Below are 68,655 nucleotides of genomic sequence, written 5' to 3'. Positions count from 1 at the left end.
TCAATAACCTCAACAGTTGATATGAAGAGGTTAAGACGCAGATAGATTTTAAAGACTACAAACTTTCACAAATGAGTCATCGCGTGTATCTTAGCCTCCAAGACATCCCTGAACCTCCCCCCCCACCCTATACCTCCTACCTCTCGCCATGACATCTACAGTCTATCTACATCTACCATTCCCCCCATGCAAACGCCCTCCACGCACGGACTATGCAGAAGCAACATCAAGGGGCTTTTTTTTTTTTATCATTTTGCCCTTGAACTGTTTCGATATATGTAAAAGAAAGTAAGACACCCGCTCACCCAAATTAAAATATCGCCTCTGCCCCGAAAAAAAAAAAAATGCATCCATGGTTGTCTTTGGTGGCTACGGGTTCAAAGAAAGGTTAGGGAAAGGATAATTGGTTGCATACACTCAGCTACACCCATTTGATCACATACACTCAATTTTACAGAAAAGACATGCATACAACAGTTTTATTCATCTCCCTCTTCCTTGTATTCTATTTCTTATTCGTTTTCTCTTTTTTTTTCATGTTCTTTTTGGTTCATTTCACTAACACTCCCATCCTGACGTTACCTAACCCATGTAAGCCATTCACACGCTCTAATCCACCTCCACGCCCACACAAGCCCACACCCACCCACCCACACCTAGCCACACCCACTCACTCATCTAGCCTCCACACACCCACGCAACACCGCCCCCACCCACACCCAACTTAATTTCCTACGTGGCGGTAAAGACTCAAGGCTTTCTATACACTATCAGATCTTTCGTGCCGTTTCAAACCTCAACCGTACGTGCGAGATGGACGTGATGGAGAAACTGACGGAAAAGGACGTTGTTGGGACTTCCTTGGGGCGAATGTCCGACGATTTTTTAAGGTGACAGAAGTGAAGGTGAGCTGAGACTAACAAAATGGTGGAAAAGTTGTGGAGGGTGTGTACACAGGGGTGTTGTCAGGTGGTAGAACGGAAGGAGAAACTAGGCATGATAATACGCCGTGAAACTCTTGCCGGGGGGTTAAAACAGAAGGAGAAACTAGGAATAAGAAAACGCCGTGTAGCTCTTGTAAGGAGTTAAAAAAAAAAGGAGAAACTAGGAATAAGAAATCGCCGTGTAGCTGATGTAGATTTGTGAAAGGAAGGAGAAACTTATCATTACTTTCTTCCTTTATCCCGTATTGCAGTTGTTACATAATGCTTCCAGTAAGACGAAGACGTGGGGTTTCTTGATTTTATTTCCTATACATGTTATTTTTCATCTATTTATAAGAAGTGTAACATCAGTATTTTCTTATCGGACCTTCTCTTAGACTTATTTTCTTAGGACCTTCTCTCAGACTTATTTCCTTCTTTATTTTCTTATCGGACCTTCTCTTAGACTTATTTCCTTCTTTATTTTCTTATCGGACCTTCTCTCAGACTTATTTCCTTCTTTATTTTCTTATCGGCCCTTCTCTCAGACTTATTTCCTTCTTTATTTTCTTATCGGACCTTCTCTTAGACTTATTTCCTTCTTTATTTTCTTATCGGACCTTCTCTTAGACTTATTTCCTTCTTTATTTTCTTATCGGACCTTCTCTTAGACTTATTTCCTTCTTTATTTTCTTATCGGACCTTCTCTTAGACTTATTTCCTTCTTTATTTTCTTAGGACCTTCTCTTAGACTTATTTCTTTCTTTATTTTCATTCAGTCTTGCAGTTGAAAGATCTTGGTCAGCATGCAGTACGTGAGGGGCGTTTCCGTGAGTCGATATCAGTTTTACAAGAGAGACATGCATGCAACAGTTTAATTCTCCTTCCTCTTCCTTGTATTCTATTTCTCATTCTTTTTCTCTTATCTTTTTTTGTCCTTGATCTATTTTGGTTACTTTCTTGCTTGCCTTGTTTCATTCTTTTTGTTTCTTTCATTATTATTATTTTTTTTTCTTGGTCTTTCCTCCTCCTCCTCCTCCTCTCCCCCTCTTGGTTACCTCTCTTTTTCTCTTCATTCACTTTCTTCGGGCCTTGCACACATCTATCTTCTCTTCCTCCATCTATTTATCTATGTTTGTCTATATTTATCTATCTATGTATTTATATATCTATCTTTTTATCTATCTATTTACCTGCCTTCCTTCAATATATTCCTTCTGTATCTTCATTCTGCACCTTCCCCTCCTTCTATATCCTTCAATGTCTTAATTCTATATCCTTCTTTCATATTTTCCTTCTATATCTATCTGCCTTTTATCTACCTATCTACCTGTCTTCCAATGTTACCTGTCCTCCTGTGTTCCTTCCTACGACCTTCTTTACCACATTTTATTATTAGTTTGAGCGGCTCCTTGTCTTACCTCCTCGTTGCCAGTCCTTCCTGGTGATAGAAAAAAGAGTAACGGGAATAGATAAAAAGAAGAACAAGGAAAAAATGGTAGAAGTAGAGTAAACAACAAGATGGTGAAGGAGAAGGAATGTGAGGAGGAAATTAATACGAAGAGAATGAGGAAGAGGAGGAGATGAAGAACGAAGAAGAAGAAGAAGAAGAAGAAGAAGAAGAAGAAGAAGAAGAAGAAAAGGAGGTAGAGGAGGAGGAGAAAAAGAAGAACAAGAAAAAGAAGAAGACGAAGAAGAAGAAGAAGAAGAAGAAAAAGAAGAAGAAGAAAAGGAGGAAGAGGAGGAGGAGGAGAAAAAGAAGAAGAACAAGAAAAAGAAGACGACGACGAAAAAGAAGCAGAAGAAAAATAATAATAATAATAATAATAATAATAATAATAATAATAATAATAATAATAAGAAGAAGAAGAAGAAGAAGAAGAAGAAGAAGGAAGAGAAGAAAAAGTAGAAGAAAAAAAAGACGAAAAGATGAAGAAGAAGAAGAAGAAGAAGAAGAAAAAAAGAAACTATGGTGGTAAGAAGGAAAGAAGAAAAATAATAAGGAAGAAAACATTAAATTCTTACCGTTACATTTCTCTAATAATTTTCTTCCACTAAGATATTACACTTTATTTCCCCCTCCCTCCACGAAGACAAATTTCATCATAATTCCCTCGGGACAGAGTTTATATATTCTCTCAATAAGACAGATACATCATATTTTGTCCATCACTACATGTATATTTGCCTCAATCTCTTTCCTGGTCTGAGTCACACAGTGTATATAACTACTATTTTCCTCATGTGGACACGCCTTGGTTAGATTTATTTAATGCCCTTGTACCGTATGTGTGTGTGTGTGTGTGTGTGTGTGTGTGTGTGTGTGTGTGTGTGTGTGTGAGTGAGTATCAAGACACCTCTCCACGCAAAAATGACTTCTCCTCTGGCCTCACGTTCTCTTCTAATTATCTATTCTATTCTCTATGTTCTATTTTCTTTTGTTGGAGCAAAGTCTAGCGGGCTTCTCTTGTTGTTGTTCTTCTTTAGTGCCCTTGAGTTGCCTTCCTCGCTGTAAAATATAAGCCGCTTGTTCCTCGTTTTAAGAGTGCCCATTCAGTGCCATTCACGCCCAACCCTTCCTCGTCGAAACAAAGGCACACGCGATAAGATCAGTAGTTTAGAGGCAGCGTGTGGTGTGGGCGGAGGAGGGGCGGGGTAGAGGGTTGGGGCGAGGGGTTAAAAGATTTTGGTCAACATGCAAATCGTGACATGTGTTTCCGTGACGTGATATCAATTTTACAAGACGGACAAGCATGCAACAGTTGATTTTTTTTTTCTTTTTCTTCGTCCCTTTATTCTGTTCCTTTTTCGTTTTTTCTCTTAATTTCGTTTACTCTTTTTTATTCTCGTTCTTTTTTTTGGGGGGGCGGGGGGGGGGGGGTATTTCCTGCTTGCCTTTTTCCAGTCCTTTCCTTCTTTCATTGTTTTTGTTTTTGTTGTTGCTGTTGCTATACTTGTTGTTTTTTCTTTTGTTATTTTCGTTTTCTCTTGTTGTTTATTCTCGTTCTTTTTTTTTTTTTGGGGGGGGGGTATTTCCTGCTTGCCTTTCAATTTTTTTCTTTCATTGTTTTTGTTTTTGTTGTTGTTGTTGCTATATTTTTTGTTGTTTACGGTAAAGGAGGCCTCTTAAGGGCAAAATAGATAAATTAAAGCAATAAATGCCTGTTGTTGTTGTTGTTGTTGTTGTTGTTGTTCTTTTCTTCTTCTTCTTCTTCTTCTTCTTCTTCTTCTTCTTCTCATTATTATTATTATTATTATTATTATTATTATTATTATTATTATTATTATTATTATTATTATTTCTCCTTATTCTCATTATATTCCTTCTGCTATTCGTCCTCCTCCTCCTCCTCCTCCTCCTCCTCCTCCTCCTCCTCCTCCTCCTCCTATTCTTTCTCCTTATCGTTACCCACTTCTTCTCTCCACTCCTTTCACACTTATACCTCCTCCTCCTCCTCCTCCTGGGGGCTTCGTGGTGCAGTAGTTAGCACACTCGGCTCAAAACCGAGAGCCGGGGTTCGATTCCCGGGCGGAGTGGAAAAATTTGGGCGGCTTTTCCGATACCCTACGCTCCTGTCCATCCAGCAATGAATGGATACCAGGTATTAATCGGGGGTTGTGTCCCGTCTCCTGGAATCTGTTCCCTTCTCCTATAATTCCTTCCCCTTTTGTCTCTCTCCGGCATATGACCACAGATGTTGCGCCGACTAAACGAAACTTTCCAACTTTTCTTCCTCCTCCTCCTCCTCCTCCTCCTCCTCCTCCTCCTCCTCCCCCCCTTCACAATACCTGCGTGGGTAATGGGCAGGTATGTAACTTTATCTTTTCCCGATCAGCTCCTTTAACGCGGTACCTTGAAGCTTGCCACACCGTAACACACCTGGGTACCCCTGAGCACACCTGCGCCTCGTTTTCCACCTTTACACCTCAGGGCTCGAGATGCCGGAAGACCTGGACTCACGTGATAATTGATATGCGAGAGTTGATGACGTTCCTTCGGTCGTTCATTTTTCCGTCTTTTAACACCTTCGCTACTCTATTTTTTCGTGTTTGTGGTCGTTCTCTTCCTCGACACCTTCACTTTTTTTCTCTAAGCATTACAAACCTCAAATTGCACGTTCGTTCTTTTGTCCTTTCTTCTTCTCCTTCATTTTCTTGTTCCGCGTGATAATGTCTGAAATTGTTACCATGATATTTGTTCTTACCTTCGTTCCCTCTTGCTGTTCTTCCTTGATAGTTTCTTTTTTTTTCTCCTCTGATTTTATTCTTCTTCCTATTCCTCGTGATAAGTGTTGCGTGATAGTGACTGGGCAGGGAAAATCAAGAGGTCAGAGGGCGATACAATGACGTGATTCCCTCTTTTCTGTGCATTTTTTGTTGAATATGTTGTACCGACTTATGTTTCTATCATCACGCTAATTCTTCTGTATTGTTTGTTCTATCTTTTTTACTGTTTATAAGTCCAGATTGACAGAACTTCATTATTAGTATTATTAGTATTAAGATAAATGAAAGGGAATCGACGGAAGAAAAATGTATAGACCCAAACCGAGTCCCTTCGATGAGCAGACATGAATAGGAAAAACAAGAGACAGTGAGAGTAAAGTAAGGAAAAGAATATAAAAGAAGGAGAAGGGGACAAAAATAATAGCTAATGGGTTAACTTATGAGGGTTGACCTTTGCTGTGAACTTAACGATGAAAAATAAACGAGAGTGAAAGTAGAGAAAGGGGAAGAAAAAATAGTAGTTGGTGCAAAAATAATATCTAATGGGTTAACTTATGAGGGTTGACCTTTGCTGTGAACTTAACAATGAAAAATAAAAGACAGTGAGAGTAGAGAAAGGAGAATAAAAGAGTCGGTTGTGCAAAAACAGTATCGAATGAGTTAACTTATGAGGGTTGACCTTTGCTGTGAACTTAACAATGAAAAATAAAAGACAGTGAGAGTAGAGAAAGGAGGAGAAAAAAATAGTAGTTGGTGAAAAAATAATATCTAATGGGTTAACTTATGAGGGTTGACCTTTGCTGTGAACTTAACAATGAAAGATAAAAGACAGAGTAGAGAAAGCGGGAGAATAAAATAATAGCTGGTGAAAAAATAATATCTAATGAGTTAACTTATGAGGGTTGACCTTTGCTGTGAACTTAGCGATGAAAAAATAAGACAGGGGAAGTAGAGAAAGGGGAAGAAAAAATAGTACCAAGGTAGTGCAAAAACAATATCTAATGAGTTAACAGGCGGGGGTTCGGTTTCCTCTTCCGATTCTCTATTCCAGATGATGACGCATGATATGTTAGACAGATAGACCCAGACAAGACAGACAGACTTTTCATTTCCCTCGTATAGCAGGTGGTACAAAAACAATATATGATGAGTTAAGAGGCGGGCGTTCGCTTTCCTATTCCGATTTTCTATTCCAGATTCATGACGGACAGACCCAGAGTAGGCGGTGCAAAAACAGTATCTAGTGAGTTAACAGGCAGACAGACCTTTCATATCCTTCGTATAGTAGGTAGTGCAAAAAACAATATATTTGATGAGTTAACAGGCGGGCGTTCGCTGTCCTCTTCCGATTCTCTATTCCTGATGATGTTAGACAGACAGACCCAGACAAGACAGACAGACCTTTCTTTCCTTTCGCATTGCCCTCGCCCAACACCTTTATTCTTCCTCATTATGCTCACAATGACACCTCGTTCTATCCTTTTCCTTAGTCCTTATTTTTTTATTCCACTTTTCGCCACCGTCACGTCGGAGCACTCTGATCTTGTTTGTGTTTTCCTCATTCACTCAAGGCAAACTTCACCTCGTTTCTAGTGAGTTTTTCCGTAAGTCCTGTTCCACCATGCTCCACTTTCCCCTCACTAATAATTAATGTTCATCTTTTTAGTGGCCATGAAAGTAAATGAGACTGCTGTTTGAGTATGTACATGTTTGAAGACTCATCATCTTGCTCTTAATGCGTTGCCAGTGTTCTCCAAGTCTTGTGTCATTTTTTCCTTTCTTCATGTGACAAGCACTAATTTCTCCGTCGCATGCCTCGTCATGTTCGTGTCATTTAAAGTTGATCACACGGTCGTTTCTTTGACATTGATTCCAAAATTCGTGGGCCTGTATTTCTTTGTTGTCATTTAACTTTGTCTCCCGTAGTTTCAATTCACATCGTTTCCAAAATTCATCCGTCTGTAACTGTTCATTGTATTGTCATATGGCTTTTCTACGCGTTTTCTTTTATTTCCTAATGTGGTGAGATAATTTGATTGTTTATCGATTTGAAACCCATATCAGCTTATACTCAGTGCGTTGATCACCATCAGAGAAAGCAGCACAAGGGCACAAAAAAAAGGGGGGAGATAAAAATAAGTCTGCCGGCTCCGCTCTTGCAGATAATGTATAATAAAATGAACACTTGCTCTTTTATTTTTTTGTAGTGACAGAGACGATTTGCTTTACCTCCATTATCGTAACACTGAAAGTTTAATTTAAAAATGTACATATTTATTCTTCTAACAATTTCAAGTATCTAGTTCCCATACTCTGAGTAAAGCTCCTTCAGTGGGTACAGTTTTTGTGTCTGATGCTAATAGAAGTTTACGAATACCTCTGTTAGTGGGTACAGTTTTTTGTGTCTGATGATAAAAGAAGTTTACAAAAAGTTGCACTCAGTAATTGCATACTTAGAATGTAAATACCAAACAGTAAAGTAAATACTTATCTCTGATGGGTTAACTTTTTGTGGTCGAAGCTAAAAAAGGTAAAAGGAAAGGTGGAATTATGGACTTAGTGTTCCATGACAGCCGTGGAGGTCAGAGAGACTTTATTAACTACAAGAAACATCTAAAAATTTCCTACTCACTTGTAAGGTGTGATGACTTTCTCCCGACGTTGTGTGGGTGTGCCTCCCCGTCCGTGTGTGTCTGTCTCTGTTTGTTTGTTTGTCTATCGTTTTGGTCTGTTTCTTTGCTTGTTACTTTATGTGTGTGTTGTTGCTTTTCTATTTATTTATTTATTGATTCCTTTACACAATTTTATTTATAGTGGCTGCCGTGATATATGACTCTTGTTTGGCCCATGCTGCCCCCCGGTGCTCCTCTTGACTGACTGAAGATCTGGGCAGCATGTGGGTGATCTTCCGCCACTCGGCGATGGTTTGAAAAATCAGCGTGTTGTGGTGGGACTCGACCATAGGTCCACGGACTCACCACGCCAGCACGCTAACCACTCGGCCACCTCTGAGTCGTCACACACGTCTTTTATTTATTTATTAATATATATGTATATTATATGTATATATATATATATATATATATATATATATATATATATATATATATATATATATATATATATATTTTTTTTTTTTACGTTGTTGCCTATTGCGCCGGTAGGCATCTTCCCGGTGGGGCCTGATGGTCGGCCCAAGGCTTCTTCCAGGTGGGGCCTGATGGCCGGCCCAGCCCGTTCTGGCGCAGGCGAGTGTTTATAGTGGCGCCATCCTGCATTGGCTCATGCTGCCCCCCGGAACTCGTTCTTGATTCGCTTGGACGGCTTCCTCTAGAGTCCGGGTTGATGGGTGGTCTTCAGGACAGCATGGGGGTAGTTTTAAGCCACTCGGCGGTGACTGAAAAATCCGAGTGGTAGCGTGGGGATTCGAACCCGCGTCGTCCATCGCGCGGTGAATGTGGGCCCAGTACGCTACCAGTTCGGCCAGCCTACCAATATATATATCTATATATATATATATATATATATATATAGATATATATATAGATATATATATATATATATATATATATATATATATATATATATATATATATATATATATTGTGTGGGTGTGTGTGTGTGTGTGTGTGTGAGAGAGAGAGAGAGAGAGAGAGAGAGAGAGAGAGAGAGAGAGAGAGTTTATTTTCTGCCTGTTTTCTTGTTCCTCATTCTAATTGTCTTTGATTTATTTGTTTGTTTGTGAGTCCGCCTACTTTTGTTCTTATTTGCTTTTTGTAGTCTATTATCTCTCGTTCTCTCCCTCTCCCTCTTCCTCCTTCTCTCCCTCTCCCTCTCCGCCTCGCTGCCTGTGGTCAGTGGAGGCGGACGTCACCTCGAAGCAAATCATTCGCGTCTTCCTCGAGTCCCGCGGGTCAGGGGCGTGAGCATGCGGGTGCGGGGCGAGGGTGGGGGGCGGGGGGTGGAGGGTAAGGGACACTGGGCTCGTGTTCAGACCGGGAAATAATTTAGCCGCAATAACATAATTCCACCAGAAACAACCCAGACACGGCGGCGTAATAGACTGAAGGCAATGGAGGGCGAGTTTTGGTTTCCTCGCCTCCTTGTGTATACTTTTCCTCCGTCCAAGGTTTTGATACGCAAGCGCTGGGCCATTTATCAAAATAAAGGCGTTAATAATAATAATATTAATAATAATAGTGATGATAATAATAATAATAATAATAATAATAATAATAATAATAATAATAATAATAATAATAATAATAATAATGGTGGTAATTTTACTAATGATAATCGTAATAATGATAAAAATAGTTTTGGAAATTACTATTATAATTGCTATTGTTATTTCTTCACCATCAGTATCGGAATCAGCTCAAGAAAGAAAAGGTCGCCAGGTGGTGCTTTTGTAAATGAAAACAGAATGGAGTGGCCGAATGTTTGTAGCTTGGGAAAAATTACGATAACGTCTTCAGTTTTTGAAAGATTAGGATGCTGTCTTTAGTTTTGATAAGATTAGGAAGATAAAGTCGTTAGTTTTGAAAAGATTAGGATTGCGTCTTTAGTTGTAGAAAGACTAAGATAATGTTCTTATTTTTAGAAAGGTAAGGATAACGCCTTTCTTTAAAACACACATATACTTTGGCATTATTAACTATTGTGTTTTAAGTAGAATGATTTGTGTTATTCTTTCATTATCATTATAATAGTATTGTAATAATAGTAATAATAATAATAATAATAATAATAATAATAATAATAATAATAATAATAATAATAATAATAGTAATAATAATAATAATGATAATAATAATAATAATAATAATAATAATAATAATAATAATAATAATAATTATAATAGTATACAAATCATAATCCGTCAGTTTTTAAAGAGTAGTTAATTATGACTAAAAGTAACAAGGAATGGGATCATAACTTAATCCACATAATTTGATCGCGAGAAATACGACAGACCTGATGACTTCATACTCTTAATCAAACAACAAAATTAAGAAGCCTGTATCCTGCGCGATATGTAAAGCTCCAAATTGAGTGTATATTCAGTAGTTGGCGGCGCAGTGAACCGGGCTGATTATTTTATCGATGCAAGGCGCGGCGCAGTGAACCGGGCTGATTATTTTATCGATGCAAGGCGCGGCGCAGCGGGAAGTCGTCAGGGAGGGCAGTGTGGCCAAGGCGTGGGTGGTTCTCCGTTCCCGGCTGAGCTTACTGAGTGTGTCGCGGTTCCTGTTTGCGAGCGTCGGGAGGTCCAGGGTTGTAAGTGGTCATCGTCATAGGTGATGTGAGCAGATCATAGAATGGCCTGTTTTTGACATTTGAGCTAATATCGTTGGGTGAGTTTGGCAGCATAAAAAAAAAGTTTATGTAGTTGTAATCTCTGGACCAGCCTTTCTTCGTCTGTATTTCACCTTGCCTACGACTCGACCTCTTTAAAGAAATAAGTAAAAAGACATTTCTCCATCTGAAATTCACCTCTCTTGTAGCATTTGAACAATGATTTTTTTACAGGAGCAGCAGTAATGTTTTTTTTTTTTCCTTGCTTCCGTTACTGTAAAAAAAAAACCATTTGATGTCCCAAGCGTCCTGAGTCTGGCCAGCATCAACAGTTGTTAGGAGGCTGATCCACGACTCCGGCGACGCACGTGTTTTTTGTGGGGGAATTGAGTTGAACAAGTTTTTTTTATGTGTGTGATCCCGCTCGACAACATACTTGGAGTGAGAGAGGGAGGCGGGGGGGGTCTTTGATTTTGACCTCTTTAAGTAATATGCTGATTCATTGTCCACAAAAAAGTCGTCACTTTTGTTGCGGCAAAATCTGGTGGAAAAACTGGGTCGATTAGTTATGTGTGTGTGTGTAATTCACCACCACCGCCTGATCACGTGTTGGATTCGTAATCGCCAGCAGGTACCCTCCCGACATAAGCAAACAAATGCTCTTTATCGTTGATCTATGGGTACTGCCAAGACCTCACACACCACACACCCCATCCCCTTGCTCAAGAGGGGACAGTAACCACTCCTAGTCAACGGAAAGAATCCGGCCTGAGCGGACTCGAACCACCGCCCTGTCAGGCCGTGAACCCTGGCAGAGCAGTGCATTGTGTGTGTGTGTGTGTGTGTGTGTGTGTGTGTGTGTGTGTGTGTGTGTGTTATATTCCGATGCATGTTGTTTTATATGTACCACACACACACACACACACACACACACACACACACACACACACACACACACATTCCTTGGGGTTCAATGAGGTAGACAAGTGACAAGATCAAATCCACAATTCGTCGTTCCCTCTTAATTTTCTCCTCTTACCGTATCCATCTACTCGTCCTCCGTCTCCTCCCCTTGCTCATCCCTCCTTCCTTCTCCAGCTCCTTTTCCTCCTCCTCGTCCTCCTCTTCACCTTCACCTAATTAGTAGCATAGAATGCCTGATTGAGCTAGTTCACCTTTTTGTCTCCTGTGTAACTTGATTCCTTGTAAAAAGGTGAGCAAAGAAGAGAAGGAGGAGGAGGAGGAGGAGGGGGAGGAGGAAGAGGAAGAGGAGTAGAAGAGGAGGAAGAGTTGAAGAAGATGGAAGAAGAGGAGGGTGACAAATTGAAACTAATGTAGAGAAAGGGAGAAATATTCAACGCTTTAACCAACTCATTTCCAGCTCCTCCCTCGCCTTCCCTTCTTGTGTGTAAAAATTAGCTTGAGTGTTGCCTCGAGTCCCGGGAAGGTTGTGCAAGAGAGAACGGAAGGGAGGTTGGGGAGGGGAGGACAAGGAAGCGAGGGGAGGCGTAAGGAAACTCAGGCAACTTTCCAATTCTTTCTCATTCTTGTAGTTTTTTAAATTTATTTCAAGCGAAAAATATCTTATATTTTTGTGTCCTGATTCTCCCTTTGTTTTCGTTGTCTTCCTCATATCCTCCTTCTCGCAAGTTCTCTTTTTTTCCGATTTTTCTCTCTCAGAGAGAGAGAGAGAGAGAGAGAGAGAGAGAGAGAATTTGTCAGGCGTGCTTTTATTTATTTTTGCCTATTTAATGCTGTTCTGTCTGAAGTGTGGAGTCAAGGGGTTAAAAATTATCACCGTTCAAAAAAAGTATAGTCAGTTAATTCTCCGGTGTGTCAGTCACCGATCGGGGAAACTTCTTTTTTTTTGTATCGATCCATTCTCCTTTATTTCGTTGTTTTATTGATTCTAAACGAGGTTAGTTTACTTCTTTTTTATCCATCCGCACCCTGCTATCATTTCTTATCTGTGTGTTATCCGTAAAGGTGTTACAATCATCACAAAGTTGCCTCTTCGTCACACACTATACCTGTACCTATTCACCAGGGGTTCCATTATTTAACCCCTTACCTGTTTTCCACGCCTCCCTTCATTCATTACCCTAAATGATCATTCACATGTCTGACTCGGCTCTCACCCGTACTGTAAAAAGTATTAATATATTTGTATGTCGTAAATTATGTAGAGAGGTAAAAAAAAATTGAAAAAAAGGTCAGAAAAGGGCATTCAACCTGTCCTAATCTAAGGCCTAATACAATGGGCATGATTTTAGGATCTGCTTGGTCGCTCTTTGTCTCCCCATAACCCCGCACTGTAGGGTAATAGAGTTCCTGTGACAGGAAAGACCAACTTACCAGTCCTAGGGTCATTTACCCCAGGTTGGGAATCCCCACTATACACTAAGATCACTACAGCCTTTCCTTCTCTTCCAACACCCTCACTTCTGGTGTGGTAGCGATGGTCCAAAACTTACCGGGTCATCACAGTAAGATCACTACCTCTCCTCACCCCCTTCCCTGTCACTCCCTTCTTTCACTCCAGCTTCTGGTACTGGTAAGCAACTAGGATGTGTTGTGTTGATTGTCCCAAACTTAGACATCACACCAAGACCACTACATCCTCCCATTCGCTGCCTACAACCTCGCTTCTACGTGTGGGTTTGCAAAGGGCGTGGCCACTGCAGAAGAGCCTCCACTTTCTCCCGTCTGTATTCGCCTCCGTCCTTGCACACTTTATTTTTCATCACGGTTCAGCCAGAAGAGGAAGTGTGTTAGCAGAGAAAGGGAAACACACTTCTTCACTTCTCTCCGCCCACTTCCTTTACATTATTGAGTGTAGCAAGTATAGGGAGTGGGATGCTAGGTAAGGCACTTCATTTCTCCCCTTCTCCCTTCCTCTCTCTTCCTCTCCCTTTGTTTGGGAATAGGTCCTTTTCCCCTCGCAGTGTTATGTGGTACTGTATCCTCTTCTTGCACACTCCTTTTCCTCTTTATATTTCCATTGTCACGATGTTCTTCTGTTCACGATACACACTATCTCTCTCTTCGTTCCTTAGTCCCACTCCTTAAAATATTTTATTGGTCCTTTTTTCTCTTTTATTGATCTCGGTCCTTTTCATTTCACGCTTCTCTCATTTCCTTTATTTTCCTTCTTTTTCTTTCTACTCATTCATCTTTCTCTTTCCTCCTCCTCCTGTATGCTTCTGTTTGCCTTTCCTTTCGCTTTTCTCTCTCCTCCTCCTCCTTTTCCTTTCTTCTTCCTTCATTATTCTGTGTCGTTGTTTCTCTTTTCTTCTTCTCCATTCTGTTCTCTGCTTCTCCTTCTCGCCTTTCTGCTTCCCACCTTTCATCTTCCTTCTTATTGCTATGTATACCTAATTATTCCTTTCTCTGTGTTATGTTGTACATATTTTATTTTATTTTATTTTCTTCCTTGCAGTTTCATCTATTTTTATCTAACATATCTTTTGTTTTAGAGACAATCATACATTCTCTGTTTTATCGTTGTTTTTGTCTTCTGTTTTTTCTCTCAGAGTAGTCAGGTTCCTCCTTCTTCCTCAGGCATTTCTTAGACCGGATTCATATTTTATTTTGTCATCTCACGCTAACCTGTTCTTTCCGATTAATAATGAATTGTTTAATTGTTTTCCATTTATTTATTTTACTATTTGCCTGTTGTACTATTTTTCTGTTTTTCTATTTGCCTATTTTACTACGTAGCTCTTTTACTATATAGCTTTTTTACTATGTAGCTGTTTTACTATGTAGCTTTTTTACTATCTACGTCTTTTACTATGTAGCGGTCTTTGTATGTAGCTGTTTTACTTTGTGGCTGATTTACTATACCTAAAAACTGAAAGGAAATAGTCATTCTACATTTGACTCATATCTGCTCCATTCTCAATGAGCTCTTCTGTTTTTTGTTTTCAACGGTCCAGCTTTCTCCTTTGTTTTCGTTCTGTACAACTTGAAGAATCCGCTGGGAGGATGGCTGATGTACCTGAGAATGACTCTCCTGAACAAGTGGGAGGAGGGGGGGAGCTGTCAGCAACACGTAACTGGCCATGGCGCCTCCTCTCCCTCCGGAAAAGCCGGAGCCAAGCTGGGAGAAAACTGTCGGGCGACCCTGGCCTCACGCGGCGCGGTATATAAGCGGCCCGGCGGCGGGAGTCAGTACAGTCGAAGCTGGTCTCTCCACCTGGTCGACATGAAGATCGCGGTGAGTGTGGCTGCCTTCAGCTGTGCTCCCACAGGCAGCTTGTCGCTATCTTTACGTCCTTGCTCCATCCAGGCAGCAGCTGGTGCCCGGGCGTGAGAGCCGTAGTTACCAGAGCGTCGGGAGTCTACATTTGTTGCTGCTAGAGTTTATTGCTAAGTTGAATATTTTTCTCCTTGGAGGTGCCTCCCGCAGCCCCGCCGTAGGGCTGTCAGGTCGAGGGGAGCGGCGTGCCTCTGGACGGAACTGATTCTTACTTTTCTTCCTCACAGGCTGTAGCTACCGTCCTGGTGGGCTTCTGCCTTCTGGCAGTGAGCGCCGAACCCGTGGCTGAGGCTGAGCCCGGATTCGTATACGGACACAGCAGCTACTACCGCCCCAGCTATGGCTATGGCGGTCATTACCTCGGCAAGAGGAGCGCTGAGCCCGAAGCTGAGGCTGAGCCCGGATTCGGATACGGACACAGCAGCTACTACCGCCCCAGCTATGGCCATGGCGGTCATTACATCGGCAAGAGGAGCGCTGAGCCGAAGCTGAGGCTGAGCCTGGATTCGGATACGGACACAGCAGCTACTACCGCCCCAGCTATGGCTATGGCGGTCATTACATCGGCAAGAGGAGCGCTGAGCGAGGCTGAGGCTGAGCCCGGATTCGGATACGGACACAGCAGCTACTACCGCCCCAGCTATGGCTATGGCGGTCATTACCTCGGCAAGAGGAGCGCTGAGCCCGAAGCTGAGGCTGAGCCCGGATTCGGATACGGATACAACACCCACTACTACCGCCCCAGCTCTGGCCAGGGCGGTCAGTACGTCGGCAAGAGGAGCGCTGAGCGCTGAGGCTGAGCCTGGATTCGGATACGGAAACACCACTACTACCGCCCCAGCTATGGCCATGGCGGTCATTACATCGGCAAGAGGAGCGCTGAGCCCGAGGCTGAGGCTGAGCCTGGATTCGGATACGGATACAACACCCACTACTACCGCCCCAGCTATGGCCATGGCGGTCATTACATCGGCAAGAGGAGTGCTGAGCCCGGATTCGGATACAGACACAACAGCTACTACCGCCCCAGCTATGGCTATGGGTACGGACGGTAATGCTACAGCCCTTTCGACTGTCTTACGAACGTTCACGAATACTCTAAAATAAAGAGCGGCTCTTTAAAGATTTGTTTTCCTTCCTACAGTAAGAAGTAGTTAGCAACGGCTTGTTGCCTCGTTTTCTTTCCATATATTAAAATCTGGAATGAGGAACGCCACCAGGGATGAAATGAAAGAAATATTATGCTAATTTAGACTTTTGCTATGATTTCGTTTTTAAAAACATATTTATAAAAGCTACTGACACTATAGAAAATATAGCATGGGAGGCGGAGGCTGGGTGGTTATCGTGCGGGCCTCTCATTCACCGCGTTGTGGACGGTCCGGGTTCGAATCCGTAGCTACCAACATTAATTTTATAATCACCGGCGAGAGGCCTAAGACTACCCACATGCTGGCCTGAAGACCACCCCTCAACCCGGACTTTAGAGGCACCGTCCCAGTGATTCAAGGATGAGTTTTGGGGACAGCATGAGACAAGAAAGATGGCGCCACTATAAACACTTGCCTGCGCCATGACGGGCTTGGGCTGACCACCATCGCCCTGAAGAAAGTCTACCGGCGACTATGACTTAAAAAAAAAGTACAGTCCAGTCTTGATCTTACACACACACACACACACACACACACACACACACACACACACACACACACACACACACACACACACACACACACACACACAGTCCTTCTGGTTCAATTAGGTAAGTAAACAAGTCAAAGGATCAAACCCACAAATCGTCTTGAGAGGAAAAATTACGCTCACTTTCCCTCTTAATTTTCTCCTCTTATCGTATCCATCTCCTCGTCCTCCTCCTCCTCCCCTTCCTAATCCCTCCTTCTTTCTCCAGCTCCTTTTCCTCCTCCTCCTCCTCCTCCTCCTCCTCCTCCTCCTCCATTACCTCCTCCATTACCTTCTCCTCATTCTCGTCCTCCTCCTCCTCTTCTTCCTACTCCTCCTCCTCTTCTCCTTACTAGTAGCACAAATTACCTGATTGAGCAAGTTCACCTTTTTGTGTTCTGTGTAACTTGATTATTTGTGAACAGGTGAGCAAAGAAGAGGAAAAGGAGGAAGAGGTGGAGGAGGAGGAGGAGAAGTAAGAGGAGGAGGGATGAAAAGAAAAATGAATGGATGAATAAAATCCGCTGATAAAAAAGAAAGTACGGAGAAGAAAATGAGAGTTCATTATTATCGCTAGAGAGAGAGAGAGAGAGAGAGAGAGAGAGAGAGAGAGAGAGAGAGAGAGAGAGAGAGAGAGAGAGAGAGAGAGAATTATAATGTCAGGCGTGCTTTTATTTATTTTTTATTAATATTTAATTGCTGTTCTGAAGTGTGGCGAGTCAAGGGTTAAATTATCAAACCGTTCAAAAAATCAGTATAGTCAGTTAATTCTCCGGTGTGTCAGTCACCGATCGGCCGCTTCATTATTGCCATATCGCTTTGTTTCTCGATTTTCATTTTATTTTTTTGTAATTCCCACTTTTCTTGACTTTGTTTCTTCCGTCTTTATTTTCCCTGAATGATTCCGATATCTGAATGTTTGTTTTGTTAAGATTGTGAGGAGAAGAATAGAAGTGCTAGAAGGGGAGGAGGAGGAGGAGCTGAAGAAGAAGGAAGTGGAGGAGGAGGAAAAGGATGATGAGGAGGAAAAGGAAAAGGAAGAGGAAAAAGAGTAGAAGAGGTAGGAGGAGGAGTTGAAGAAGAAGCAAGAAGAGGAGGGTGACAAATGTAAACTGTTGTAGAGAAAGAGAGAAAAATAACGCTTTAACCAACTCATTTTTCAGAGGTGGGCGCGGTACTGAAAAATCAGAAGTGAGGTTGCGGTTGTGTGGTACTTTTTCCGGAGTAGTGCGGTTGCGGTAGTGCGGTCCCATTCCTTTTCTTTCCCAGTGCGGTACGCGATGTGCGGTTCTGCAGAATGGTAAATATCATTCGAAAAAAAAAGGCATAAAAGGGCATTCAACCTGTCCTAATCTAAGGCCTAATACAATGGGCATTTTTTTAGGATTTTCTTGGTCGCTCTCTGTTTCCCCATATCCCCACAGGAAAGATGAAGTTATCCGTCCTGGGGTCATTACCCCAGGTTGGGAATCCCCACTATACACCAAGATCACTACAGCCTTTCCTTCTCTTCCAACACCCTCACTTCTGGTGTGGTAGCGATGGTCCAAAACTTACCGGGTCATCACAGTAAGATCACTACCTCTCCTCACCCCCTTCCCTGTCACTCCCTTCTTTCACTCCAGCTTCTGGTACTGGTAAGCAACTAGGATGTGTTGTGTTGATTGTCCCAAACTTAGACATCACACCAAGACCACTACATCCTCCCATTCGCTGCCTACAACCTCGCTTCTACGTGTGGGTTTGCAAAGGGCGTGGCCACTGCAGAAGAGCCTCCACTTTCTCCCGTCTGTATTCGCCTCCGTCCTTGCACACTTTATTTTTCATCACGGTTCAGCCAGAAGAGGAAGTGTGTTAGCAGAGAAAGGGAAACACACTTCTTCACTTCTCTCCGCCCACTTCCTTTACATTATTGAGTATAGCAAGTATAGGGAGTGGGATGCTAGGTAAGGCACAGTATTATGGGGAAGAGGATAACACACTTCATTTCTCCCCTTCTCCCTTCCTCTCTCTTCCTCTCCCTTTGTTTGGGAATAGGTCCTTTTCCCCTCGCAGTGTTATGTGGTACTGTATCCTCTTCTTGCACACTCCTTTTCCTCTTTATATTTCCATTGTCATGATGTTCTTCTGTTCACGCTACACACTATCTCTCTCTTCGTTCCTTAGTCCCACTCCTTAAAATATTTTATTGGTCCTTTTTTCTCTTTTATTGATCTCGGTCCTTTTCATTTCACGCTTCTCTCATTTCCTTTATTTTCCTTCTTTTTCTTTCTACTCATTCATCTTTCTCTTTCCTCCTCCTCCTGTATGCTTCTGTTTGCCTTTCCTTTCGCTTTTCTCTCCTCCTCCCTCTTCCTTTTCCTTTCTTCTCTTCCTTCATTATTCTGTGTCGTTGTTTCTCTTTTCTTCTTATTCTCCATTCTTTTCTCTGCTTCTCCTTCTCGCCTTTCTGCTTCCCACCTTTCATCTTCCTTCTTATTGCTATGTATACCTAATTATTCCTTTCTCTGTGTTATGTTGTACATATTTTATTTTATTTTATTTTCTTCCTTGCAGTTTCATCTATTTTTATCTAACATATCTTTTGTTTTAGAGACAATCATACATTCTCTGTTTTATCGTTGTTTTTGTCTTTTGTTTTTTTCTCTCAGAGTAGTCAGGTTCCTCCTTCTTCCTCAGGCATTTCTTAGACCGGATTCATATTTTATTTTGTCATCTCACGCTAACCTGTTCTTTCCGATTAATAATGAATTGTTTAATTGTTTTCCATTTATTTATTTTACTATTTGCCTGTTGTACTATTTTTCTGTTTTTCTATTTGCCTATTTTACTACGTAGCTCTTTTACTATATAGCTTTTTTACTATGTAGCTGTTTTACTATGTAGCTTTTTTACTATCTACGTCTTTTACTATGTAGCGGTCTTTGTATGTAGCTGTTTTACTTTGTGGCTGATTTACTATACCTAAAAACTGAAAGGAAATAGTCATTCTACATTTGACTCATATCTGCTCCATTCTCAATGAGCTCTTCTGTTTTTTGTTTTCAACGGTCCAGCTTTCTCCTTTGTTTTCGTTCTGTACAACTTGAAGAAGCCGCTGGGAGGATGGCTGATGTACCTGAGAAGGACTCTCCTGAACAAGTGGGAGGGAGGGGGGCAAGGGAAGCTGTCAGCAACACGTAACTGGCAATGGCGCCTCTGCCTCCTCCCTCCGGAAAAACCGGTGAGCCAAGCTGGGGAGAAAACTGTCGGGCGACCCTGGCGTCACGCGGCGCGGTATATAAGCGGCCCGGCGGTGGGAGTCAGTACAGTCGAAGCTGGTCTCTCCACCTGGTCGACATGAAGATCGCGGTGAGTGTGGCTGCCTTCAGCTGTGCTCCCACAGGCAGCTTGTCGCTATCTTTACGTCCTTGCTCCATCCAGGCAGCAGCTGGTGCCCGGGCGTGAGCCGTAGTTACCAGAGCGTCGGGTCTACATTTGTTGCTGCTAGAGTTTATTGCTAAGTTGAATCTTTTTCTCCTTGGAGGTGCCTCCCGCAGCCCCGCCGTAGGGCTGTTAGGTCGAGGGGAGCTGCGTGCCTCTGGACGTGACTTATTCTTCCTTTTCTTCCTCGCAGGCTGTAGCTACCGTCCTGGTGGGCTTCTGCCTTCTGGCAGTGAGCGCCGAACCCGTGGCTGAGGCTGAGCCCGGATTCAGATACGGACACAGCAGCTACTACCGCCCCAGCTATGGCTATGGCGGTCATTACATCGGCAAGAGGAGCGCTGAGCCCGAAGCTGAGGCTGAGACCGGATTCGGATACGGATACGGACACGGCAGCTACTACCGCCCCAGCTATGGCTATGGCGGTCATTACATCGGCAAGAGGGCGCTGAGCCCGAGGCTGAGGCTGAGCCCGGATTCGGATACGGACACAGCAGCTACTACCGCCCCAGCTATGGCCATGGCGGTCATTACATCGGCAAGAGGAGCGCTGAGCCCGAAGCTGAGGCTGAGCCTGGATTCGGATACGGATACAACACCCACTACTACCGCCCCAGCTATGGCCATGGCGGTCATTACCTCGGCAAGAGGAGCGCTGAGCCGAGGCTGAGGCTGAGCCTGGATTCGGATACGGATACAACACCCACTACTACCGCCCCAGCTATGGCCATGGCGGTCATTACATCGGCAAGAGGAGCGCTGAGCCCGAAGCTGAGGCTGAGCCTGGATTCGGATACGGACACAACAGGTACTACCGCCCCAGCTATGGCCATGGCGGTCATTACATCGGCAAGAGGAGTGCTGAGCCCGGATTCGGATACAGACACAACAGCTACTACCGCCCCAGCTATGGCTATGGGTACGGACGGTAATGCTACAGCCCTTTCGACTGTCTTACGAACGTTCACGAATACTCTAAAATAAAGAGCGGCTCTTTAAAGATTTGTTTTCCTTCCTACAGTAAGAAGTAGTTAGCAACGGCTTGTTGCCTCGTTTTCTTTCCATATATTAAAATCTGGAATGAGGAACGCCACCAGGGATGAAATGAAAGAAATATTATGCTAATTTAGACTTTTGCTATGATTTCGTTTTTAAAACATATTTATAAAAGCTACTGACACTATAGAAAATATAGCATGGGAGGCGGAGGCTGGGTGGTTATCGTGCGGGCCTCTCATTCACCGCGTTGTGGACGGTCCGGGTTCGAATCCGTAGCTACCAACATTAATTTTATAATCACCGGCGAGAGGCCTAAGACTACCCACATGCTGGCCTGAAGACCACCCATCAACCCGGACTGGACTTTAGAGGAACCGTCCAAGTGATTCAAGGATGAGCTCCGGGGACAGCATGAGCAAAGAAAGATGGCGCCACTATAAACACTTGCCTGCGCCATGACGGGCTTGGGCTGACCACCATCGCCCTGAAGAAAGTCTACCGGCGATGATGACTTAAAAAAGTACACACACAGTCTTGATCACACACACACACACACACACACACACACACACACACACACACACACACACACACACACACACACACACACAGTCCTTCTGGTTCAATTAGGTAAGTAAACAAGTCAAAGGATCAAACCCACAAATCGTCTTGAGAGGAAAAATTACGCTCACTTTCCCTCTTAATTTTCTCCTCTTATCGTATCCATCTCCTCGTCCTCCTCCTCCTCCTCCTCCTCCCCTTCCTAATCCCTCCTTCTTTCTCCAGCTCCTTTTCCTCCTCCTCCTCCTCCTCCTCCTCCTCCTCCTCCTCCTCCATTACCTCCTCCATTACCTTCTCCTCATTCTCGTCCTCCTCCTCCTCTTCTTCCTCCTCCTCCTCCTCTTCTCCTTACTAGTAGCACAAATTACCTGATTGAGCAAGTTCACCTTTTTGTGTTCTGTGTAACTTGATTATTTGTGAACAGGTGAGCAAAGAAGAGGAAAAGGAGGAAGAGGAGGAGGAGGAGGAGGAATAGGAGGAGGAGGAGAAGTAAGAGGAGGAGGGATGAAAAGAAAAATGAATGGATGAATAAAATCCGATGATAAAAAAGAAAGTACGGAGAAGAAAATGAGAGTTCATTATTATCGTTAGAGAGAGAGAGAGAGAGAGAGAGAGAGAGAGAGAGAGAGAGAGAGAGAGAGAGAGAGATTTACATAGATTTACATAGAAAATCAGACCACACAGACCCCATGGTCCAGACTTGGTGGTCTGTCCTTAAACCTAAGTGATTTTACATTAATCAGAAGACTACAAAACGTTGCATTTCTACTCTAGTTGATATTAAGTTGAAGGAAGTGACGGTCGAGCTTATTTTTGAAGGAGTCAATCGTGTTACACTGGACCACTGACGGTGGAAGCTTATTCCATTCTCGCACTACAACGTTGGTGAAGAAAAATTTGGTGCAGTCTGAATTTACTTGTCTACATCTGAGTTTTACGCCATTGTTCCTCGTGCGCAAAGTGTCATCGATCATAAACAATGTTGATCTGTCTACATTCGTGAAACCATTAAGTATTTTAAAACATTCGATCAGTTTTCCTCGGAGGCGACGTTTCTCAAGAGAGAACATGTTAAGGGTAGAAAGCCTTTCTTCGTAGGATTTGTTGCGCAAGGAAGGGATAATTTTCGTTGCCCGACGCTGAACACCTTCTAATTTAGCAATATCCTTTGCATGGTGGGGAGACCAAAACTGTACCGCATATTCCAAGTGGGGTCTGACTAAACTGTTGTAGAGCGAGAGAGAGAGAGAGAGAGAGAGAGAGAGAGAGAATTATAATGTCAGGCGTGCTTTTATTTATTTTTTATTAATATTTAATTGCTGTTCTGAAGTGTGGCGAGTCAAGGGTTAAATTAACAAACCGTTCAAAAAATCAGTATAGTCAGTTAATTCTCCGGTGTGTCAGTCACCGATCGGCCGCTTCATTATTGCCATATCGCTTTGTTTCTCGATTTTCATTTTATTTTTTTGTAATTCCCACTTTTCTTGGCTTTGTTTCTTCCGTCTTTATTTTCCCTGAATGATTCCGATATCTGAATGTTTGTTTTGTTTAGAGTGTGAGGAGAAGAATAGAACTGCTAGGAAGGGAGGAGTAGGAGGAGCTGAATAAGAAGGAAGTGGAGGAAGAGTAAAAGGATGAGGAGGATGAGGAGAAGGAGAACGAGGAGGAAGAGGAAAAAGAGTAGAAGAGGTAGGAGGAGGAGTTGAAGAAGAAGCAAGAAGAGGAGGGTGACAAATGTAAACTGTTGTAGAGAAAGAGAGAAAAATAACGCTTTAACCAACTCATTTTTCAGAGGTGGGCGCGGTACTGAAAAATCAGAAGTGAGGTTGCGGTTGTGTGGTACTTTTTCCGGAGTAGTGCGGTTGCGGTAGTGCGGTCCCATTCCTTTTCTTTCCCAGTGCGGTACGCGGTGTGCGGTTCTGCAGAGAGGTAAATATCATTCGAAAAAAAAGGGCATAAAAGGGCATTCAACCTGTCCTAATCTAAGGCCTAATACAATGGGCATGTTTTTAGGATTTTCTTGGTCGCTCTCTGTTTCCCCATATCCCCACAGGAAAGATGAAGTTATCCGTCCTGGGGTCATTACCCCAGGTTGGGAATCCCCTCTATATACACCAAGATCACTACAGCCTTTCCTTCTCTTCCAACACCCTCACTTCTGGTGTGGTAGCGATGGTCCAAAACTTACCGGGTCATCACAGTAAGATCACTACCTCTCCTCACCCCCTTCCCTGTCACTCCCTTCTTTCACTCCAGCTTCTGGTACTGGTAAGCAACTAGGATGTGTTGTGTTGATTGTCCCAAACTTAGACATCACACCAAGACCACTACATCCTCCCATTCGCTGCCTACAACCTCGCTTCTACGTGTGGGTTTGCAAAGGGCGTGGCCACTGCAGAAGAGCCTCCACTTTCTCCCGTCTGTATTCGCCTCCGTCCTTGCACACTTTATATTTAGCCAGAAGAGGAAGTGTGTTAGCAGAGAAAGGGAAACACACTTCTTCACTTCTCTCCGCCCACTTCCTTTACATTATTGAGTATAGCAAGTATAGGGAGTGGGATGCTAGGTAAGGCACAGTATTAGGGGAAGAGGATAACACACTTCATTTCTCCCCTTCTCCCTTCCTCTCTCTTCCTCTCCCTTTGTTTGGGAATAGGTCCTTTTCCCCTCGCAGTGTTATGTGGTACTGTATCCTCTTCTTGCACACTCCTTTTCCTCTTTATATTTCCATTGTCATGATGTTCTTCTGTTCACGCTACACACTATCTCTCTCTTCGTTCCTTAGTCCCACTCCTTAAAATATTTTATTGGTCCTTTTTTCTCTTTTATTGATCTCGGTCCTTTTCATTTCACGCTTCTCTCATTTCCTTTATTTTCCTTCTTTTTCTTTCTACTCATTCATCTTTCTCTTTCCTCCTCCTCCTGTATGCTTCTGTTTGCCTTTCCTTTCGCTTTTCTCTCCTCCTCCCTCTTCCTTTTCCTTTCTTCTCTTCCTTCATTATTCTGTGTCGTTGTTTCTCTTTTCTTCTTCTTCTTCATTCTTCTCTGCTTCTCCTTCTCGCCTTTCTGCTTCCCACCTTTCATCTTCCTTCTTATTGCTATGTATACCTAATTATTCCTTTCTCTGTGTTATGTTGTACATATTTTATTTTATTTTATTTTCTTCCTTGCAGTTTCATCTATTTTTATCTAACATATCTTTTGTTTTAGATACAATCATACATTCTCTGTTTTATCGTTGTTTTTGTCTTCTGTTTTTTCTCTCAGAGTAGTCAGGTTCCTCCTTCTTCCTCAGGCATTTCTTAGACCGGATTCATATTTTATTTTGTCATCTCACGCTAACCTGTTCTTTCCGATTAATAATGAATTGTTTAATTGTTTTCCATTTATTTATTTTACTATTTGCCTGTTGTACTATTTTTCTGTTTTTCTATTTGCCTATTTTACTACGTAGCTCTTTTACTATATAGCTTTTTTACTATATAGTTGTTTTACTATGTACCTTTTTTACTATCTATGTCTTTTACTATGTAGCGGTCTTTGTATGTAGCTGTTTTACTTTGTGGCTGATTTACTATACCTAAAAACTGAAAGGAAATAGTCATTCTACATTTGACTCATATCTCCTCCATTCTCAATGAGCTCTTCTGTTTTTTGTTTTCAACGGTCCAGCTTTCTCCTTTGTTTTCGTTCTGTACAACTTGAAGAAGCCGCTGGGAGGATGGCTGATGTACCTGAGAAGGACTCTCCTGAACAAGTGGGAGGGAGGGGGGCAAGGGAAGCTGTCAGCAACACGTAACTGGCCATGGCGCCTCTGCCTCCTCCCTCCGGAAAAGCCGGTGAGCCAAGCTGGGGAGAAAACTGTCGGGCGACCCTGGCCTCACGCGGCGCGGTATATAAGCGGCCCGGCGGCGGGAGTCAGTACAGTCGAAGCTGGTCTCTCCACCTGGTCGACATGAAGATCGCGGTGAGTGTGGCTGCCTTCAGCTGTGCTCCCACAGGCAGCTTGTCGCTATCTTTACGTCCTTGCTCCATCCAGGCAGCAGCTGGTGCCCGGGCGTGAGAGCCGTAGTTACCAGAGCGTCGGGAGTCTACATTTGTTGCTGCTAGAGTTTATTGCTAAGTTGAATCTTTTTCTCCTTGGAGGTGCCTCCCGCAGCCCCGCCGTAGGGCTGTTAGGTCGAGGGGAGCTGCGTGCCTCTGGACGTGACTTATTCTTCCTTTTCTTCCTCGCAGGCTGTAGCTACCGTCCTGGTGGGCTTCTGCCTTCTGGCAGTGAGCGCCGAACCCGTGGCTGAGGCTGAGCCCGGATTCAGATACGGACACAGCAGCTACTACCGCCCCAGCTATGGCTATGGCGGTCATTACATCGGCAAGAGGAGCGCTGAGCCCGAAGCTGAGGCTGAGCCCGGATTCGGATACGGACACAGCAGCTACTACCGCCCCAGCTATGGCTATGGCGGTCATTACATCGGCAAGAGGAGCGCTGAGCCCGAAGCTGAGGCTGAGCCTGGATTCGGATACGGACACAGCAGCTACTACCGCCCCAGCTATGGCCATGGCGGTCATTACATCGGCAAGAGGAGCGCTGAGCCCGAGGCTGAGGCTGAGCCCGGATTCGGATACGGACACAGCAGCTACTACCGCCCCAGCTATGGCCATGGCGGTCATTACATCGGCAAGAGGAGCGCTGAGCCCGAAGCTGAGGCTGAGCCTGGATTCGGATACGGATACAACACCCACTACTACCGCCCCAGCTATGGCCATGGCGGTCATTACCTCGGCAAGAGGAGCGCTGAGCCCGAGGCTGAGGCTGAGCCTGGATTCGGATACGGATACAACACCCACTACTACCGCCCCAGCTATGGCCATGGCGGTCATTACATCGGCAAGAGGAGCGCTGAGCCCGAGGCTGAGGCTGAGCCTGGATTCGGATACGGACAACAGGTACTACCGCCCCAGCTATGGCCATGGCGGTCATTACATCGGCAAGAGGAGTGCTGAGCCCGGATTCGGATACAGACACAACAGCTACTACCGCCCCAGCTATGGCTATGGGTACGGACGGTAATGCTACAGCCCTTTCGACTGTCTTACGAACGTTCACGAATACTCTAAAATAAAGAGCGGCTCTTTAAAGATTTGTTTTCCTTCCTACAGTAAGAAGTAGTTAGCAACGGCTTGTTGCCTCGTTTTCTTTCCATATATTAAAATCTGGAATGAGGAACGCCACCAGGGATGAAATGAAAGAAATATTATGCTAATTTAGACTTTTGCTATGATTTCGTTTTTAAAAACATATTTATAAAAGCTACTGACACTATAGAAAATATAGCATGGGAGGCGGAGGCTGGGTGGTTATCGTGCGGGCCTCTCATTCACCGCGTTGTGGACGGTCCGGGTTCGAATCCGTAGCTACCAACATTAATTTTATAATCACCGGCGAGAGGCCTAAGACTACCCACATGCTGGCCTGAAGACCACCCATCAACCCGGACTTTAGAGGAACCGTCCAAGTGATTCAAGGATGAGCTCCGGGGACAGCATGAGACAAGAAAGATGGCGCCACTATAAACACTTGCCTGCGCCATGACGGGCTTGGGCTGACCACCATCGCCCTGAAGAAAGTCTACCGGCGACTATGACTTAAAAAAAAAGTACAGTCCAGTCTTGATCTTACACACACACACACACACACACACACACACACACACACACACACACACACACACACACACACACACACACACACACACAGTCCTTCTGGTTCAATTAGGTAAGTAAACAAGTCAAAGGATCAAACCCACAAATCGTCTTGAGAGGAAAAATTACGCTCACTTTCCCTCTTAATTTTCTCCTCTTATCGTATCCATCTCCTCGTCCTCCTCCTCCTCCTCCTCCCCTTCCTAATCCCTCCTTCTTTCTCCAGCTCCTTTTCCTCCTCCTCCTCCATTACCTCCTCCATTACCTTCTCCTCATTCTCGTCCTCCTCCTCCTCTTCTTCCTCCTTCTCCTCTTCTCCTTACTAGTAGCACAAATTAACTGATTGAGCTAGTTCACCTTTTGGTGTTCTGTGTAACTTGATTATTTGTGAACAGGTGAGCAAAGAAGAGGAAAAGGAGGAAGAGGAGGAGGAGGAGGAGGAATAGGAGGAGGAGGAGAAGTAAGAGAAGGAGGGATGAAAAGAAAAATGAATGGATGAATAAAATCCGATGATAAAAAAGAAAGTACGGAGAAGAAAATGAGAGTTCATTATTATCGTTAGAGAGAGAGAGAGAGAGAGAGAGAGAGAGAGAGAGAGAGAGAGAGAGAGAGAGAATTATAATGTCAGGCGTGCTTTTATTTATTTTTATTAATATTTAATTGCTCTTCTGAAGTGTGGCGAGTCAAGGGTTAAATTATCAAACCGTTCAAAAAATCAGTATAGTCAGTTAATTCTCCGGTGTGTCAGTCACCGATCGGCCGCTTCATTATTGCCATATCGCTTTGTTTCTCGATTTTCATTTTATTTTTTTGTAATTCCCACTTTTCTTGACTTTGTTTCTTCCGTCTTTATTTTCCCTGAATGATTCCGATATCTGAATGTTTGTTTTGTTTAGAGTGTGAGGAGAAGAATAGAACTGCTAGAAGGGGAGGAGAAGGAGGAGGAGGAGCTTAAAAAGAAGGAAGTGGAGGAGGAGGAAAAGGATGAGGAGGATGAGGAGAAGGAGAAGGAGGAGGAAGAGGAAAAAGAGTAGAAGAGGTAGGAGGAGGAGTTGAAGAAGAAGCAAGAAGAGGAGGGTGACAAATATAAACTGTTGTAGAGAAAGAGAGAAAAATAACGCTTTAACCAACTCATTTTTCAGAGGTGGGCGCGGTACTGAAAAATCAGAAGTGAGGTTGCGGTTGTGTGGTACTTTTTCCGGAGTAGTGCGGTTGCGGTAGTGCGGTCCCATTCCTTTTCTTTCCCAGTGCGGTACGCGTTGTGCGGTTCTGCAGAATGGTAAATATCATTCGAAAAAAAAGGGCATAAAAGGGCATTCAACCTGTCCTAATCTAAGGCCTAATACAATGGGCATTTTTTTAGGATTTTCTTGGTCGCTCTCTGTTTCCCCATATCCCCACAGGAAAGATGAAGTTATCCGTCCTGGGGTCATTACCCCAGGTTGGGAATCCCCACTATACACCAAGATCACTACAGCCTTTCCTTCTCTTCCAACACCCTCACTTCTGGTGTGGTAGCGATGGTCCAAAACTTACCGGGTCATCACAGTAAGATCACTACCTCTCCTCACCCCCTTCCCTGTCACTCCCTTCTTTCACTCCAGCTTCTGGTACTGGTAAGCAACTAGGATGTGTTGTGTTGATTGTCCCAAACTTAGACATCACACCAAGACCACTACATCCTCCCATTCGCTGCCTACAACCTCGCTTCTACGTGTGGGTTTGCAAAGGGCGTGGCCACTGCAGAAGAGCCTCCACTTTCTCCCGTCTGTATTCGCCTCCGTCCTTGCACACTTTATTTTTCATCACGGTTCAGCCAGAAGAGGAAGTGTGTTAGCAGAGAAAGGGAAACACACTTCTTCACTTCTCTCCGCCCACTTCCTTTACATTATTGAGTATAGCAAGTATAGGGAGTGGGATGCTAGGTAAGGCACAGTATTATGGGGAAGAGGATAACACACTTCATTTCTCCCCTTCTCCCTTCCTCTCTCTTCCTCTCCCTTTGTTTGGGAATAGGTCCTTTTCCCCTCGCAGTGTTATGTGGTACTGTATCCTCTTCTTGCACACCTTTTCCTCTTTATATTTCCATTGTCATGATGTTCTTCTGTTCACGCTACACACTATCTCTCTCTTCGTTCCTTAGTCCCACCTTAAAATATTTTATTGGTCCTTTTTTCTTTTATTGATCTCGGTCCTTTTCATTTCACGCTTCTCTCATTTCCTTTATTTTCCTTCTTTTTCTTTCTACTCATTCATCTTTCTCTTTCCTCCTCCTCCTGTATGCTTCTGTTTGCCTTTCCTTTCGCTTTTCTCCTCCTCCCTCTTCCTCTTCCTTTCTTCTCTTCCTTCATTATTCTGTGTCGTTGTTTCTCTTTTCTTCTTCTTCTTCATTCTTCTCTCTGCTTCTCCTTCTCGCCTTTCTGCTTCCCACCTTTCATCTTCCTTCTTATTGCTATGTATACCTAATTATTCCTTTCTCTGTGTTATGTTGTACATATTTTATTTTATTTTATTTTCTTCCTTGCAGTTTCATCTATTTTTATCTAACATATCTTTTGTTTCAGATACAATCATACATTCTCTGTTTTATCGTTGTTTTTGTCTTTTGTTTTTTTCTCTCAGAGTAGTCAGGTTCCTCCTTCTTCCTCAGGCATTTCTTAGACCGGATTCATATTTTATTTTGTCATCTCACGCTAACCTGTTCTTTCCGATTAATAATGAATTGTTTAATTGTTTTCCATTTATTTATTTTACTATTTGCCTGTTGTACTATTTTTCTGTTTTTCTATTTGCCTATTTTACTACGTAGCTCTTTTACTATATAGCTTTTTTACTATGTAGCTGTTTTACTATGTACCTTTTTTACTATCTACGTCTTTTACTATGTAGCGGTCTTTGTATGTAGCTGTTTTACTTTGTGGCTGATTTACTATACCTAAAAACTGAAAGGAAATAGTCATTCTACATTTGACTCATATCTGCTCCATTCTCAATGAGCTCTTCTGTTTTTTGTTTTCAACGGTCCAGCTTTCTCCTTTGTTTTCGTTCTGTACAACTTGAAGAAGCCGCTGGGAGGATGGCTGATGTACCTGAGAAGGACTCTCCTGAACAAGTGGGAGGAGGGGGCAAGGAAGCTGTCAGCAACACGTAACTGGCCATGGCGCCTCTGCCTCCTCCCTCCGGAAAAGCCGGTGAGCCAAGCTGGGAGAAAACTGTCGGCGACCCTGGCCTCACGCGGCGCGGTATATAAGCGGCCCGGCGGCGGGAGTCAGTACAGTCGAAGCTGGTCTCTCCACCTGGTCGACATGAAGATCGCGGTGAGTGTGGCTGCCTTCAGCTGTGCTCCCACAGGCAGCTTGTCGCTATCTTTACGTCCTTGCTCCATCCAGGCAGCAGCTGGTGCCCGGGCGTGAGAGCCGTAGTTACCAGAGCGTCGGGAGTCTACATTTGTTGCTGCTAGAGTTTATTGCTAAGTTGAATCTTTTTCTCCTTGGAGGTGCCTCCCGCAGCCCCGCCGTAGGGCTGTCAGGTCGAGGGGAGCTGCGTGCCTCTGGACGTGACTTATTCTTCCTTTTCTTCCTCGCAGGCTGTAGCTACCGTCCTGGTGGGCTTCTGCCTTCTGGCAGTGAGCGCCGAACCCGTGGCTGAGGCTGAGCCCGGATTCAGATACGGACACAGCAGCTACTACCGCCCCAGCTATGGCTATGGCGGTCATTACATCGGCAAGAGGAGCGCTGAGCCCGAAGCTGAGGCTGAGCCCGGATTCGGATACGGACACAGCAGCTACTACCGCCCCAGCTATGGCCATGGCGGTCATTACATCGGCAAGAGGAGCGCTGAGCCCGAGGCTGAGGCTGAGCCCGGATTCGGATACGGACACAGCAGCTACTACCGCCCCAGCTATGGCCATGGCGGTCATTACATCGGCAAGAGGAGCGCTGAGCCCGAAGCTGAGGCTGAGCCTGGATTCGGATACGGATACAACACCCACTACTACCGCCCCAGCTATGGCCATGGCGGTCATTACATCGGCAAGAGGAGCGCTGAGCCCGAGGCTGAGGCTGAGCCTGGATTCGGATACGGATACAACACCCACTACTACCGCCCCAGCTATGGCCATGGCGGTCATTACATCGGCAAGAGGAGCGCTGAGCCCGAAGCTGAGGCTGAGCCTGGATTCGGATACGGACACAACAGGTACTACCGCCCCAGCTATGGCCATGGCGGTCATTACATCGGCAAGAGGAGTGCTGAGCCCGGATTCGGATACAGACACAACAGCTACTACCGCCCCAGCTATGGCTATGGGTACGGACGGTAATGCTACAGCCCTTTCGACTGTCTTACGAACGTTCACGAATACTCTAAAATAAAGAGCGGCTCTTTAAAGATTTGTTTTCCTTCCTACAGTAAGAAGTAGTTAGCAACGGCTTGTTGCCTCGTTTTCTTTCCATATATTAAAATCTGGAATGAGGAACGCCACCAGGGATGAAATGAAAGAAATATTATGCTAATTTAGACTTTTGCTATGATTTCGTTTTTAAAAACATATTTATAAAAGCTACTGACACTATAGAAAATATAGCATGGGAGGCGGAGGCTGGGTGGTTATCGTGCGGGCCTCTCATTCACCGCGTTGTGGACGGTCCGGGTTCGAATCCGTAGCTACCAACATTAATTTTATAATCACCGGCGAGAGGCCTAAGACTACCCACATGCTGGCCTGAAGACCACCCATCAACCCGGACTTTAGAGGAACCGTCCAAGTGATTCAAGGATGAGCTCCGGGGGACAGCATGAGCCAAGAAAAGATGGCGCCACTATAAACACTTGCCTGCGCCATGACGGGCTTGGGCTGACCACCATCGCCCTGAAGAAAGTCTACCGGCGACTATGACTTAAAAAAAAAGTACAGTCCAGTCTTGATCTTACACACACACACACACACACACACACACACACACACACACACACACACACACACACACACACACACAGTCCTTCTGGTTCAATTAGGTAAGTAAACAAGTCAAAGGATCAAACCCACAAATCGTCTTGAGAGGAAAAATTACGCTCACTTTCCCTCTTAATTTTCTCCTCTTATCGTATCCATCTCCTCGTCCTCCTCCTCCTCCTCCTCCTCCCCTTCCTAATCCCTCCTTCTTTCTCCAGCTCCTTTTCCTCCTCCTCCTCCTCCTCCTCCATTACCTCCTCCATTACCTTCTCCTCATTCTCGTCCTCCTCCTCCTCTTCTTCCTACTCCTCCGACTCTTCTCCTTACTATTAGCACAAATTACCTTATTGAGCAAGTTCACCTTTTGTGTTCTGTGTAACTTGATTATTTGTGAACAGGTGAGCAAAGAAGAGGAAAGGAAGGAAGAGGAGGAGGAGGGAGGAGGAAAGTAAGAGGAGGAGGATGAAAAGAAAATGAATGGATGAATAAAATCCGATGATAAAAAAGAAAGTACGGAGAAGAAAATGAGAGTTCATTATTATCGTTAGAGAGAGAGAGAGAGAGAGAGAGAGAGAGAGAGAGAGAGAGAGAGAGAGAGAGAGAGAGAGAGAGAGAGAGAGAGAGAGAATTATAATGTCAGGCGTGCTTTTATTTATTTTTTATTAATATTTAATTGCTGTTCTGAAGTGTGGCGAGTCAAGGGTTAAATTATCAAACCGTTCAAAAAATCAGTATAGTCAGTTAATTCTCCGGTGTGTCAGTCACCGATCGGCCGCTTCATTATTGCCATATCGCTTTGTTTCTCGATTTTCATTTTATTTTTTTGTAATTCCCACTTTTCTTGACTTTGTTTCTTCCGTCTTTATTTTCCCTGAATGATTCCGATATCTGAATGTTTGTTTTGTTAAGATTGTGAGGAGAAGAATAGAAGTGCTAGAAGGGGAGGAGGAGGAGGAGCTGAAGAAGAAGGAAGTGGAGGAGGAGGAAAAGGATGAGGAGGATGAGGAGAAGGAGAAGGAGGAGGAAGAGGAAAAAGAGTAGAAGGAGGTAGGAGGAGGAGTTGAAGAAGAAGCAAGAAGAGGAGGGTGACAAATGTAAACTGTTGTAGAGAAAGAGAGAAAAATAACGCTTTAACCAACTCATTTTTCAGAGGTGGGCGCGGTACTGAAAAATCAGAAGTGAGGTTGCGGTTGTGTGGTACTTTTTCCGGAGTAGTGCGGTTGCGGTAGTGCGGTCCCATTCCTTTTCTTTCCCAGTGCGGTACGCGTTGTGCGGTTCTGCAGAATGGTAAATATCATTCGAAAAAAAAGGGCATAAAAGGGCATTCAACCTGTCCTAATCTAAGGCCTAATACAATGGGCATTTTTTTAGGATTTTCTTGGTCGCTCTCTGTTTCCATATATCCCCACAGGAAAGATGAAGTTATCCGTCCTGGGGTCATTACCCCAGGTTGGGAATCCCCACTATACACCAAGATTACTACAGCCTTTCCTTCTCTTCCAACACCCTCACTTCTGGTGTGGTAGCGATGGTCCAAAACTTACCGGGTCATCACAGTACCTCTCCTCACCCCCTTCCCTGTCACTCCCTTCTTTCACTCCAGCTTCTGGTACTGGTAAGCAACTAGGATGTGTTGTGTTGATTGTCCCAAACTTAGACATCACACCAAGACCACTACATCCTCCCATTCGCTGCCTACAACCTCGCTTCTACGTGTGGGTTTGCAAAGGGCGTGGCCACTGCAGAAGAGCCTCCACTTTCTCCCGTCTGTATTCGCCTCCGTCCTTGCACACTTTATTTTTCATCACGGTTCAGCCAGAAGAGGAAGTGTGTTAGCAGAGAAAGGGAAACACACTTCTTCACTTCTCTCCGCCCACTTCCTTTACATTATTGAGTATAGCAAGTATAGGGAGTGGGATGCTAGGTAAGGCACAGTATTATGGGGAAGAGGATAACACACTTCATTTCTCCCCTTCTCCCTTCCTCTCTCTTCCTCTCCCTTTGTTTGGGAATAGGTCCTTTTCCCCTCGCAGTGTTATGTGGTACTGTATCCTCTTCTTGCACACTCCTTTTCCTCTTTATATTTCCATTGTCATGATGTTCTTCTGTTCACGCTACACACTATCTCTCTCTTCGTTCCTTAGTCCCACTCCTTAAAATATTTTATTGGTCCTTTTTTCTCTTTTATTGATCTCGGTCCTTTTCATTTCACGCTTCTCTCATTTCCTTTATTTTCCTTCTTTTTCTTTCTACTCATTCATCTTTCTCTTTCCTCCTCCTCCTGTATGCTTCTGTTTGCCTTTCCTTTCGCTTTTCTCTCCTCCTCCCTCTTCCTTTTCCTTTCTTCTCTTCCTTCATTATTCTGTGTCGTTGTTTCTCTTTTCTTCTTCTTCTTCATTCTTTTCTCTGCTTCTCCTTCTCGCCTTTCTGCTTCCCACCTTTCATCTTCCTTCTTATTGCTATGTATACCTAATTATTCCTTTCTCCGTGTTATGTTGTACATATTTTATTTTATTTTATTTTCTTCCTTGCAGTTTCATCTATTTTTATCTAACATATCTTTTGTTTTAGAGACAATCATACATTCTCTGTTTTATCGTTGTTTTTGTCTTCTGTTTTTTTCTCTCAGAGTAGTCAGGTTCCTCCTTCTTCCTCAGGCATTTCTTAGACCGGATTCATATTTTATTTTGTCATCTCACGCTAACCTGTTCTTTCCGATTAATAATGAATTGTTTAATTGTTTTCCATTTATTTATTTTACTATTTGCCTGTTGTACTATTTTTCTGTTTTTCTATTTGCCTATTTTACTACGTAGCTCTTTTACTATATAGCTTTTTTACTATGTAGCTGTTTTACTATGTACCTTTTTTACTATCTACGTCTTTTACTATGTAGCGGTCTTTGTATGTAGCTGTTTTACTTTGTGGCTGATTTACTATACCTAAAAACTGAAAGGAAATAGTCATTCTACATTTGACTCATATCTGCTCCATTCTCAATGAGCTCTTCTGTTTTTTGTTTTCAACGGTCCAGCTTTCTCCTTTGTTTTCGTTCTGTACAACTTGAAGAAGCCGCTGGGAGGATGGCTGATGTACCTGAGAAGGACTCTCCTGAACAAGTGGGAGGGAGGGGGGCAAGGGAAGCTGTCAGCAACACGTAACTGGCCATGGCGCCTCTGCCTCCTCCCTCCGGAAAAGCCGGTGAGCCAAGCTGGGGAGAAAACTGTCGGGCGACCCTGGCCTCACGCGGCGCGGTATATAAGCGGCCCGGCGGCGGGAGTCAGTACAGTCGAAGCTGGTCTCTCCACCTGGTCGACATGAAGATCGCGGTGAGTGTGGCTGCCTTCAGCTGTGCTCCCACAGGCAGCTTGTCGCTATCTTTACGTCCTTGCTCCATCCAGGCAGCAGCTGGTGCCCGGGCGTGAGAGCCGTAGTTACCAGAGCGTCGGGAGTCTACATTTGTTGCTGCTAGAGTTTATTGCTAAGTTGAATCTTTTTCTCCTTGGAGGTGCCTCCCGCAGCCCCGCCGTAGGGCTGTTAGGTCGAGGGGAGCTGCGTGCCTCTGGACGTGACTTATTCTTCCTTTTCTTCCTCGCAGGCTGTAGCTACCGTCCTGGTGGGCTTCTGCCTTCTGGCAGTGAGCGCCGAACCCGTGGCTGAGGCTGAGCCCGGATTCAGATACGGACACAGCAGCTACTACCGCCCCAGCTATGGCTATGGCGGTCATTACATCGGCAAGAGGAGCGCTGAGCCCGAAGCTGAGGCTGAGCCCGGATTCGGATACGGACACAGCAGCTACTACCGCCCCAGCTATGGCCATGGCGGTCATTACATCGGCAAGAGGAGCGCTGAGCCCGAGGCTGAGGCTGAGCCCGGATTCGGATACGGACACAGCAGCTACTACCGCCCCAGCTATGGCCATGGCGGTCATTACATCGGCAAGAGGAGCGCTGAGCCCGAAGCTGAGGCTGAGCCTGGATTCGGATACGGATACAACACCCACTACTACCGCCCCAGCTATGGCCATGGCGGTCATTACATCGGCAAGAGGAGCGCTGAGCCCGAGGCTGAGGCTGAGCCTGGATTCGGATACGGATACAACACCCACTACTACCGCCCCAGCTCTGGCCATGGCTGGCGGTCATTACCTCGGCAAGAGGAGCGCTGAGCCCGAGGCTGAGGCTGAGCCTGGATTCGGATACGGATACAACACCCACTACTACCGCCCCAGCTATGGCCATGGCGGTCATTACATCGGCAAGAGGAGCGCTGAGCCCGAAGCTGAGGCTGAGCCTGGATTCGGATACGGACACAACAGGTACTACCGCCCCAGCTATGGCCATGGCGGTCATTACATCGGCAAGAGGAGTGCTGAGCCCGGATTCGGATACAGACACAACAGCTACTACCGCCCCAGCTATGGCTATGGGTACGGACGGTAATGCTACAGCCCTTTCGACTGTCTTACGAACGTTCACGAATACTCTAAAATAAAGAGCGGCTCTTTAAAGATTTGTTTTCCTTCCTACAGTAAGAAGTAGTTAGCAACGGCTTGTTGCCTCGTTTTCTTTCCATATATTAAAATCTGGAATGAGGAACGCCACCAGGGATGAAATGAAAGAAATATTATGCTAATTTAGACTTTTGCTATGATTTCGTTTTTAAAAACATATTTATAAAAGCTACTGACACTATAGAAAATATAGCATGGGAGGCGGAGGCTGGGTGGTTATCGTGCGGGCCTCTCATTCACCGCGTTGTGGACGGTCCGGGTTCGAATCCGTAGCTACCAACATTAATTTTATAATCACCGGCGAGAGGCCTAAGACTACCCACATGCTGGCCTGAAGACCACCCATCAACCCGGACTTTAGAGGAACCGTCCAAGTGATTCAAGGATGAGCTCCGGGGGACAGCATGAGCCAAGAAAGATGGCGCCACTATCAACATTTGCCTGCGCCATGACGGGCTTGGGCTGACCACCATCGCCCTGAAGAAAGTCTACCGGCGACTATGACTTAAAAAAAAAGTACAGTCCAGTCTTGATCTTACACACACACACACACACACACACACACACACACACACACACACACACACACACACACACACACACACACACACACACACAGTCCTTCTGGTTCAATTAGGTAAGTAAACAAGTCAAAGGATCAAACCCACAAATCGTCTTGAGAGGAAAAATTACGCTCACTTTCCCTCTTAATTTTCTCCTCTTATCGTATCCATCTCCTCGTCCTCCTCCTCCTCCTCCTCCCCTTCCTAATCCCTCCTTCTTTCTCCAGCTCCTTTTCCTCCTCCTCCTCCTCCTCCTCCTCCTCCTCCTCCTCCATTACCTCCTCCATTACCTTCTCCTCATTCTCGTCCTCCTCCTCTTCTTCCTCCTCCTCCTCCTCTTCTCCTTACTAGTAGCACAAATTACCTGATTGAGCAAGTTCACCTTTTTGTGTTCTGTGTAACTTGATTATTTGTGAACAGGTGAGCAAAGAAGAGGAAAAGGAGGAAGAGGAGGAGGAGGAGGAGGAATAGGAGGAGGAGGAGAAGTAAGAGGAGGAGGGATGAAAAGAAAAATGAATGGATGAATAAAATCCGATGATAAAAAAGAAAGTACGGAGAAGAAAATGAGAGTTCATTATTATCGTTAGAGAGAGAGAGAGAGAGAGAGAGAGAGAGAGAGAGAGAGAGAGAGAGAGAGAGAGAGAGAGAGAGAGAGAGAGAGAGAGAATTATAATGTCAGGCGTGCTTTTATTTATTTTTTATTAATATTTAATTGCTGTTCTGAAGTGTGGCGAGTCAAGGGTTAAATTATCAAACCGTTCAAAAAATCAGTATAGTCAGTTAATTCTCCGGTGTGTCAGTCACCGATCGGCCGCTTCATTATTGCCATATCGCTTTGTTTCTCGATTTTCATTTTATTTTTTTGTAATTCCCACTTTTCTTGACTTTGTTTCTTCCGTCTTTATTTTCCCTGAATGATTCCGATATCTGAATGTTTGTTTTGTTAAGATTGTGAGGAGAAGAATAGAAGTGCTAGAAGGGGAGGAGGAGGAGGAGCTGAAGAAGAAGGAAGTGGAGGAGGAGGAAAAGGATGAGGAGGAGGAAAAGGAAAAGGAAGAGGAAAAAGAGTAGAAGGAGGTAGGAGGAGGAGTTGAAGAAGAAGCAAGAAGAGGAGGGTGACAAATGTAAACTGTTGTAGAGAAAGAGAGAAAAATAACGCTTTAACCAACTCATTTTTCAGAGGTGGGCGCGGTACTGAAAAATCAGAAGTGAGGTTGCGGTTGTGTGGTACTTTTTCCGGAGTAGTGCGGTTGCGGTAGTGCGGTCCCATTCCTTTTCTTTCCCAGTGCGGTACGCGTTGTGCGGTTCTGCAGAATGGTAAATATCATTAAAAAAAAAGGGCATAAAAGGGCATTCAACCTGTCCTAATCTAAGGCCTAATACAATGGGCATTTTTTTAGGATTTTCTTGGTCGCTCTCTGTTTCCCCATATCCCCACAGGAAAGATGAAGTTATCCGTCCTGGGGTCATTACCCCAGGTTGGGAATCCCCACTATACACCAAGATCACTACAGCCTTTCCTTCTCTTCCAACACCCTCACTTCTGGTGTGGTAGCGATGGTCCAAAACTTACCGGGTCATCACAGTAAGATCACTACCTCTCCTCACCCCCTTCCCTGTCACTCCCTTCTTTCACTCCAGCTTCTGGTACTGGTAAGCAACTAGGATGTGTTGTGTTGATTGTCCCAAACTTAGACATCACACCAAGACCACTACATCCTCCCATTCGCTGCCTACAACCTCGCTTCTACGTGTGGGTTTGCAAAGGGCGTGGCCACTGCAGAAGAGCCTCCACTTTCTCCCGTCTGTATTCGCCTCCGTCCTTGCACACTTTATTTTTCATCACGGTTCAGCCAGAAGAGGAAGTGTGTTAGCAGAGAAAGGGAAACACACTTCTTCACTTCTCTCCGCCCACTTCCTTTACATTATTGAGTATAGCAAGTATAGGGAGTGGGATGCTAGGTAAGGCACAGTATTAGGGGAAGAGGATAACACACTTCATTTCTCCCCTTCTCCCTTCCTCTCTCTTCCTCTCCCTTTGTTTGGGAATAGGTCCTTTTCCCCTCGCAGTGTTATGTGGTACTGTATCCTCTTCTTGCACACTCCTTTTCCTCTTTATATTTCCATTGTCATGATGTTCTTCTGTTCACGCTACACACTATCTCTCTCTTCGTTCCTTAGTCCCACTCCTTAAAATATTTTATTGGTCCTTTTTTCTCTTTTATTGATCTCGGTCCTTTTCATTTCACGCTTCTCTCATTTCCTTTATTTTCCTTCTTTTTCTTTCTACTCATTCATCTTTCTCTTTCCTCCTCCTCCTGTATGCTTCTGTTTGCCTTTCCTTTCGCTTTTCTCTCCTCCTCCCTCTTCCTTTTCCTTTCTTCTCTTCCTTCATTATTCTGTGTCGTTGTTTCTCTTTTCTTCTTCTTCTTCATTCTTTTCTCTGCTTCTCCTTCTCGCCTTTCTGCTTCCCACCTTTCATCTTCCTTCTTATTGCTATGTATACCTAATTATTCCTTTCTCTGTGTTATGTTGTACATATTTTATTTTATTTTATTTTCTTCCTTGCAGTTTCATCTATTTTTATCTAACATATCTTTTGTTTTAGAGACAATCATACATTCTCTGTTTTATCGTTGTTTTTGTCTTTTGTTTTTTTCTCTCAGAGTAGTCAGGTTCCTCCTTCTTCCTCAGGCATTTCTTAGACCGGATTCATATTTTATTTTGTCATCTCACGCTAACCTGTTCTTTCCGATTAATAATGAATTGTTTAATTGTTTTCCATTTATTTATTTTACTATTTGCCTGTTGTACTATTTTTCTGTTTTTCTATTTGCCTATTTTACTACGTAGCTCTTTTACTATATAGCTTTTTTACTATGTAGCTGTTTTACTATGTAGCTTTTTTACTATCTACGTCTTTTACTATGTAGCGGTCTTTGTATGTAGCTGTTTTACTTTGTGGCTGATTTACTATACCTAAAAACTGAAAGGAAATAGTCATTCTACATTTGACTCATATCTGCTCCATTCTCAATGAGCTCTTCTGTTTTTTGTTTTCAACGGTCCAGCTTTCTCCTTTGTTTTCGTTCTGTACAACTTGAAGAAGCCGCTGGGAGGATGGCTGATGTACCTGAGAAGGACTCTCCTGAACAAGTGGGAGGGAGGGGGGCAAGGGAAGCTGTCAGCAACACGTAACTGGCCATGGCGCCTCTGCCTCCTCCCTCCGGAAAAGCCGGTGAGCCAAGCTGGGGAGAAAACTGTCGGGCGACCCTGGCGTCACGCGGCGCGGTATATAAGCGGCCCGGCGGCGGGAGTCAGTACAGTCGAAGCTGGTCTCTCCACCTGGTCGACATGAAGATCGCGGTGAGTGTGGCTGCCTTCAGCTGTGCTCCCACAGGCAGCTTGTCGCTATCTTTACGTCCTTGCTCCATCCAGGCAGCAGCTGGTGCCCGGGCGTGAGAGCCGTAGTTACCAGAGCGTCGGGAGTCTACATTTGTTGCTGCTAGAGTTTATTGCTAAGTTGAATCTTTTTCTCCTTGGAGGTGCCTCCCGCAGCCCCGCCGTAGGGCTGTTAGGTCGAGGGGAGCTGCGTGCCTCTGGACGTGACTTATTCTTCCTTTTCTTCCTCGCAGGCTGTAGCTACCGTCCTGGTGGGCTTCTGCCTTCTGGCAGTGAGCGCCGAACCCGTGGCTGAGGCTGAGCCCGGATTCAGATACGGACACAGCAGCTACTACCGCCCCAGCTATGGCTATGGCGGTCATTACATCGGCAAGAGGAGCGCTGAGCCCGAAGCTGAGGCTGAGCCCGGATTCGGATACGGACACAGCAGCTACTACCGCCCCAGCTATGGCTATGGCGGTCATTACATCGGCAAGAGGAGCGCCGAGCCCGAGGCTGAGGCTGAGCCCGGATTCGGATACGGACACAGCAGCTACTACCGCCCCAGCTATGGCTATGGCGGTCATTACATCGGCAAGAGGAGCGCTGAGCCCGAAGCTGAGGCTGAGCCTGGATTCGGATACGGATACAACACCCACTACTACCGCCCCAGCTATGGCCATGGCGGTCATTACCTCGGCAAGAGGAGCGCTGAGCCCGAGGCTGAGGCTGAGCCTGGATTCGGATACGGATACAACACCCACTACTACCGCCCCAGCTATGGCCATGGCGGTCATTACATCGGCAAGAGGAGCGCTGAGCCCGAAGCTGAGGCTGAGCCTGGATTCGGATACGGACACAACAGGTACTACCGCCCCAGCTATGGCCATGGCGGTCATTACATCGGCAAGAGGAGTGCTGAGCCCGGATTCGGATACAGACACAACAGCTACTACCGCCCCAGCTATGGCTATGGGTACGGACGGTAATGCTACAGCCCTTTCGACTGTCTTACGAACGTTCACGAATACTCTAAAATAAAGAGCGGCTCTTTAAAGATTTGTTTTCCTTCCTACAGTAAGAAGTAGTTAGCAACGGCTTGTTGCCTCGTTTTCTTTCCATATATTAAAATCTGGAATGAGGAACGCCACCAGGGATGAAATGAAAGAAATATTATGCTAATTTAGACTTTTGCTATGATTTCGTTTTTAAAAACATATTTATAAAAGCTACTGACACTATAGAAAATATAGCATGGGAGGCGGAGGCTGGGTGGTTATCGTGCGGGCCTCTCATTCACCGCGTTGTGGACGGTCCGGGTTCGAATCCGTAGCTACCAACATTAATTTTATAATCACCGGCGAGAGGCCTAAGACTACCCACATGCTGGCCTGAAGACCACCCATCAACCCGGACTTTAGAGGAACCGTCCAAGTGATTCAAGGATGAGCTCCGGGGGACAGCATGAGCCAAGAAAAGATGGCGCCACTATAAACACTTGCCTGCGCCATGACGGGCTTGGGCTGACCACCATCGCCCTGAAGAAAGTCTACCGGCGACTATGACTTAAAAAAAAAGTACAGTCCAGTCTTGATCTTACACACACACACACACACACACACACACACACACACACACACACACACACACACACACACACACACACACACACAGTCCTTCTGGTTCAATTAGGTAAGTAAACAAGTCAAAGGATCAAACCCACAAATCGTCTTGAGAGGAAAAATTACGCTCACTTTCCCTCTTAATTTTCTCCTCTTATCGTATCCATCTCCTCGTCCTCCTCCTCCTCCCCTTCCTAATCCCTCCTTCTTTCTCCAGCTCCTTTTCCTCCTCCTCCTCCTCCTCCTCCTCCTCCTCCTCCATTACCTCCTCCATTACCTTCTCCTCATTCTCGTCCTCCTCCTCCTCTTCTTCCTACTCCTCCTCCTCTTCTCCTTACTAGTAGCACAAATTACCTGATTGAGCAAGTTCACCTTTTTGTGTTCTGTGTAACTTGATTATTTGTGAACAGGTGAGCAAAGAAGAGGAAAAGGAGGAAGAGGAGGAGGAGGAGGAGGAATAGGAGGAGGAGGAGAAGTAAGAGGAGGAGGGATGAAAAGAAAAATGAATGGATGAATAAAATCCGATGATAAAAAAGAAAGTACGGAGAAGAAAATGAGAGTTCATTATTATCGTTAGAGAGAGAGAGAGAGAGAGAGAGAGAGAGAGAGAGAGAGAGAGAGAGAGAGAGAGAGAGAGAGAGAGAGAGAGAGAGAGAGAGAGAGAATTATAATGTCAGGCGTGCTTTTATTTATTTTTTATTAATATTTAATTGCTGTTCTGAAGTGTGGCGAGTCAAGGGTTAAATTAACAAACCGTTCAAAAAATCAGTATAGTCAGTTAATTCTCCGGTGTGTCAGTCACCGATCGGCCGCTTCATTATTGCCATATCGCTTTGTTTCTCGATTTTCATTTTATTTTTTTGTAATTCCCACTTTTCTTGACTTTGTTTCTTCCGTCTTTATTTTCCCTGAATGATTCCGATATCTGAATGTTTGTTTTGTTTAGAGTGTGAGGAGAAGAATAGAACTGCTAGGAAGGGAGGAGTAGGAGGAGCTGAAGAAGAAGGAAGTGGAGGAAGAGTAAAAGGATGAGGAGGATGAGGAGAAGGAGGAGGAGGAAGAGGAAAAAGAGTAGAAGAGGTAGGAGGAGGAGTTGAAGAAGAAGCAAGAAGAGGAGGGTGACAAATGTAAACTGTTGTAGAGAAAGAGAGAAAAATAACGCTTTAACCAACTCATTTTTCAGAGGTGGGCGCGGTACTGAAAAATCAGAAGTGAGGTTGCGGTTGTGTGGTACTTTTTCCGGAGTAGTGCGGTTGCGGTAGTGCGGTCCCATTCCTTTTCTTTCCCAGTGCGGTACGCGTTGTGCGGTTCTGCAGAATGGTAAATATCATTCGAAAAAAAAGGGCATAAAAGGGCATTCAACCTGTCCTAATCTAAGGCCTAATACAATGGGCATTTTTTTAGGATTTTCTTGGTCGCTCTCTGTTTCCCCATATCCCCACAGGAAAGATGAAGTTATCCGTCCTGGGGTCATTACCCCAGGTTGGGAATCCCCACTATACACCAAGATCACTACAGCCTTTCCTTCTCTTCCAACACCCTCACTTCTGGTGTGGTAGCGATGGTCCAAAACTTACCGGGTCATCACAGTAAGATCACTACCTCTCCTCACCCCCTTCCCTGTCACTCCCTTCTTTCACTCCAGCTTCTGGTACTGGTAAGCAACTAGGATGTGTTGTGTTGATTGTCCCAAACTTAGACATCACACCAAGACCACTACATCCTCCCATTCGCTGCCTACAACCTCGCTTCTACGTGTGGGTTTGCAAAGGGCGTGGCCACTGCAGAAGAGCCTCCACTTTCTCCCGTCTGTATTCGCCTCCGTCCTTGCACACTTTATATTTAGCCAGAAGAGGAAGTGTGTTAGCAGAGAAAGGGAAACACACTTCTTCACTTCTCTCCGCCCACTTCCTTTACATTATTGAGTATAGCAAGTATAGGGAGTGGGATGCTAGGTAAGGCACAGTATTATGGGGAAGAGGATAACACACTTCATTTCTCCCCTTCTCCCTTCCTCTCTCTTCCTCTCCCTTTGTTTGGGAATAGGTCCTTTTCCCCTCGCAGTGTTATGTGGTACTGTATCCTCTTCTTGCACACTCCTTTTCCTCTTTATATTTCCATTGTCATGATGTTCTTCTGTTCACGCTACACACTCTCTCTCTCTTCGTTCCTTAGTCCCACCTTAAAATATTTTATTGGTCCTTTTTTCTCTTTATTGATCTCGGTCCTTTTCATTTCACGCTTCTCTCATTTCCTTTATTTTCCTTCTTTTCTTTCTACTCATTCATCTTTCTCTGTCCTCCTCCTCCTGTATGCTTCTGTTTGCCTTTCCTTTCGCTTTTCTCTCCTCCTCCCTCTTCCTTTTCCTTTCTTCTCTTCCTTCATTATTCTGTGTCGTTGTTTCTCTTTTCTTCTTCTTCTTCATTCTTCTCTCTGCTTCTCCTTCTCGCCTTTCTGCTTCCCACCTTTCATCTTCCTTCTTATTGCTATGTATACCTAATTATTCCTTTCTCTGTGTTATGTTGTACATATTTTATTTTATTTTATTTTCTTCCTTGCAGTTTCATCTATTTTTATCTAACATATCTTTTGTTTTAGATACAATCATACATTCTCTGTTTTATCGTTGTTTTTGTCTTCTGTTTTTTCTCTCAGAGTAGTCAGGTTCCTCCTTCTTCCTCAGGCATTTCTTAGACCGGATTCATATTTTATTTTGTCATCTCACGCTAACCTGTTCTTTCCGATTAATAATGAATTGTTTAATTGTTTTCCATTTATTTATTTTACTATTTGCCTGTTGTACTATTTTTCTGTTTTTCTATTTGCCTATTTTACTACGTAGCTCTTTTACTATATAGCTTTTTTACTATATAGTTGTTTTACTATGTACCTTTTTTACTATCTATGTCTTTTACTATGTAGCGGTCTTTGTATGTAGCTGTTTTACTTTGTGGCTGATTTACTATACCTAAAAACTGAAAGGAAATAGTCATTCTACATTTGACTCATATCTCCTCCATTCTCAATGAGCTCTTCTGTTTTTTGTTTTCAACGGTCCAGCTTTCTCCTTTGTTTTCGTTCTGTACAACTTGAAGAAGCCGCTGGGAGGATGGCTGATGTACCTGAGAAGGACTCTCCTGAACAAGTGGGAGGGAGGGGGGCAAGGGAAGCTGTCAGCAACACGTAACTGGCCATGGCGCCCCTGCCTCCTCCCTCCGGAAAAGCCGGTGAGCCAAGCTGGGGAGAAAACTGTCGGGCGACCCTGGCCTCACGCGGCGCGGTATATAAGCGGCCCGGCGGCGGGAGTCAGTACAGTCGAAGCTGGTCTCTCCACCTGGTCGACATGAAGATCGCGGTGAGTGTGGCTGCCTTCAGCTGTGCTCCCACAGGCAGCTTGTCGCTATCTTTACGTCCTTGCTCCATCCAGGCAGCAGCTGGTGCCCGGGCGTGAGAGCCGTAGTTACCAGAGCGTCGGGAGTCTACATTTGTTGCTGCTAGAGTTTATTGCTGTTGAATCTTTTCTCCTTGGAGGTGCCTCCCGCAGCCCCGCCGTAGGGCTGTTAGGTCGAGGGGAGCTGCGTGCCTCTGGACGTGACTTATTCTTCCTTTTCTTCCTCGCAGGCTGTAGCTACCGTCCTGGTGGGCTTCTGCCTTCTGGCAGTGAGCGCCGAACCCGTGGCTGAGGCTGAGCCCGGATTCAGATACGGACACAGCAGCTACTACCGCCCCAGCTATGGCTATGGCGGTCATTACATCGGCAAGAGGAGCGCTGAGCCCGAAGCTGAGGCTGAGCCCGGATTCGGATACGGACACAGCAGCTACTACCGCCCCAGCTATGGCTATGGCGGTCATTACATCGGCAAGAGGAGCGCTGAGCCCGAGGCTGAGGCTGAGCCCGGATTCGGATACGGACACAGCAGCTACTACCGCCCCAGCTATGGCTATGGCGGTCATTACCTCGGCAAGAGGAGCGCTGAGCCCGAAGCTGAGGCTGAGCCCGGATTCGGATACGGATACAACACCCACTACTACCGCCCCAGCTATGGCCATGGCGGTCATTACATCGGCAAGAGGAGCGCTGAGCCCGAAGCTGAGGCTGAGCCTGGATTCGGATACGGATACAACACCCACTACTACCGCCCCAGCTATGGCCATGGCGGTCATTACCTCGGCAAGAGGAGCGCTGAGCCCGAGGCTGAGGCTGAGCCTGGATTCGGATACGGATACAACACCCACTACTACCGCCCCAGCTATGGCCATGGCGGTCATTACATCGGCAAGAGGAGCGCTGAGCCCGAAGCTGAGGCTGAGCCTGGATTCGGATACGGACACAACAGGTACTACCGCCCCAGCTATGGCCATGGCGGTCATTACATCGGCAAGAGGAGTGCTGAGCCCGGATTCGGATACAGACACAACAGCTACTACCGCCCCAGCTATGGCTATGGGTACGGACGGTAATGCTACAGCCCTTTCGACTGTCTTACGAACGTTCACGAATACTCTAAAATAAAGAGCGGCTCTTTAAAGATTTGTTTTCCTTCCTACAGTAAGAAGTAGTTAGCAACGGCTTGTTGCCTCGTTTTCTTTCCATATATTAAAATCTGGAATGAGGAACGCCACCAGGGATGAAATGAAAGAAATATTATGCTAATTTAGACTTTTGTTATGATTTCGTTTTTAAAAACATATTTATAAAAGCTACTGACACTATAGAAAATATAGCATGGGAGGCGGAGGCTGGGTGGTTATCGTGCGGGCCTCTCATTCACCGCGTTGTGGACGGTCCGGGTTCGAATCCGTAGCTACCAACATTAATTTTATAATCACCGGCGAGAGGCCTAAGACTACCCACATGCTGGCCTGAAGACCACCCATCAACCCGGACTTTAGAGGAACCGTCCAAGTGATTCAAGGATGAGCTCCGGGGGACAGCATGAGCCAAGAAAAGATGGCGCCACTATAAACACTTGCCTGCGCCATGACGGGCTTGGGCTGACCACCAGCGCCCTGAAGAAAGTCTACCGGCGACTATGACTTAAAAAAAAAGTACAGTCCAGTCTTGATCTTACACACACACACACACACACACACACACACACACACACACACACACACACACACACACACACACACACACACAGTCCTTCTGGTTCAATTAGGTAAGTAAACAAGTCAAAGGATCAAACCCACAAATCGTCTTGAGAGGAAAAATTACGCTCACTTTCCCTCTTAATTTTCTCCTCTTATTGTATCCATCTCCTCGTCCTCCTCCTCCTCCTCCTCCCCTTCCTAATCCCTCCTTCTTTCTCCAGCTCCTTTTCTTCCTCCTCCTCCATTACCTCCTCCATTACCTTCTCCTCATTCTCGTCCTCCTCCTCCTCTTCTTCCTACTCCTTCTCCTCTTCTCCTTACTAGTAGCACAAATTACCTGATTGAGCAAGTTCACCTTTTTGTGTTCTGTGTAACTTGATTATTTGTGAACAGGTGAGCAAAGAAGAGGAAAAGGAGGAAGAGGAGGAGGAGGAGGAGGAATAGGAGGAGGAGGAGAAGTAAGAGGAGGAGGGATGAAAAGAAAAATGAATGGATGAATAAAATCCGATGATAAAAAAGAAAGTACGGAGAAGAAAATGAGAGTTCATTATTATCGTTAGAGAGAGAGAGAGAGAGAGAGAGAGAGAGAGAGAGAGAGAGAGAGAGAGAGAGAGAGAGAGAGAGAGAGAGAGAGAGAGAGAGAGAATTATAATGTCAGGCGTGCTTTTATTTATTTTTTATTAATATTTAATTGCTGTTCTGAAGTGTGGCGAGTCAAGGGTTAAATTATCAAACCGTTCAAAAAATCAGTATAGTCAGTTAATTCTCCGGTGTGTCAGTCACCGATCGGCCGCTTCATTATTGCCATATCGCTTTGTTTCTCGATTTTCATTTTATTTTTTTGTAATTCCCACTTTTCTTGACTTTGTTTCTTCCGTCTTTATTTTCCCTGAATGATTCCGATATCTGAATGTTTGTTTTGTTTAGAGTGTGAAGAGAAGAATAGAACTGCTAGGAAGGGAGGAGTAGGAGGAGCTGAAGAAGAAGGAAGTGGAGGAAGAGTAAAAGGATGAGGAGGATGAGAAGGAGAAGGAGGAGGAAGAGGAAAAAGAGTAGAAGAGGTAGGAGGAGGAGTTGAAGAAGAAGCAAGAAGAGGAGGGTGACAAATATAAACTGTTGTAGAGAAAGAGAGAAAAATAACGCTTTAACCAACTCATTTTTCAGAGGTGGGCGCGGTACTGAAAAATCAATAGTGAGGTTGCGGTTGTGTGGTACTTTTTCCGGAGTAGTGCGGTTGCGGTAGTGCGGTCCCATTCCTTTTCTTTCCCAGTGCGGTACGCGGTGTGCGGTTCTGCAGAGAGGTAAATATCATTCGAAAAAAAAGGGCATAAAAGGGCATTCAACCTGTCCTAATCTAAGGCCTAATACAATGGGCATGTTTTTAGGATTTTCTTGGTCGCTCTCTGTTTCCCCATAACCCCACAGGAAAGATGAAGTTATCCGTCCTGGGGTCATTACCCCAGGTTGGGAATCCCCACTATACACCAAGATCACTACAGCCTTTCCTTCTCTTCCAACACCCTTACTTCTGGTGTGGTAGCGATGGTCCAAAACTTACCGGGTCATCACAGTAAGATCACTACCTCTCCTCACCCCCTTCCCTGTCACTCCCTTCTTTCACTCCAGCTTCTGGTACTGGTAAGCAACTAGGATGTGTTGTGTTGATTGTCCCAAACTTAGACATCACACCAAGACCACTACATCCTCCCATTCGCTGCCTACAACCTCGCTTCTACGTGTGGGTTTGCAAAGGGCGTGGCCACTGCAGAAGAGCCTCCACTTTCTCCCGTCTGTATTCGCCTCCGTCCTTGCACACTTTATTTTTCATCACGGTTCAGCCAGAAGAGGAAGTGTGTTAGCAGAGAAAGGGAAACACACTTCTTCACTTCTCTCCGCCCACTTCCTTTACATTATTGAGTATAGCAAGTATAGGGAGTGGGATGCTAGGTAAGGCACAGTATTAGGGGAAGAGGATAACACACTTCATTTCTCCCCTTCTCCCTTCCTCTCTCTTCCTCTCCCTTTGTTTGGGAATAGGTCCTTTTCCCCTCGCAGTGTTATGTGGTACTGTATCCTCTTCTTGCACACTCCTTTTCCTCTTTATATTTCCATTGTCATGATGTTCTTCTGTTCACGCTACACACTATCTCTCTCTTCGTTCCTTAGTCCCACTCCTTAAAATATTTTATTGGTCCTTTTTTCTCTTTTATTGATCTCGGTCCTTTTCATTTCACGCTTCTCTCATTTCCTTTATTTTCCTTCTTTTTCTTTCTACTCATTCATCTTTCTCTTTCCTCCTCCTCCTGTATGCTTCTGTTTGCCTTTCCTTTCGCTTTTCTCTCCTCCTCCCTCTTCCTTTTCCTTTCTTCTCTTCCTTCATTATTCTGTGTCGTTGTTTCTCTTTTCTTCTTCTTCTTCATTCTTCTCTCTGCTTCTCCTTCTCGCCTTTCTGCTTCCCACCTTTCATCTTCCTTCTTATTGCTATGTATACCTAATTATTCCTTTCTCTGTGTTATGTTGTACATATTTTATTTTATTTTATTTTCTTCCTTGCAGTTTCATCTATTTTTATCTAACATATCTTTTGTTTCAGATACAATCATACATTCTCTGTTTTATCGTTGTTTTTGTCTTTTGTTTTTTTCTCTCAGAGTAGTCAGGTTCCTCCTTCTTCCTCAGGCATTTCTTAGACCGGATTCATATTTTATTTTGTCATCTCACGCTAACCTGTTCTTTCCGATTAATAATGAATTGTTTAATTGTTTTCCATTTATTTATTTTACTATTTGCCTGTTGTACTATTTTTCTGTTTTTCTATTTGCCTATTTTACTACGTAGCTCTTTTACTATATAGCTTTTTTACTATGTAGCTGTTTTACTATGTACCTTTTTTACTATCTACGTCTTTTGCTATGTAGCGGTCTTTGTAGTATGTAGCTGTTTTACTTTGTGGCTGATTTACTATACCTAAAAACTGAAAGGAAATAGTCATTCTACATTTGACTCATATCTGCTCCATTCTCAATGAGCTCTTCTGTTTTTGTTTTCAACGGTCCAGCTTTCTCCTTTGTTTTCGTTCTGTACAACTTGAAGAAGCCGCTGGGAGGATGGCTGATTTTTTTTTTTTTTTTTTTTTTTTACAGCAAAGGAGACAGCTCAAGGGCACAAAAAAGTAAACATTAATAAAAAAAGCCCGCTATCTGCTGTTCCTAAAAGAATCCTAAGAGGTGGCCGAAAGATAAGTCAGTTTCGGGAGGAGAGGTGTCCTGATACCCTCCTCTTGAAAGAGTTCAAGTCGTAGGCAGGAGGAAATACAGATGAAGGAAGATTGTTCCAGAGTTTACCAGCGTGAGGGATGAAAGAGTGAAGATGCTGGTTAACTCTTGCATAAGGGGTTTGGACAGTATAGGGATGAGCATGAGTAGAAAGTCGAGTGCAGCAGGGCTGCGGGGGGAGGCATGCAGTTAGCAGTTCAGAAGAGCAGTCAGCGTGGAAATATCGATAGAAGATAGAAAGAGAGGCAACATTGCGGCGGAATTTAAGAGGTAGAAGACTATCAGTATGAGGAGGAGAGCTGATGAGACGAAGAGCCTTTGCCTCCACTCTGTCCAGAAGAGCTGTGAGTGGAGCCCCACACATGAGATGCATACTCCATACGAGGGCGGACAAGGCCCTGTATATGGACAGCAACTGTGCAGGGAGAAGAACTGGCGGAGACGGTACAGAACGCCCAGCCTCGAGGAAGCTGATTTAGTAAGAGATGAGATATGAAGTTTCCAGTTGAGATTTTGAGTTAAGGATAGACCGAGGATGTTTAGTGTTGAGGAAGGTGATAGCTGGGTGTTGTCAAAGAATAGGGATAGTTGTTTGGAAGATTGTGTCGAGTGGATAGGTGGAGAAACTGTGTTTTGAGGCGTTGAAGGACACCAGGTTCTTCTTGCCCCAATCGGAAATAATAGTAAGGTCTGAGGCTAAGCGTTCTGCAGCCTCCAGCCTTGAGTCGTTAAGTTCCTGAAGGGTGGGTCTTCTATTAAAAGAAGTTGAATAATGCAGAGTGGAATCATCGGCGTAGGAATGGATAGGACAGTTCGTTTTGGAAAGAAGATCATCAATGAACAACAGAAAAAGAGTGGGAGATAGGACAGAACTGTGGGACACCACTGTTAATAGATTTAGGGAAGAACAGTGACCGTCTACCACGGCAGAAATAGAGCGGTCAGAAAGGAAACTGAGATAAAGGTACAGAGAAGGATAGAAACCGTAGGAGGGTAGTTTAGAAAGCAAAGATTTGTGCCAGACCCTATCAAAAGCTTTTGATATGTCCAGCGCAATAGCAAAAGTTTCACCGAAACGGCTAAGAGAGGATGACCAAGAGTCAGTTAAGATATTAGAGATCACCAGTAGAACGCCCCTTGCGGAACCCATACTGGCGATCAGATAGAAGGTCAGAAGTGGAAAGGTGCTTTTGAATCTTACGGTTAAGGATTGATTCAAAAGCTTTAGATAGACAAGAAAGTAAAGCAATAGGACGGTAGTTTGAGGGATTGGAGCGGTCACCCTTCTTAGGTACAGGCTGTGTGAAGGCATACTTCCAGCAAGAAGGAAAGGTAGATGTTGACAGGCAGAGGCGAAAGAGTTTGACCAGGCAGGGTGACAGCACCCTGCACCTGAACAAGTGGGAGGGAGGGGGGCAAGGGAAGCTGTCAGCAACACGTAACTGGCCATGGCGCCTCTGCCTCCTCCCTCCGGAAAAGCCGGTGAGCCAAGCTGGGGAGAAAACTGTCGGGCGACCCTGGCCTCACGCGGCGCGGTATATAAGCGGCCCGGCGGCGGGAGTCAGTACAGTCGAAGCTGGTCTCTCCACCTGGTCGACATGAAGATCGCGGTGAGTGTGGCTGCCTTCAGCTGTGCTCCCACAGGCAGCTTGTCGCTATCTTTACGTCCTTGCTCCATCCAGGCAGCAGCTGGTGCCCGGGCGTGAGAGCCGTAGTTACCAGAGCGTCGGGAGTCTACATTTATTGTTGCTAGAGTTTATTGCTAAGTTGAATCTTTTTCTCCTTGGAGGTGCCTCCCGCAGCCCCGCCGTAGGGCTGTTAGGTCGAGGGGAGCTGCGTGCCTCTGGACGTGACTTATTCTTCCTTTTCTTCCTCGCAGGCTGTAGCTACCGTCCTGGTGGGCTTCTGCCTTCTGGCAGTGAGCGCCGAACCCGTGGCTGAGGCTGAGCCCGGATTCAGATACGGACACAGCAGCTACTACCGCCCCAGCTATGGCCATGGCGGTCATTACATCGGCAAGAGGAGCGCTGAGCCCGAAGCTGAGGCTGAGCCCGGATTCGGATACGGACACAGCAGCTACTACCGCCCCAGCTATGGCCATGGCGGTCATTACCTCGGCAAGAGGAGCGCTGAGCCCGAGGCTGAGGCTGAGCCCGGATTCGGATACGGACACAGCAGCTACTACCGGCCCAGCTATGGCCATGGCGGTCATTACATCGGCAAGAGGAGCGCTGAGCCCGAAGCTGAGGCTGAGCCTGGATTCGGATACGGATACAACACCCACTACTACCGCCCCAGCTATGGCCATGGCGGTCATTACATCGGCAAGAGGAGCGCTGAGCCCGAAGCTGAGGCTGAGCCTGGATTCGGATACGGATACAACACCCACTACTACCGCCCCAGCTATGGCCATGGCGGTCATTACATCGGCAAGAGGAGCGCTGAGCCCGAAGCTGAGGCTGAGCCTGGATTCGGATACGGATACAACACCCACTACTACCGCCCCAGCTATGGCCATGGCGGTCATTACCTCGGCAAGAGGAGCGCTGAGCCCGAGGCTGAGGCTGAGCCTGGATTCGGATACGGACACAACACCCACTACTACCGCCCCAGCTATGGCCATGGCGGTCATTACCTCGGCAAGAGGAGCGCTGAGCCCGAAGCTGAGGCTGAGCCTGGATTCGGATACGGACACAACAGGTACTACCGCCCCAGCTATGGCCATGGCGGTCATTACATCGGCAAGAGGAGCGCTGAGCCCGAGGCTGAGGCTGAGCCTGGATTCGGATACGGACACAACAGGTACTACCGCCCCAGCTATGGCCATGGCGGTCATTACATCGGCAAGAGGAGCGCTGAGCCCGAAGCTGAGGCTGAGCCTGGATTCGGATACGGACACAACAGGTACTACCGCCCCAGCTATGGCCATGGCGGTCATTACATCGGCAAGAGGAGTGCTGAGCCCGGATTCGGATACAGACACAACAGCTACTACCGCCCCAGCTATGGCTATGGGTACGGACGGTAATGCTACAGCCCTTTCGACTGTCTTACGAACGTTCACGAATACTCTAAAATAAAGAGCGGCTCTTTAAAGATTTGTTTTCCTTCCTACAGTAAGAAGTAGTTAGCAACGGCTTGTTGCCTCGTTTTCTTTCCATATATTAAAATCTGGAATGAGGAACGCCACCAGGGATGAAATGAAAGAAATATTATGCTAATTTAGACTTTTGCTATGATTTCGTTTGTAAAAACATATTTATAAAAGCTACTGACACTATAGAAAATATAGCATGGGAGGCGGAGGCTGGGTGGTTATCGTGCGGGCCTCTCATTCACCGCGTTGTGGACGGTCCGGGTTCGAATCCGTAGCTACCAACATTAATTTTATAATCACCGGCGAGAGGCCTAAGACTACCCACATGCTGGCCTGAAGACCACCCATCAACCCGGACTTTAGAGGAACCGTCCAAGTGATTCAAGGATGAGCTCCGGGGGACAGCATGAGCCAAGAAAAGATGGCGCCACTATAAACACTTGCCTGCGCCATGACGGGCTTGGGCTGACCACCATCGCCCTGAAGAAAGTCTACCGGCGACTATGACTTAAAAAAAAAGTACAGTCCAGTCTTGATCTTACACACACACACACACACACACACACACACACACACACACACACACACACACACACACACACACACACACACACACACACGCACACAGTCCTTCTGGTTCAATTAGGTAAGTAAACAAGTCAAAGGATCAAACCCACAAATCGTCTTGAGAGGAAAAATTACGCTCACTTTCCCTCTTAATTTTCTCCTCTTATCGTATCCATCTCCTCGTCCTCCTCCTCCTCCTCCTCCCCTTCCTAATCCCTCCTTCTTTCTCCAGCTCCTTTTCCTCCTCCTCCTCCTCCTCCTCCTCCTCCTCCTCCTCCTCCTCTCATTCTCGTCCTCCTCCTCCTCTTCTTCCTACTCCTCCTCCTCTTCTCCTTACTAGTAGCACAAATTACCTGATTGAGCAAGTTCACCTTTTGGTGTTCTGTGTAACTTGATTATTTGTGAACAGGTGAGCAAAGAAGAGGAAAAGGAAGAAGAGGAGGAGGAGGAGGAATAGGAGGAGGAGGAGAAGTAAGAGGAGGAGGGATGAAAAGAAAAATGAATGGATGAATAAAATCCGATGATAAAAAAGAAAGTACGGAGAAGAAAATGAGAGTTCATTATTATCGTTAGAGAGAGAGAGAGAGAGAGAGAGAGAGAGAGAGAGAGAGAGAGAGAGAGAGAGAGAGAGAGAGAGAGAGAGAGAGAGAGAGAGAGAGAGAGAGAGAGAGAATTATAATGTCAGGCGTGCTTTTATTTATTTTTTATTAATATTTAATTGCTGTTCTGAAGTGTGGCGAGTCAAGGGTTAAATTATCAAACCGTTCAAAAAATCAGTATAGTCAGTTAATTCTCCGGTGTGTCAGTCACCGATCGGCCGCTTCATTATTGCCATATCGCTTTGTTTCTCGATTTTCATTTTATTTTTTTGTAATTCCCACTTTTCTTGACTTTGTTTCTTCCGTCTTTATTTTCCCTGAATGATTCCGATATCTGAATGTTTGTTTTGTTTAGAGTGTGAAGAGAAGAATAGAACTGCTAGGAAGGGAGGAGTAGGAGGAGCTGAATAAGAAGGAAGTGGAGGAAGAGTAAAAGGATGAGGAGGATGAGGAGAAGGAGAAGGAGGAGGAAGAGGAAAAAGAGTAGAAGAGGTAGGAGGAGGAGTTGAAGAAGAAGCAAGAAGAGGAGGGTGACAAATGTAAACTGTTGTAGAGAAAGAGAGAAAAATAACGCTTTAACCAACTCATTTTTCAGAGGTGGGCGCGGTACTGAAAAATCAGAAGTGAGGTTGCGGTTGTGTGGTACTTTTTCCGGAGTAGTGCGGTTGCGGTAGTGCGGTCCCATTCCTTTTCTTTCCCAGTGCGGTACGCGTTGTGCGGTTCTGCAGAATGGTAAATATCATTCGAAAAAAAAGGGCATAAAAGGGCATTCAACCTGTCCTAATCTAAGGCCTAATACAATGGGCATTTTTTTAGGATTTTCTTGGTCGCTCTTTGTTTCCCCATAACCCCACAGGAAAGATGAAGTTATCCGTCCTGGGGTCATTACCCCAGGTTGGGAATCCCCTCTATACACCAAGATCACTACAGCCTTTCCTTCTCTTCCAACACCCTCACTTCTGGTGTTGTAGCGATGGTCCAAAACTTACCGGGTCATCACAGTAAGATCACTACCTCTCCTCACCCCCTTCCCTGTCACTCCCTTCTTTCACTCCAGCTTCTGGTACTGGTAAGCAACTAGGATGTGTTGTGTTGATTGTCCCAAACTTAGACATCACACCAAGACCACTACATCCTCCCATTCGCTGCCTACAACCTCGCTTCTACGTGTGGGTTTGCAAAGGGCGTGGCCACTGCAGAAGAGCCTCCACTTTCTCCCGTCTGTATTCGCCTCCGTCCTTGCACACTTTATTTTTCATCACGGTTCAGCCAGAAGAGGAAGTGTGTTAGCAGAGAAAGGAAACACTTCTTCACTTCTCTCCACTTCCTTTACATTATTGAGTATAGCATAGGGAGTGGGATGCTAGGTAAGGCACAGTATTAGGGAAGAGGATAACACACTTCATTTCTCCACTTCTCCCTTCCTCTCTTCCTCTCCCTTTGTTTGGGAATAGGTCCTTTTCCCTCGCAGTGTTATGTGGTACTGTATCCTCTTCTTGCACACTCCTTTTCCTCTTTATATTTCCATTGTCATGATGTTCTTCTGTTCACGCTACACACTATATCTCTCTTCGTTCCTTAGTCCCACTCCTTAAAATATTTTATTGGTCCTTTTTTCTCTTTTATTGATCTCGGTCCTTTCATTTCACGCTTCTCTCATTTCCTTTATTTTCCTTCTTTTCTTTCTTCTACTCATTCATCTTTCTCTTTCCTCCTCCTCCTGTATGCTTCTGTTTGCCTTTCCTTTCGCTTTTCTCCTCCTCCCTCTTCCTTTTCCTTTCTTCTCTTCCTTCATTATTCTGTGTCGTTGTTTCTCTTTTCTTCTTCTTCTTCATTCTTCTCTCTGCTTCTCCTTCTCGCCTTTCTGCTTCCCACCTTTCATCTTCCTTCTTATTGCTATGTATACCTAATTATTCCTTTCTCTGTGTTATGTTGTACATATTTTATTTTATTTTATTTTCTTCCTTGCAGTTTCATCTATTTTTATCTAACATATCTTTTGTTTTAGAGATAATCATACATTCTCTGTTTTATCGTTGTTTTTGTCTTTTGTTTTTTTCTCTCAGAGTAGTCAGGTTCCTCCTTCTTCCTCAGGCATTTCTTAGACCGGATTCATATTTTATTTTGTCATCTCACGCTAACCTGTTCTTTCCGATTAATAATGAATTGTTTAATTGTTTTCCATTTATTTATTTTACTATTTGCCTGTTGTACTATTTTTCTGTTTTTCTATTTGCCTATTTTACTACGTAGCTCTTTTACTATATAGCTATTTTACTATGTAGCTGTTTTACTATGTACCTTTTTTACTATCTACGTCTTTTACTATGTAGCGGTCTTTGTATGTAGCTGTTTTACTTTGTGGCTGATTTACTGTACCTAAAAACTGAACGGAAATAGTCATTCTACATTTGACTCATATCTGCTCCATTCTCAATGAGCTCTTCTGTTTTTTGTTTTCAACGGTCCAGCTTTCTCCTTTGTTTTCGTTCTGTACAACTTGAAGAAGCCGCTGGGAGGATGGCTGATGTACCTGAGAAGGACTCTCCTGAACAAGTGGGAGGGAGGGGGGCAAGGGAAGCTGTCAGCAACACGTAACTGGCCATGGCGCCTCTGCCTCCTCCCTCCGGAAAAGCCGGTTAGCCAAGCTGGGGAGAAAACTGTCGGGCGACCCTGGCCTCACGCGGCGCGGTATATAAGCGGCCCGGCGGCGGGAGTCAGTACAGTCGAAGCTGGTCTCTCCACCTGGTCGACATGAAGATCGCGGTGAGTGTGGCTGCCTTCAGCTGTGCTCCCACAGGCAGCTTGTCGCTATCTTTACGTCCTTGCTCCATCCAGGCAGCAGCTGGTGCCCGGGCGTGAGAGCCGTAGTTACCAGAGCGTCGGGAGTCTACATTTGTTGCTGCTAGAGTTTATTGCTAAGTTGAATCTTTTTCTCCTTGGAGGTGCCTCCCGCAGCCCCGCCGTAGGGCTGTTAGGTCGAGGGGAGCTGCGTGCCTCTGGACGTGACTTATTCTTCCTTTTCTTCCTCGCAGGCTGTAGCTACCGTCCTGGTGGGCTTCTGCCTTCTGGCAGTGAGCGCCGAACCCGTGGCTGAGGCTGAGCCCGGATTCAGATACGGACACAGCAGCTACTACCGCCCCAGCTATGGCCATGGCGGTCATTACATCGGCAAGAGGAGCGCTGAGCCCGAAGCTGAGGCTGAGCCCGGATTCGGATACGGACACGGCAGCTACTACCGCCCCAGCTATGGCCATGGCGGTCATTACATCGGCAAGAGGAGCGCTGAGCCCGAGGCTGAGGCTGAGCCTGGATTCGGATACGGATACAACACCCACTACTACCGCCCCAGCTATGGCCATGGCGGTCATTACATCGGCAAGAGGAGCGCTGAGCCCGAAGCTGAGGCTGAGCCTGGATTCGGATACGGATACAACACCCACTACTACCGCCCCAGCTATGGCCATGGCGGTCATTACATCGGCAAGAGGAGCGCTGAGCCCGAAGCTGAGGCTGAGCCCGGATTCGGATACAGACACAACAGCTACTACCGCCCCAGCTATGGCCATGGCGGTCATTACATCGGCAAGAGGAGCGCTGAGCCCGAGGCTGAGGCTGAGCCCGGATTCGGATACAGACACAACAGCTACTACCGCCCCAGCTATGGCTATGGGTACGGACGGTAATGCTACAGCCCTTTCGACTGTCTTACGAACGTTCACGAATACTCTAAAATAAAGAGCGGCTCTTTAAAGATTTGTTTTCCTTCCTACAGTAAGAAGTAGTTAGCAACGGCTTGTTGCCTCGTTTTCTTTCCATATATTAAAATCTGGAATGAGGAACGCCACCAGGGATGAAATGAAAGAAATATTATGCTAATTTAGACTTTTGCTATGATTTCGTTTGTAAAAACATATTTATAAAAGCTACTGACACTATAGAAAATATAGCATGGGAGGCGGAGGCTGGGTGGTTATCGTGCGGGCCTCTCATTCACCTTGTTGTGGACGGTCCGGGTTCGAATCCGTAGCTACCAACATTAATTTTATAATCACCGGCGAGAGGCCTAAGACTACCCACATGCTGGCCTGAAGACCACCCATGAACCCGGACTTTAGAGGAACCGTCCAAGTGATTCAAGGATGAGCTCCGGGGGACAGCATGAGCCAAGAAAAGATGGCGCCACTATAAACACTTGCCTGCGCCATGACGGGCTTGGGCTGACCACCATCGCCCTGAAGAAAGTCTACCGGCGACTATGACTTAAAAAAAAAGTACAGTCCAGTCTTGATCTTACACACACACACACACACACACACACACACACACACACACACACACACACACACGCACACAGTCCTTCTGGTTCAATTAGGTAAGTAAACAAGTCAAAGGATCAAACCCACAAATCGTCTTGAGAGGAAAAATTACGCTCACTTTCCCTCTTAATTTTCTCCTCTTATCGTATCCATTTCCTCGTCATCCTCCTCCTCCTCCTCCTCCCCTTCCTAATCCCTCCTTCTTTCTCCAGCTCCTTTTCCTCCTCCTCCTCCTCCTCCTCCTCCTCCTCCTCCTCCTCCTCCTCCTCCTCCTCCATTACCTCCTCCATTACCTTCTCCATTACCTTCTCCTCATTCTCGTCCTCCTCCTCCTCTTCTTCCTACTCCTCCTCTTCTTCTCCTTACTAGTAGCACAAATTACCTGATTGAGCAAGGTCACCTTTTTGTGTTCTGTGTAACTTGATTATTTGTGAACAGGTGAGCAAAGAAGAGGAAAAGGAGGAAGTGGAGGAGGAGAAGGAGGAGGAGGAGGAGGAAGAGAAGTAGGAGGAGGAGAAGTAAGAGGAGGAGGGATGGAAAAAAAAAAGAATAGATGAATAAAGGACGACGATAAAAAAGAAATTACGGAGAAGAAAATGTGAGCTCGTTATTATCGTTAGAGAGAGAGAGAGAGAGAGAGAGAGAGAGAGAGAGAGAGAGAGAGAGAGAGAGAGAGAGAGAGAGAGAGAGAGAGAGAGGGGGGGGGGGAGACGGAGAATTATAATGCCAGGCGTGCTTTTATTTATTTTTTATTAATATTTAATTGCTGTTCTGAAGTGTGGCGAGTCAAGGGTTAAATTATCAAACCGTTCAAAAAATCAGTATAGTCAGTTAACTCTCCGGTGTGTCAGTCACCGATCGGCCGCTTCATTATTGCCATATCGCTTTGTTTCTCGATTTTCATTTTTTTTTCTCAATTCCCACTTTTCTTGGCTTTGTTTCTTCCGTCTTTATTTTCCCTGAATGACTCCGATATCTGAATGTTTGTTTTGTTAAGAGTGCGAGGAGAAGAATAGAAATGCTAGGAGTGGAGGAGGAAGAGGAGGAGGAGGAAGGAGAGAAGTAGAAGAAGAAGTAGGAGGAAGAGTTGAAGAAGATGGAAGAAGAGGAGGGTGACAAATTGAAACTAACGTAGAGAAAAGGAGAAATATTCAACACTTTACCTATCTCATTTCCAGCTCCTCCCTCGCCTTCCCTTCTTGTGTGTAAAAATTAGCTTGGGTGTTGCCTCGAGTCCCGGGAAGGTTGTGCAAGAGAGAACGGAAGGGAGGTTGGGGAGGGGAGAACAAGGAAGCGAGGGGAGGCGTAAGGAAACTCAACAACTTTCCAATTCTTTCTCATTCTTGTAGTTTTTTATATTTATTTCAAGCGGAAAATATCTCGGTTTTGTGTACTGATTTTCCCTTTGTTTTCATTGTCTTTTCCATTTCCTCCTTTCCGGAAGTTATCTTTTTTCAGATTTTTATCATGTCCTTATTTTTTTCCCTTTATCGAGGGGAACCTTTCTCTTTTTGTATTGATCAATTCTCTTTTGCTTTCGTTGTCTTACTATTTACCTGTTTTGCTGTTTCCCTGTTTTATTATTTACCTGTTTTGCTGTTTCCCTGTTTTACTATTTACCTGTTTTGCTGTTTCCCTGTTTTATTATTTACCTGTTTTGCTGTTTACCTGTTTTATTATTTACCTGTTTTGCTGTTTACCTGTTTTATTATTTACCTGTTTTGCTGTTTCCCTGTTTTACTATTTACCTGTTTTGCTGTTTACCTGTTTTATTATTTACCTGTTTTGCTGTTTACCTGTTTTATTATTTACCTGTTTTGCTGTTTACCTGTTTTATTATTTACCTGTTTTGCTGTTTCCCTGTTTTACTATTTACCTGTTTTGCTGTTTCCCTGTTTTACTATTTACCTGTTTTGCTGTTTTCCTGTTTTATTATTTACCTGTTTTGCTGTTTCCCTGTTTTACTATTTACCTGTTTTGCTGTTTTCCTGTTTTATTATTTACCTGTTTTGCTGTTTCCCTGTTTTATTATTTACCTGTTTTGCTGTTTCCCTGTTTTACTATTTACCTGTTTTGCTGTTTACCTGTTTTTTTATTTACCTGTTTTGCTGTTTCCCTGTTTTATTATTTACCTGTTTTGCTGTTTACCTGTTTTATTATTTACCTGTTTTGCTGTTTCCCTGTTTTATTATTTACCTGTTTTGCTGTTTCCCTGTTTTACTATTTACCTGTTTTGCTATTTACCTGTTTTTTTATTTACCTGTTTTGCTGTTTCCCTGTTTTATTATTTACCTGTTTTGCTGTTTACCTGTTTTATTATTTACCTGTTTTGCTGTTTACCTGTTTTATTATTTACCTGTTTTACTATTTAACTGTATTACTATTAACCTGCTTTATTATTTACTTTTTTTTTTTTACAGCTATGGAGACAGTGCAAGGGCGTTATGAAAAAATGAAAAAAAAAAGGCCCGCTACTTACTGCTCCAGAACAGAGGTTAAAGGAGTGTTCGAAATCAGAGGTCAATTTCGGGAGGAGAGGTGTCCTGATACCCTCCTCTTGAAAGAGTTCAAGTCATAGGCAGGAGGAAATACAGATGAAGGAAGATTGTTCCAGAGTTTATCAGAGTGAGGGATGAAAGAGTGAAGATGCTGGTTAACTCTTGCATAAGGGGTTTGGACATTATAGGGATGAGCATGAGTAGCAAGTCTTGTGCAGCGGGGCCGCGGGAGCGGGGGAGGCATGCAGTTAGCAAGTTCAGAAGAGCAGTCAGCATGAAAATATCGTTAGAAGATAGAAAGAGGGGCAACATGGCGGCGAAATTTGAGAGGTAGAAGACCATCAATTTGAGAAGTAGAGCTGATGAGACGAAGAGCCTTTGATTCCACTTTGTCAAGGAGAGCTGTTTGAGTGGACCTCCCCCACACATGAGATGCATACTCCATACGAGGGCGGACAAGGCCCCTGTAAATGGACAGCAACTGTGCGGGGGAGAAGAACTGGCGGAGACGGTACAGAACGCCCAGCCTCGAGGAAGCTGTTTTACTATTTACCTGTTTTGTTGTTTACCTGTTTTGCTATTTACCTGTTTTGCTATTTACCTGTTTTGCTGTTTACTTGTTTTGCTATTCACCTGTTTTGCTGTTTAGTTGTTTTGCTATTTACCTGTTTTGCTGTTTACCTGTTTTATTATTTACCTGTTTTGCTGTTTACCTGTTTTGCTGTTTACCTCTTTTGCTGTTTACTTGTTTTGCTATTTACCTGTTTTGCTATTTACCTGTTTTGCTGTTTACTTGTTTTGCTATTTACCTGTTTTGCTGTTTACTTGTTTTGCTATTTACCTGTTTTGCTGTTTACCTGTTTTATTATTTACCTGTTTTGCTGTTTACCTGTTTTGCTGTTTACCTGTTTTATTATTTACCTGTTTTGCTGTTTACCTGTTTTATTATTTACCTGTTTTGCTGTTTACCTGTTTCATTATTTACCTGTTTTGCTGTTTACCTGTTTTATTATTTACCTGTTTTGCTGTTTACCTGTTGTATTATTTACCTGTTTTGCTATTTACCTGTTTTGCTGTTTACCTGTTTTATTATTTACCTGTTTTGCTATTTACCTGTTTTGCTGTTTACCTGCTTTATTATTTACCTGTTTTGCTGTTCCTGTTTTGCTATTTACCTATTTTATTACTTACCTGTTTTATTATTTACCTGTTTTGCTGTTTACCTGTTTTATTATTTACCTGTTCTGCTATTTACCTGTTTTATTATTTACCTGTTTTGCTATTTACATGTTTTATTATTTACCTGTTTTGCTATTAACCTGTTTTACTATTTACCTGTTGTGATGTTTACCTGTTTTACTATTTATCTGTTGTGCTGTTTACCTGTTTTACTATTTACCTGTTTTGCTATTTACCTGTTTTGCTATTTACCTGTTCGTGTGTTACCATTGACGTCACTCAGCCTATTATTATGTCTTCTTACTTCTTCTTCCAATGGTTTTTTTTTTGTTGATACAGAAAGTTGATTCAAATAGAAAGGCAAGAAATGTGAGGTAGAGGAAGAACAAGGACAAGATCAAGATGATGATGATGATGATGATGATGATGATGATTAAGATGATTATTTTGATGAAGAACAAAAAGAAGAAGTAAATGAAGAAGAGGTAGAAGAAAAAGGAGAAGAAAAAGTAGAAGCCCTCTCGCAGCCCAGAATATTCATTAGTGTTGTTGAGTGAGTGTGCATGGGATACCTTGGCTGGAGGAAGGGAGCGCGCCTGTTCCGGCTGGAACTGCCCTCGTGTCCTGGAGTCACGTGGAGGGGTGGATGACCTTTAGTTCCTTTGCAGCATCTCGTCTTGTTGTGCAGAAGTGACGATACGCTATATAGTTCGTGCTGGCTGAGTCACCAACGCAGCCTGTACACAAATGATCATGTTTGTATGTCCGTGCCTCGTGCAACAACTCCGTCTCTCACAACGCATGAACGCAGTTATGGAATAGGAGGAGGAAGAAAAGGAGGCAGTGGAGGAGGAATAGGAGGAGGAGGAGGAATAGGAGGAGTAGGAGGAGGAGGAGGAGGAGGAGGTATGTTACATTGTCACAGGGAAGGACTGTCATTGGAGATGGAACAGACGAGGGAGGATGGTTGATGTACCAGAGAAGGACTCTCCTGGACGAGTTGGAGGGAGAGAGGCAGCCTAGGCTGTCAGCAACACGTAACTTTGGCCATGGCGCCCCTGCCTCCTCCCTCCGGAAAAGCCGATGAGCCAAGCTGGGGAGAAAACTGTCGGGCGACCCTGGCCTCACGCGGCGCGGTATATAAGCGGCCCGGCGGCGGGAGTCAGTACAGTCGAAGCTGGTCTCTCCACCTGGTCGACATGAAGATCGCGGTGAGTGTGGCTGCCTTCAGCTGTGCTCCCACAGGCAGCTTGTCGCTATCTTTACTTCCTTGCTCCATCCAGGCAGCAGCTGGTGCCCGGGCGTGAGAGCCGTAGTTACCAGAGTGTCGGGAGTCTACATTTGTTGCTGCTAGAGTTTATTGCTAAGTTGAATCTTTTTCTCCTTGGAGGTGCCTCCCGCAGCCCCGCCGTAGGGCTGTTAGGTCGAGGGGAGCTGCGTGCCTCTGGACGTGACTTATTCTTCCTGTTCTTCCTCACAGGCTGTAGCTACCGTCCTGGTGGGCTTCTGCCTTCTGGCAGTGAGCGCCGAACCCGTGGCTGAGGCTGAGCCCGGATTCGGATACGGACACCACACCCACTACTACCGCCCCAGCTATGGCCATGGCGGTCATTACCTCGGCAAGAGGAGCGCCGACCCCGTGGCTGAGGCTGAGCCCGGATTCGGATACGGACACCACACCCACTACTACCGCCCCAGCTATGGCCATGGCGGTCATTACCTCGGCAAGAGGAGCGCTGAGCCCGAGGCTGAGGCTGAGCCCGGATTCGGATACAGACACAACAGCTACTACCGGCCCAGCTATGGCTATGGGTACGGACGGTAATGCTACAGCCCTTTCGACTGTCTTACGAACGTTCACGAATACTCTAAAATAAAGAGCGGCTCTTTAAAGATTTGTTTTCCTTCCTACAGTAAGAAGTAGTTAGCAACGGCTTGTTGTCTAGTTTACTTTTCATACATTAGGAACTGGATTGAGGAACGCTACCAGGGATGAAATGAAAGAAATATTATGCTGATTGAGAATTTTGTTCTGGTTTCTTTACTAAAAATATATTTACAAAATCTGCTTACACTAGTAGGGGAGGCGATGGAGGAGGAGGAGGAGGAGGAAGAGAATTAGGAAAAGGAAAAGTGAGAGGAGGAGGAAGAAAAAAAAATGTATGGATGAATAAAGGATTATGATAAAAAAGAAAGTAGGAAGAAGAAAATAAGAGTTTATTATTATCGTTAGGGAGGACAACACTCTACATTACCCCTTACAATTTGGCTTCAGACAAAGCAGAGGAACTGAACACGCTCTTGCTCTTACAACAGAAACAATTGCCCAGCACAAAGCTGATAAAGGACAATGCCACATTGTCATGAGGGATATCACAAAAGCCTTTGACAAAGTCTGGCACCTAGGTTTAAAGTACAAAATCCTTCAACTCGACCTCCCTGTCGCTCTAGAAAGATTACTGTGTAACTTTCTAGACGACAGAAGGGCGAGAATAAGAGTGGAAATTACCTAGGGCGACAGCTTTGCCTTGCGCTGTGGGGTCCCTCAGGGCAGTGTGCTATCCCCAACACTTTTCTCAATACACACGAGAGACATACCACCCCCTGTCGTTGGCACGAACGTCACGTACGCCGACGACATCACACAGATACTTGGCTATCAAGGCCCATCAGTTAATATGGCACAAAGAGCTGTAATACGAGGAGTCGAGGCAGTCAATACATATGAAAAGCAATGGAAAATTCAGACGAATCAGTCTAAATTCATTATCCTCCGCCTCGGCTCCAGAAAATTCGAGGAACTCGTCACCACAGCGGGCAGACACCGCACTGCTGACAGAGGCAAAATACTGGGCCTGACAATATCCAGAAGGGGCTATGTGACCACGTCTCCCAGCGAAGACATATTGCTCCCTTAAGAAACTATACCGATTTGCAGACATGCCAACAAAGACCAAGACACACCTTGTGAAGACCCTTGTACTTCCCGTCCTTGAGTACCTACCAGTACCAACCCACGCACTAAGTAAGACACAGCTCAGCAAACTCCAAGTAATACAAAACAAAGCACTAAGATTTGCAACGAATCAGCGATACCCATACACCCTCACTACAGAAGACCTACACCAAAGAACGAAAACTCTACCACTCAACATCAGGCTTCACCTGAAGGCAGAAAAGATATGGGAAAGACTCTTAACTCTAAACATCCCTGCGGAAGATGCGATAATGCAAAATCACCAGGACAACAGGACTTTTCATGCTGCGTTCCCCAGCAGCTTAAAACACCTACAAACTTTGCCAACCCCATTATACTACTAAGTGGCCTTATGCAAAAACAATATTCACAACCAGACAAGTCACTACCACAAACTCCTGTATCATCAGGTAACACTTAAACACATTTTGTGTTAACTCCAAACAAACACACATCTCAACACTCTAAAAACATCTAAAAAGATCCAACATCCTAAAAAACCTCATGCAACGGTGGTCGTCCATTAAGCTATCTACTTCTCCTGTCTTTATATTCCCCCCTTTTTATCTTCCTCTAACTTCTTGTTCTCTTCACCCTCTCTCCTAAAAAAAACAAAAAAAAAAAAAAACGCCAGCAAGAATCTCATTCGAATCTTGGTTTTATTCAAGGATTTACACATCATAATATTATATGAAATGTGGTGTTCTCTAAAACATGTAATAGTTGTACAGGTAGTTTTAATATGATGTGGTATTAATATTAGAGAAGAATTCTATAGATCTTTGGCAAAACCCTGGGAGGAGGCGGGTGGTAGTGGTGGACCGATCGACACTTTTTCATATTTTTAAGCTGGTTAACAACTGCTAAAGCCAAACCTAGCTTCTGCGTGGATCTTTTCAGGTATTTTCCTTCACAAAGCCTGGGACATATTGTAACAACCCAGCACGGCACGCACAAAAAAAGGAGCACACCGATTGTGACTCCACCCAAGCTCCACAGCCTGGCTCCATTTTTCCTCTTATTTCTCCATTATGAGAGATTATTAAGGATTTGATGTACACATATGTTAATGTACATGCCTTATTTATACATTATAACCTAGAATTACCCATGTAAATAGTTATAACAAAAATATGTAAAAAATAATGTACTTACTAGCTCAGTTTTTCCCACCTGGTCACCTTATTTCTCCATTAAGAGGTGTTATTAAGGTTTCTACTGTACTTACTCATTAACATATCACTCTTATACATTCATCCCTAGGACGCATTATAGCCTATGACAATGAGACATGACTCCTCTCAGAATGGTTTATTATGTTGATTCCTCGTTTTGGGGAGTGAGTGAGCATCGGAAACCTTGGCTGGAGGGAGGGAGCGCACCTGTTCCGGCTGGAGCTGCCCTCGTGTCCTGGAGTCACGTCGATTGGTGGACGACACTCAGTTCCCTTGCAGCATCTCGTCTCGTTGTGAAGAAGTGACGAGACTTATGTTTCGTGCTGGCTCAGTCATTAATGCTGCAGCCTGTAAACAAATGATCATGTCTATGTCGCCTAACATGGCATAGAATACCTCGGTATATAAGCGGCACGGCGGCAGGAGTCCGTACAGACTCTCGTGAAATGCTCAACGCCCGTGTGGGTAGGGAGATCACCAGTGTTGGTGGGGGCTTCGAAAAAGCATGGAAGATACGGACAAACATGGCGAAGTTCATCGTCATACCTTTGGGGACCAGAACTCCCGCCCCGCTCATTGTCGACGATGAGATCATCGACTTTCGCACACAGGGACGCCTTCTCGGTCTCAAGATCTCCAAACATGGGTTCACTCCACAGAGTTATATACCGTAGCGAGAGATTGGAGTTAAACCCTCTAATATATAACTCTGTGGTTCACTCCCCATGTCACCGAGAGGGTGGCGAAGGCGAGGGCGGCGCTCTCCCTGCTGTATCGTTTCCGGGATCTTGAACCTCAACCGGCTTCAGAAAGTCCAGAACGCGGCACTAAGGTTTGTTTTCAATGTGATGTGGGATGAATTTAGGACCTCGCGCTCCCTCCACGAGGAGGCCGCCATCCTGCCGTGAACGTGCGACTCCATCAGATGGCGTCGTCCATCTGGAGGCGCATGGCGACCGAGGGCTGGGATCAATTTCAGGACCTTCTTGCGCTCCATAGAGAGGTCCCGGACAGGGACCACGCGTGGCTCCCGAGGAGCCTCCGCGCACTGGAGAACAATCCTGACCCGGAGCCTCGTTACAAGTAGCCCCTTCTCTCCTCCCATCAGATCCTTAAGATCTCCATTCTATACCTACCACTGTGTACAACCTTTTATGTATGCTTTGGTATGTTTTTACCGCCGGCAAAAGAATTTTGCGGAAGGTATTGTTTTCAGCTGTATAAATTTTTTTTGTCTGTAAAGTGATAACTTTTGAACCATTACAGCTAGGATGTTGAAAATTCATAGGTGGACTACCGGGCCCCCACCGGACGAGTTCGATTTTCAAGGTCAAAGGTCAAAGGTCAAGGTCACCGAGGTAAAAAATGCATATTTTCACATTTTGAGCACTCCGACCAGAGGGTGTTGGCAGCGGGCGGTTTGCACTCGTTAGAGTGTCCAATGTCAAGTTATATATGTATTCTATGTACAACATTCTCCTATTCGCCCTTTGTATAACCTCCAGCAGCTATGGCGGCCATGGCGGGTACCGCTACAAGAGTAGCGCCTAGCCCGAGGCTGAGGCTGAGCCCGGATTCGGATACGGAGGATGCAACACCTACTCCTACCGCCCCAGCTATGACAAGGGCCATCACTACCAATAGAGGAGCACCGAGCCCGAGGCTGAGGCTGAGCCCGGATGCGGATACGGACACAACACCTACTCCTACCGCCCCAGCTATGGCTGTTGGTACGGACGGTAATGCTACAGCCCTTTCGACTGTCTT

General features: G+C 45.0%; 2 protein-coding genes and 1 long non-coding RNA gene across 89 annotated transcripts; 2 read left to right on the top strand and 1 right to left on the bottom strand.

Annotated features, from left to right (window-relative positions):
* Positions 1-12,987: 12,987 nt before the first annotated feature.
* LOC126996101 (prisilkin-39-like) lies at positions 12,988-64,629 on the top strand. Of its 38 annotated transcripts, none has more exons than XM_050856273.1 (4): positions 40,342-40,471; positions 52,357-52,521; positions 58,043-58,252; positions 64,280-64,629. In XM_050856273.1, the coding sequence occupies exons 1-4, from the start codon at positions 40,460-40,462 to the stop codon at positions 64,559-64,561; spliced, it is 669 nt and encodes a 222-aa protein (XP_050712230.1). In that variant the 5' UTR covers positions 40,342-40,459; the 3' UTR covers positions 64,562-64,629. The 38 variants fall into 38 exon arrangements, 9 of the variants coding, with proteins under 9 accessions (XP_050712230.1, XP_050712232.1, XP_050712229.1 ...); XM_050856275.1 differs by lacking the exons at positions 40,342-40,471; positions 52,357-52,521 and adding exons at positions 45,296-45,463; positions 57,776-57,940; XM_050856272.1 differs by lacking the exon at positions 40,342-40,471 and adding an exon at positions 45,296-45,463.
* Positions 14,926-58,483, bottom strand: LOC126996100 (uncharacterized). 50 transcript variants are annotated; one of them, XM_050856227.1, is made up of 9 exons: positions 53,419-53,586; positions 52,903-53,112; positions 52,489-52,590; positions 46,066-46,275; positions 41,077-41,181; positions 25,843-26,151; positions 20,347-20,451; positions 15,272-15,371; positions 14,926-15,068 (listed from the first exon to the last, which is right to left on the bottom strand). In XM_050856227.1, the coding sequence occupies exons 2-9, from the start codon at positions 53,107-53,109 to the stop codon at positions 14,944-14,946; spliced, it is 1,263 nt and encodes a 420-aa protein (XP_050712184.1). In that variant the 5' UTR covers positions 53,110-53,112; positions 53,419-53,586; the 3' UTR covers positions 14,926-14,943. The 50 variants fall into 50 exon arrangements, with proteins under 50 accessions (XP_050712184.1, XP_050712191.1, XP_050712183.1 ...); XM_050856234.1 differs by having other exon boundaries at positions 53,008-53,112; XM_050856226.1 differs by having other exon boundaries at positions 52,798-53,007.
* Positions 53,242-53,573, top strand: LOC126996102 (uncharacterized). Its single transcript, XR_007750976.1, has 2 exons — positions 53,242-53,279; positions 53,382-53,573. It is a non-coding gene; the product is annotated as an uncharacterized LOC126996102 (long non-coding RNA).
* Positions 64,630-68,655: the final 4,026 nt, after the last annotated feature.

This window comes from Eriocheir sinensis, chromosome 9, assembly GCF_024679095.1.
Source record: "Eriocheir sinensis breed Jianghai 21 chromosome 9, ASM2467909v1, whole genome shotgun sequence".
NCBI classification, from domain to species: Eukaryota; Metazoa; Arthropoda; class Malacostraca; order Decapoda; family Varunidae; genus Eriocheir; species Eriocheir sinensis.
The sequence above is the reverse complement of the archived record's forward strand: the minus strand, read 5'-3'. Positions and strand labels throughout refer to the sequence as shown.

Coding starts and splice junctions, on each gene's coding strand:
- LOC126996100 (XM_050856221.1), bottom strand. CDS start 53,415: ATGACCGCCATGGCCATAGCTGGGGCGGTAGTACCTGTTGTGTCCGTA. Junction 52,591..52,797: donor TCAGCGCTCCTCTTGCCGAT/GTAATGACCGCC, acceptor CCTCTTGCCGAG/GTAATGACCGCCATGGCCAT. Junction 41,182..46,065: donor TCAGCGCTCCTCTTGCCGAG/GTAATGACCGCC, acceptor CCTCTTGCCGAG/GTAATGACCGCCATGGCCAT.
- LOC126996101 (XM_050856275.1), top strand. CDS start 45,302: ATGGCGCCCCTGCCTCCTCCCTCCGGAAAAGCCGGTGAGCCAAGCTGG. Junction 45,464..57,775: donor TGGTCGACATGAAGATCGCG/GTGAGTGTGGCT, acceptor TCTTCCTCGCAG/GCTGTAGCTACCGTCCTGGT. Junction 57,941..58,042: donor GCGCTGAGCCCGAAGCTGAG/GCTGAGCCCGGA, acceptor CCCGAGGCTGAG/GCTGAGCCTGGATTCGGATA.